Source organism: Hermetia illucens, chromosome 4 (assembly GCF_905115235.1).
Source record: "Hermetia illucens chromosome 4, iHerIll2.2.curated.20191125, whole genome shotgun sequence".
NCBI lineage: Eukaryota > Metazoa > Arthropoda > Insecta > Diptera > Stratiomyidae > Hermetia > Hermetia illucens.
The window spans coordinates 80,405,253-80,477,341 of NC_051852.1; the positions used below are offsets into that span (position 1 = coordinate 80,405,253).

Consider the following 72,089-nt stretch of genomic DNA (forward strand, 5'->3'; position numbering starts at 1 on the left):
AAGATTATATACATATATACAGTTTAGGTGATCATAGAGTAGATCACATCCCAATCCTCCTGGCATGCTAGCCTTCTCCGTACCAGATTTTCTGGTACTAGCAACTCCCCGAGAGTTTCCTCTAGGTGCCTCCTTTCTTCCACGAATCTTGCACAGGGCAAGAATACTTGCACCAGGTCTTCTAGAATTCCATCGCAGTTTGGACAATCGGGTGAGGTTTCCAGTTTAGATTTGTGTAGATACTGGTGATATCCTCTATTCCCCGTGAGAAGCAAGGTAAGATTATTAATGATTTCCCTGTTTCGTCTCTCCAACCACTCCTTGATGGTAGAGATGATCCTGTGTGTCTACCGACCCTTCCCTAAACGTTCCCAGCGCCTTTGTCATCGATTTACAGATCTTCTTCCTTCATCATTCTTCGTCTACGATAAAGGAGGGATGGACGTCACGTTATATATGTTCGTTATTTCATCTACCAAGATATCAATCGGCATCATTCCAGAGATGACGAACGTAGCATCATCTAAGACAGTCCAGAAGGTAGATGACATTCTTAGAGTTGTCCATATGCAGACTGCATTCAATTTGTCAGCGTTAAATGAGAACTGCAATGTCTTTCCACAAACTGGAGTGCATAGTGTAAAATCATGCTCACCACTCTAACCATAAGCAATCTAGAAGCATAAAGCAGTCCTCACTCGCGTCATCCTTGCCAGAGCCATATTTGTAGTGGATGCTTTATCGTACTCTTACTGCACGTGTTGCTTGTAACTGAGCTTCACGTTTTGTTAGTAATGATATGGCGTTTTGTGATGCGAACTGCTTCCGTTTTTTCCCTCCAAACCATCAGACCAGAATTCTCTAGACAACTCTTAACAGCGCTGATTGTTTTGCATGAGTGCAACTCAGTATCTTCGAGATATTTGGTTCCAATTGGCCAAATTGAATGCGTTTCTCATGTCCAGCGTCACCACTACGCAATATTAAAATGGATTGCATCTTCAGCCAAACCAGTAACCAATACATGTCCGGAAGGTATATGGGTTTGTAAGACGATGGCTCATCTGGAGGTTCACCAGCCTTAGGTAGTATTAACTTCTGACGCTGACATGCCGCAGGAAATATACCTTCGGACATTGACGTTTCGAACAACTCCGCGAACGTCTCCGGTCTGGAGTTGACGGCAATCTTAAGAGCTCTATTCTGGTATGTTATCCAAACCGCAGCTCTCTAGCAGTTCGTATTTGGTGGCTGGTGGAATTAGCATTCAGTGGTCGCTGCATGCTGTCAGTACCCTCCTCTTGCTGGGGGAATAACCCCTAGATAATTTTTAACACGAAGATACGCACGTGGGCTACGGAGATAAGCGGCCACTGAATCGTTCCATAACGATTCTTTAGGCACCGCTCTTCAAGGTTTTACTCCGCTTCTGAACACAGCTCCTTAAAGCACCTATAGCCTTCTGATAAGCTCTTCTGGTTTGTTCGCAGGCTGGCCAATTCACTATTCCACTAGTGGTTTGGTCTTCTACTGGGGAATGAGCACCTCCTAAGCAAGCATGGATGTGTCACATGTTTTGGAAATGCATTGATCCACATGGACAGCTCTTTCCTTGGAGGTGTCTGTTTTATTAGGTTGGTCTAACGACACCTTTATGAAGGACTACTCATGTAAAGTTTTTGCATGCCATCCTGGAATCTTTATAAGTTTCGAGCATGCTGGTGCGATAGCGCAAAAAAAATTCCAGGTGATCGCTGTGGGTGTATATCTCGCTGACACACTAGGAGAACAAGATTGCCAAGCACTCGAATTTAAACAGTGTCAAGTTTGGTGGGACGTAGAAGCTGCACACATATACCCATTTAGCCCACACCTCCCCACACCTTTTGCATCGATCGGATTTATCAACGCCGCTAGTACATGCCTTAGTGAAATGACTAAACATGAGACACTTATAGCACATCTGATCTCTGTTATCTCAGACGGCAGAAAACCCATTCGATTCGAACTTTCCTGGACGACCATAATGTCTAAGCTGCCTTCAATGCCATTCGCAATATGGTCGTCTGCGTATTATCACAGGCTTTTCGCAAACTCACAATAGAGTCGTCGGTAAGTTCCTGGAACTTGAACTGTTCTTTCAAGACAGTGCAAATTTTTCCTTTAGATGTTACCTCATCAAGATCCTTGCATTGTATATAGACCTCATATTTTTGAGCCCGTATTGCAATCGAGTTCGCATTTAATTGACCTGCTTTTTTCCTTCCGTACTTTTCGTTCCGTTTTTCGGAACTATTAGTATGCCTTTTTTCCTTTTAGGTGCCTGCTGGTTTCCCAGAGGATTCACATCTGTTTCCCGCGCTCTCTTCTTTGGTGGCAAGTTGATAACAATACGATTAGATATCGCCTGTGGCACTTTTGGGGCAATGAGTTTCGGCTTGCCCATGGAATTTCGTTTTTCCTCCTGTGATCTGTTATATAGCACTCTAACAATTCTCGACATATTTTTTATGGTTTGGTGCACATTGTCCTTGTCCTGGATAAATTCGGACCGTTCAAATACTTTTGCACCTTGCTGTGTAAAGGGTAATTCCTCTAGATCAGGGCTCTATTCTCCGTGAGTTCCGATAGGATTATTATTTTTAAATAGTTCTTCACCTTTGGCATTTATTGACCTTCCCTGCGCTTTATCTTTTACTATCTTTGCAGCGATCTCAGTTCGCCACCGTTGACGGTTTCTGGAAATGTGCTTCAGTCGCTCCTCCCTTCCTCCTTGCTTTTTGATAGGTTTGCGCTCATCATCTAGTCTCCTACACCATTTAGCTCTATGGTAAATTCCACGTTACCCATCCTATGATAGTGTGTTCCATTGTGTGACATAATTACATTGGCAAAAGGAGATAATCCCATTGCAGACTATATCATTATGTCAAACAATGGAACCCATTCATGTATCCGATTACACGATTCCGCAGTCAACCAAATCTTATGACGCCCCTTCGGGACGTGGCCAACGAACTGCGTAGCAATCGCGAAAAGAGCATTTTTGATGGCGGCCTAATGCTCATGTATGTTCTCAGGCGTGTTTCTCAAGGTGTCTGCCGTCCGATCGATAAGGTAGTTCTCCTACTTTCGAGCGACAGTTGGTCATACAAGCGGTCGATGTTGAACTTGCGAGGACGCAGTTCTCCAAATTTGCGGGTCTCGGCGCACGCAACACACAATCGAACTTAATTGCCCATCTCATGATGATCCCTTTGAAGCTACCAATTTTCGGTCTCGAGGATCTCGCATCGAAGAAGATCATAGTCCACTTTGCTGATCCAATACCACAGGTTTTGTTAGAATGAACCCCCCCCCCCCCTGTAGTTAGTTAGTTTAGTTAAATGGGGGGAGCCGCAGCTGCGAGCACTCAGGCCATTATTAGGCCCATTGTACTATCCCCGTAAGTTGCCTATTCAATGGCTTCCCGCCAGCAGGCTTTAGCGAATCTGAGAACATTCTCAAGAGGCAGAGAGTGTGCAGATTCTTGATTGAAGAAAACCTTGCCAAGGTGTCTTCGTCTGAGATCTGAGGATGCCGGGCAGCTAAATAAAAATGCAGTGCAGTTTCCTCCTCCTCCTCACATTGGCTGCACACAGCCGAAACCACCACCCCAATTTTTTCCATATGGTAGTTTAAGGGGCAGTGTCCCGTCAAAAGCCGTCAAAATGCCGCTCTAGTGGCCTTAGGCTCCTTCACAAGGATTTTCGCCTGCCGGCAAGAGTCCAAATTTCTCCACTCGGTTGCATGAATCCTTGCAATTTCACCTTTCAGAGTAGACTTGACAGTAGATGGTCGGATTCCAAGAGCTGGTTCTGGGCCCACCATTGTGGATCCAGACCCTCGACGAGCCAGTCTATCAGCCCCCTCATTACCGGCGATGTTAGTCCTGTAAATTTGCCAACCTTGCTGTCATAGATAGGAAGAGGTTTTGGCATGCTGCAGGTTAATTTGGCTAACATCTATGCTTGGGGGCACAAATGTAGTCTAGTTGTGAAAACCGCTCAAAACTAAAAAGTCTATTGCATCTAGTGTGGATCTCAACGGAGTTACCAGCTTGTCCTCATCTTCCGCCAAAATTTCCGTTTTCTTGTGCCGTCAGTACTGCGGTTCCGAACCCCTACAGCGTAAGTTTTTCCTTCTCACGTGTTCCATAGTGGTTTTATGCTCTGGGTATTCTACCCATATCAATTTTGGTCCGCGTACCAGAGATGAGCATGTGACCATGTGGGGTACCAATTAGTACTTTACGAAAATAATGTTATTTTTGGTATTAAGTGAAACACAGGGGAGCTAGAAGTCAAAATTTGTGCCTCAAAAAGTGAAACAGGTCTTGGTCTCAGAACCCATCCAACCTGAAAATCTGAAAAAATCACAAAGATTCATCTATATGAAATCTAATCCTCACAACGCACCCCATTACGATATCTACTCAAATAAAATTAATAATAGTATATTACTATATTTTAGAAATTTACACGAAAAAAAATCCTTACCTTCTTCCTAGAAGTACTAAATTCGCCATTAGCATAAGTCCCCGAAAAGAAAGGTGTCAAAACGAAAAATTCAATATGTTGTTCACCACATGTTGTGTTTACTTAGGAGAATAATAGTGTTGTAATGTTTAATTATATCTGTCTCCATCGATTGTTTCAAACATATTCTGCTTTTTGCAAGTGTGAGAAATTAAATTAATATACAATAAATCTTTGCCCTATTGTTACATAAGTGATTTACATGTGCCAGGGTAAAAGTTGCATTGCCTCGCAGTGGAGGGAGTACAGTTAATATTCAAGGACAAAGTTTACACGGCCTTGGTGGAAATATTGTCCGAGTACAGATGTACAAGAAACCACATTCGCATCTTTACCTAAGCGGCGATAAAACATACGATTATGAAAGATTCAAAGGTCGCAAAAAAAGGATTTACACTGAGCCGAATTCGAACCTTGGGCCAGTAGAATATTCTGCGGTATCTCTTCTCTTGTGACTTGATTTGAATCTGAATAATAATAGCATAAAATTCAAACGAAAGTTATATTTTTAACGCACTGTGATCGGAAGACGGAAGTAGTAGTGGATAGATCGCACTCTAAAGAGAGGGGACAATTGCATTGCGGACATGCAGTGGAATCTATTCTCCCAAGATGGCCGATAATTTGGGCGCCCCAAAGACACTTTTTGCAGAACAGTAGAGGAAGGGTGCGAGCTTCTCGGAAAGTCGTGGGGAGAGCTGAAGCGCATTTCAGGTAACGGCGTGCGATGACGCATAGGTGTGGTTGACGCTTTACCCCACCCAGAGCATGAATGGCAACCATATATATATTCTTTTCATTGACCTTAGAAGTTTTTCGGTGACTTCTGCAGGAATAGGCCTTTAGATATCCTTCATCGACGTTTGCCCACAAATATTCGATTGGATAAGCAATAATGGTTTTCCAGAGCTTTTCTTTCTTATTAACAAGCTCTTGAGCATATTCAAATCGTTTTTGAGGTTTCGTGTTCCCCAGAAAGGGAAGCAGGGCTCACTCTCAAAATCTATCCAACCGAAAAAAGTACACCCCTTCCGATATCTGCTTAAATATAGCTAATAATAGCAAATTACTATATTTTAAAACAAGTCGGGAAATCGGAAGCTGGGCCCTTCAGGTATGAAAGGTTTTGTTTGCTTCTTGTGGGAGTATATTTGAGTGTAGAACTATCCCATTTGTACGTAGCCCGTTAAGAAAATGCATTTAGCATGTCAGATTTAGTACTTCGGGTTGTAAATTTACACGGTAAAGACAACGTTGAGCTACTGTAGTAACTGATAGAATGATTTTGATCAAACTTGGAGATATGCTTCAAATTATATTTTATACTACTGCCAACTTTTATAACTCTGGGATAAACTTAAGGGGGGTTTTACTCAAATTTCTCAAAAATATGGTAATATACTGTTATTAACTTAATTTGAACAGATATCGATATGGAGAGTATTTTGAGGCCTGGGCACTATACGAGTATAGAGGCAGCTTCATGAATTTGTTCAGATTTTTCGGTTGGGTAGTTTCTGAGAGTGGGTCGGTTTAAGAAATCAACAACTTCCACCCCTCCCACTCCTCGCCTTTTTAACAAACCTCAAAACTAAGACCGGCTTCGAAAAGTACTAATCGAGACCTTTCATTTAATATTCCACATGACTATATTCGGTAAAAAAAAATGTTACATCCCCCCTTTTACATGTATGGGGACCCCCCTAAATTTCAACGTAGAAGGATACTCACTGCATGTCTGGGCGTTCACAGTTCCCACCTTCTCACTAAATTTCGTGTCAATCGGTATAGCCGTTTCTGAGAAAAGTGCGCCTTATGTGAGCGGGGGGAAGGGGGCGTCGGTGGGATTTTTAGTCTTCCGTTTTTAGCTTTTTTAGACATGTGTGTGCATAAGTATGTGCTAATAAAGTTTGCGAGTTGCGTCAGATAGAGCGACCCGTCTTGTCAACTAACAGTACGTCAGGCTTATTATGTGCAGTATGGCGATCAGTCAGAACTTGCCAATACATCTAATTGGATCAGGGCCTTGAACTGTGGTACAATACAACGGCACAATACAGGATTACAGTACCTTATAGGAGACAATGTGGTCAGCATTGCGCTCGCCCGAGATTATTACCCAGATTTGACTGAGGTATTCATTCGCAGCTGAGACGACTGGTATCCAACGTCGAATTACGTCTAATCAATCAGTGAGATTTGAACCCAGACTTTTCGTACGACAGCCTTGTGCTGTAAACACTCAGCTATCCGGATATACAGTTTAGCAATTAGTGAAAGAATATTTTTCATTTTTTGCTATGTACGAACGAAAAACCGTGCATAGGGAGTTTCTCATATAAGATGAACACAAAGCTTTTTTATATTTCTTTGGAAAAGCAATGGCTCCTTCCACGGGATCGAGCCTACCCTCTCTCCCTGTGAGGAAAATTTTGAGCTATTTTGGGATGAACTGTTACTATAGATTTGTTTCAGAATTCTATGCAATATATATTGAAGTTGTCTTGAAGTTGTTCCTTATGTCCCGCAAAATCCGTCCTTTAGTTTGCTCCGACTGGATTTTCGCAGGTTTTTGTTATGTAATAGATACTTCACCTTGATTTTTTTTGTTATTTAAGCTATTTCCTGAATGCATTTATTATTACTATTATTATATTTGGTGATCAGCTTATTTGGGTCACAGGACAGCTGCTTAATATCCACTTTCACCCTTTAATGCGCGATACTTGCCACAGCAAATAATGTTACCTTAAATGACGGGAAGCCCAAAACTTCTAAACACATCACCGCGGATTCTTTTGAATCGCAATCACGTTACGTATTGTTGGTATGAAATAACTTGAATTGTCCTAGTTTTTTGGCTGCGATAAACCCTCACGTATTGACTTTTCCGTTATATATCCGTCTAACATGAAATTAGTAAAATAATAAAAACGGTAGAAAAACCATACAAAATTATTGTTTATTCTTTTATAACTTATTTAGTTCCATACATTTTTGACAATTGGTTTATAACTGTATATGATACATTAAATGTCTGTACTTTACTGACCTAACCCTTTTGAAGTTAACTTCTACCTGTATAATAATAATGATAATAAGATTTAGTAAATTTCAAATTATGTACACAATGTACTGATTGAATGGAACTGGCCCCGGTTTCTATTGTGAATTGACTATTCCATGAAATCAACAAAATGACAATGAAGACTCCGAAAAAATTCGGACTTAATCCTAGTCCGATTTGCTTAGAACGAAAATGGCGAAGTTGATGTTCGTGCGGATTGTTTTCGTTTCGACGCGCAATGTTCCTTTGCATTTCCAGAAATCCGTGCTTAATATGAATGGCTTTTGCGCTCAAGTCCGCGTAAAACGCGATATCTAGGGAATCCGGCTTACTAAATACGTGATTTGTGTACATTTCTTGATCAACTCATAAGAAGCCATCAGGATCGGGGGAACTGTCAAACTTTAGCTTGCCGATTTTAGCGCGCTAATGGTTTGTTTTCGTCTTGACGCCGACGAGAAAAGTGTGCACACATAACTTGTGATAGTGAGTTCTCCGATTTAAGTTGAAAGCGTGCTTTTGTCAGTGTAGCAAGTGTGCATAATGTGCAGTTTGAGAATGAAGCAAACTTCGGGAAAAGTGTTTCGCGCCCGTGAAAATCCGTGATGAACGAAACACGTTGACGTGATTTTAGTGTTGGCTTGTTTGTGCAACTACCCTCTGAACAATATCCTGTTAGTTATCGAGAACCAAACAGAATGGGCTCTAATGATTTTGATGTGGAGCTGTTCGAGCAGCGGCTCGCCAACCTCAAGGATACACAAGAAGGTATCCAGCAAATGTCGTCGTGGTGCCTGCAACAGCGGGCACACCATAAGAAGATTGTCAGTAGTTGGCTGAATGTTCTGAAGCAAGGTAGTATTTGTTCAGGATCCCAGTGCAGCAGCTCCTTACTGCGTATATCGTTATTTTTCAGTGCGGGTGGAACACCGGTTGACGCTTTTCCATCTCGCCAATGATGTCATTCAGTACAGCAAGCGGAAAAATTATGAATTCGTGGAGAGTTGGGGCACAACACTGCAAAAGGCAACAACGATGGTCAGGTAAATCGCAAATAATTTTTGCCGCCTTCTAATTTGTAACGGGTAGCGACTGATACCATATTGTACAGTGGGGAAAGGCGGCATAACCTACAATAAACTGCCAAGTTTTATTTTCAAAATCTTCCATCTTAGCTTTCTAATCAGGCAGCTTCAGTATAAGAGACATGACTCCTCGAAATGGTATCCAGTTGGGATAGTGTCTATATCTTGGACTGTTCCGTTTTGAATCATTATCAACAAGCAAACTGGCACCAGAGGCCATTGCACTTTAGATGTTAGCACAATGTGTGTTGATGTGATTTATTCAGTTTTTCAAAGTATCTGCCCAGCTAGATAGTTTCCTTCATTTTACGACCCAGCCAGACCCCTACCCCCTTTGGGCTAAGGATATGAGGCACTCCTTTGCTATGAGGTCACGGAAGAGTAGTAAGCAGAAGCAGGCGGTCTTAAAATGATGTTACCTTCCAATTAGGTTTCTGAGATATAAATGTCTGTCCTTTTCATTCTGTTTTCAAACCAATCTCAAGTTCCCAGCGGAGTTAATAGAAATGGTCAAGTTAGAAAATAAAATTCATGAGTCACCCTGGAAAGCTTCCTTAAAATCAGCTTTGAAATGAATACCCATATATTCCCTGGTTTTAATGGAATATGCTTCGGGAGCAAAAAAGGAAATCAGTCAATGGCAGCGAGTGTAGATGGTGGAGAAGTTATGGAAGTGCAAATTTAACTTAGAGTTTGTTGTTAAGACTTCAGAGAAAACATGTTCGCCAATGGCCCACCAACCCGCGCCCTGTCTTGTCACTCTTTAGTGAGGAACTCAGAAGTCCTGGTTTTGCCCCTTCTGGCGACCCGGCTTACGCTATTGCTCCATATGATGCATCAGGTCTTCTATTTCTACAATAGCTATTGCCCTTATAGGCTTTCCGAGCTGAATCATCCTCACCCATACGAATGTTTCCGGATGGCTCAAGTGGTTAGAGCGCTGGGCTGCCGATGCGGAAGGTCGCGGTTCAAACGAGCGCAATACTGACCACATTGCTTCCTACAGTGTACTGTAGTGTACCGTTACGGTCTTGAATGAAGTGCTCTAACAAACTTCAAAGCCCTGATCCAATATGAATCGTTGCGCCATCGATTATTGTTATTATACGGATTAAGTGACCCCTGACGTTCCTATTTTATCGTTAATAAATTTCATCGTTAAATATCTAGTTAAATACGCTACGGAATCGTCCGTCCTGTAGGAGGTCAGAAATTCTTCGGAGTATTCTTCTCTTGAACGCGGAAAAATTTTTCTTTCTAAGAATTTAAGTATCCAAAAAATACTGGGACTGGCAAGATCATTGTCTTTTACAATAAGGGTTTGGATCCTATGATGAGACGTTTCGAGCGAAATCGTTTTTGTAACTTGAAATAGTCTTGGTGGGATACTAAAAATCAGCCGCGGATTTTGTCCTGTTAATGCTTTTTGATATTGAATATATTGTAAAAATGAAAATAACTAAATCTGGGTTGGTTCTTGAATTTGATGTAATTGTTATGTTTTTTTCCAATGGATTGGTTGGAATGTCAGATTATAAAATGCGTTGATCTATATTATGACACTATCCTATCCACACAATCCACAATGGGCCACTAAGGTCTGAGTGCTCAGGTCTTTGCTTCTTCCTCACCTCATACACATCTTTTTTTTCAGCCTTTGTTCCGTTCACAAGCGGGGTGTTGCCATTTGACTCTATTGAATGTCTGATCTGGGTGCAATCTCGAGGCTTTTAAATCCCCATCCAGCTTATCAAGTCACTGTTGTTTCACTTGTTCAACTTCGATGTTCAAACCAATCTTGGCAAGTGAATTCTCGTTAGCACGAATTGCATGACCATACCATCGAAGACGCCTCTCACGCAACTTTTCCACGATCGGTGCAACCTCATAACGATCGCGGATATCTTCATTTCGGATATGATCAAAACGTCACGCCACTAGTCCAACGTAACATCTTCGTCTCCATTACCGCAAGACGCCGTTGATTGTCTTTTATTTTGGCTAACACTCAGAACTATAGAGAGCGACAGGACGGACAACATTGCGGTAAATTTTCGATTTGGGACGTTCGTTGATACTTCGATCACAAAAAACACCAGTTGTGGAACGCCACTTCATCCAGGACTACCTTTTTTTGTCCATATTGGGACAGTGGTATACATCCATCCTTCGATAAATGAATTGCGCCTTAAAAGGCATTATCCAATTCGTTTATTACCCGTCCCAGATTGAATTCTGCCGGTGAGACTCTGATGTACAACCTTTCCTCGGAAACAACGGACAGTGTTTATCTGAGTGTAATTGTGCGGTGTTTCCAGCGATTAATTAGTTGAAATAATAAAAACTTGTTTTTTCTTATTCGCTAGTGTTGATATTTTTATTTTGGCAAATACCGATAATTCGGGAACCACTTGCCAACAAGTCCTTGTTAGCACTGATGAAGGGAACAAATGGTTCCCGAAATATCGGGATTTGCCAAAATAAAAATATCAACACTAGCGAATAAGAAAAAAACAAGTTTTTTATTATTTCAAACGGACAGTGTTATATATTCGCTGTCGACAAGGTGCAAACAGGGAGGACGAAGAGACAGGACTCTCAGTTCTAAGACAAAAAATAGCTTTGCTTCGACCGACTTAGTTGGGTTTTCGTCTTCAATATAATTCACATCCATGTCAAATTCTGACAAATTCTGGTTGGTATATTCATAGCTAGCGTCCGGATAGCTGAGTGGTTAGAGTACAAGCCTGTCATACGGAAGATCGGGTACACAGCTGTGAATGAGTACCTGAGTCAAATCAGGGTAATAATTTCGACATAGAAATTTCAAAAAACAGTTTTGGTCATGATTTTCACCCCAGGGCCTCGGAATATATGCATAAAGTGTATATTTTGAGTGGTTTTATGTGGAATACATAAATACATGAACTCCATTTAAGTTATTCGTCATTTGCTTTGGTTATTTCTGCAAAAATACGTCCGTTTTTGAGAAGGATGCTGAAAAAATCTATTGTTAAATTGCAAATTCCTCTTGGTACTTCATCTCTCATTTTGCAGATGAGGGTAAACATTTTGGAACTGCTAGTTCTAGTGGAAGTGTTAAAAGGAATAGAGCATGCAAGCAAGAGTTTTCGAATGGTTCAGCTTAGTGAAAGGCAACAGCAATCGCCCCACAAGCGTACCGATATTGAAATGCCCTAGAATTTGCAAAAATCTTGAGTTGTCCTGCTTTCAGAGCTCGGGAAGGTTAGTTACAGCGATTCAAAAGTAGTAGTATTTGGAGGAAGTGTTGCAATCAAGAAGCGGTAGATGATTGGCTTAAAGGTTCTCCTTCAATATTAGCCTATAATTCGACTGCTGAAGATATAAACGAAAGAAGTCTTTTTTCAAGTGCTTACCAACAGAGAAGATTGACAAACATTTGTTTTAAATGATTTATATCAAGGTATCTTTTTATAAAAATCATGATTTAAGTCAAATATGGTATTTTTTCATAAAAGTTCCTAGATTACTTCAAATCATAATAATTGAATCAGTTTCATAACATAAAATACTTATTCAAATGCACAATTTTTATTAATTGATGGGAACTATTATAGCAAGGTACAAAAGGATGGATTGGACCAGACCAATCGTTGAAAGTATTCTTTATACAGAAGTGGAGGAAGTTACGTTTAAATAAATAGGATAGGCCCTAGTTGACCATTCTCATCTCTACTGCCTAACTGTGTTTCAGACGAATACGGTTTCATCTAGGGCAGAGGCAATACACTAGAGGCTGCCTAGCCCATCTAGGGTAGTCATTTTGTAAGGTTTTCTGTAAACACAAAACCTTATTAAAATCGGCTTGCTGTCTGTCTGTCCGTCACATGCATTTTTCTCGGAGACGGTTATAGTGATTGACACCAAATTTGGTAGAAATGTGGGAACTGTAAACGCTCACATATACAGTGAGTTACATCCTTTTACGTCGAATTTAAGGGGGTCCCCATACATACAAAAGGGAGTGTACATTTTTTTTCATCAAATATAGTCGTGTGGGATATCAAATTAAAGGTCTCGGTTAGTACTCTTCGAAGCCAGACTGAGTTTTGACATTTGTTGGAAAGGTGGGGAGTGCGGGGGTTGAAAGTGATCATTTCTTTAACGGACCCATTCTCAGAAACTACCCAACCGAAAAATCTGAAAAAAGTCAAGAGGCTGCCACTTTATGGTGCCTAGTCTTCAAAATACCCCCATACCGATACCTGTTCTAGAATCAACAGATTTTGCAACAATGTAGGCTCCATCATAGAGCAAATTTGATGAAACTCGAACTGTTACTAACAAACTTATACTAGGTTAAAAAAGAAACATTTCACCACACTTTCACAGTAGAAAAACCCTTCTCTTTCCTTCCTTCCTTTTGTAAGCTTCATGAAGTGGTCGCTTTTCCAAATCAAATTGTGATTATGGCCGACAATCGGGCACATAAAAAGCTGCTGTTTATAGTACACACGTTTAACTTTCGCAATTAGCCTATCGAGCTGTTACTTAAGCTCTACAACAAATTTGCATTTTTTTTCGGAGATTTTGAAGATGTTAAAAATTTTCTATTGAGCTGGTATTAGGTTTCAATCTTATAGGATTTGTTGCAGTTGAAAGTACATTGACTTAAAGGCTTCCAGTTGATTCCCCTATACACCCGACGAACGATCATTAGCCACAATTTCGAGTGAATCCCAGGGCTTTTTTACCGTGTGAGACCGGTGTCGTGTAACGCGTTTGCAGTGGAATAGGAAAATTGATGGAGGTCCCCGAGAGTAGTTCCAAAAGTACTAGTTTATAGTTTTATTTAAAATTTCTCCTGATAACGTTTCCGCTCTGCTACGGACGCATTGGATAGAAGGTTGACCTAGTTAAAAGATGTTTGTTTAAATGGTAGCTTTTTAGTTGCCAGCTAATAAAGTCAAACCCTATGTCTATTTATATTTTAATTAGGTCAAATTAAAAAAAAAAAAAAACATAAAAAAATTATGATTTATTTGTTTTCTTGTTATCTTTTTAGGGTTTTGTGTGAAACGAAACCTCATTAGAATCAATGTTTGTCTGGTTAAACTTGTGGTCTGTGAATCCCCTTACATATAACAATACACGCCATTTTTTGTTGAATTAAGAGGGGCTCTCCATACATGCGAAAGAAGGTGCAATTTTTTTACGGTATGTGAAAATATGGAATCGATTAGCACTTTTCGAAATTGGGTGTCATCAGCATCATCGGCGGCCCAACAACCGGTATCCAACCTAGATCTGCTTTAATAAGGAACTTCAGATACTCCGGTTTTGGGCCGAAGTCCCCCAATTCGACATCCTTAAAGACCATCTGGCGTCCTGATCTAAACCGTCGCTCCATCTCAGACAGAGTTTGCCTCTTATAGACTTTCTGGACTAGATCATCTTCATCCATACGGATTAAGTGACTCGCCCACCCTCATAGATTTCGTCGTTATATAGACTACGGAATCGTCCATCCTCATGTAGGGGACCAAAAATTCTTCGAAGGATTCTTCTCACTAACGCGACCACTAGTTCGCATTTTTTTGCTAAGAACCGAGGTTTCCGAGGAATACATAAGGACGAGCAAGATCTTAGTCTTGTACAGTAAGAGCTTTGACCCTATGGTGAGACGTTTTCGAGCTAAACAGTTTTTGTAAGCTGAAATAGATTATGTTGGCAGTCAACAATCGTGCGCCGATTTCATCATCATATCTGTTATCGTTTGTGATTTTCTCAGAATATATCCAACCGAAAAATCTGAAAAAAAACTAGGCCTCAGAATACGCCTCGTTCCGACATCTGCACAAATTAAGTTAATAATATTATATTACCATATTTTAGAAATTTAGCCGGAAACCCCCCTTTAAGTTCATGCTAAAAGTGCAAAACTTGGTAGTGATATAAAAAATGACATAAGGTATAACTTTGCAAAGTTTGAGGGAAATCCAGCTATTATTAACAAGAAGGAAGGAGAAAAACATATGTATGTATTTATATGTATATGCTAATGAAGTTTTGGGATAGTGCCTAACTGAGATAGATATATTTGTAGATTAAACCAGCGATATTCAATATACATACTGTATATGTCATATGTATGAAAATATGTGCACGATCAATTTATATACGGGCATATATAATAGAGTATTCGGTAATAGACAATGTTTGTTTGTTTAGGGTGAACATAATATTTAAAAATATATCAGGGAATATTTTGGGTTTTTAGCCATATACAAATGCAAATACCATATATGCGTAGAAAGTTTCTCACAAAGATGAACAAAAAACTTTGTTTAATGAAAAACTCTGCCAAAAACAAAAAAAAATATAATTTTTATCAACTTTGCTTATCAAACGGCACTTTAGTGCTAAAAGGAGTTGTTTTAACAGTAAGCATAGAAAAGAAACCTGATTAGAGCTAACGTGGCTGGGTCAAACAAGTTGAAGTCTTTAATAATAGAAGTAACACATCTCATTGTTTTCGACGAATAAATGACCTACCCGTCGATTATACGGCAAACAAGCAGTCATGGATGACAGGATCACTTTTTACAAGTTGGTTGATCGATGAGGACAAGATGAGTAATATTCAGTCAAGAGTCGTGGGAATCATCAGAACTTCCAAATGCATTACCAGAAATGTACGAGTAGATTTAAGCAAGTTCTGTAACTTTTGGAAAATCAAATAAATTTCAATCTGCATTCAAGGTGTCACGTCTACCAAGAACACCAATTGCTTTAAAGTTTTTGAGGAATTTGAGTGGGATGACGACGACTATTTGTCGCTACCTTTTCTTCCAAGGGTACTGGACCGTGTCCCGATCCTGATTGACGATGGTGCCCTGGAAGCGTTCGCGAAATTGCAAGAAACATGAATGACGATGAGGATGATGATGCTGACGCTATAATAGAAATACCTAATAGAGAAGAAATCAATTAATCGCTAATTTGTAAATAATCTTATCAATGCCTAATGGGTGGAGTACAATATTCTTTACACCGACAAGAAAATTTGCTTAACTAAAGACAGAAACAAGCCACTGAGACAAAAATAATTTAGGGATTATACATACATATACAAGTACGTACATGAAGAATTTGCTCATCCTCCACTTCCATAATCATTGCCGACATTTGGAGCAGTTCCACCAGTCAGCGCAACTGAAGTCGAGGAGGCAATAAAACAAATGAAATCGGGGAAAGCAACAGGACCTGACGACATCCCATCTGAGCTCTGGAAAGCGAAGAGCTGGGACCCAACACTGTGGCTCAGTGAATTCTTTAGCCGGGTTATTCAGGAAGGAAGAACACCATCTGACTGGCAAGAAAGCACCATTGTTCCAATATGGAAAAAGAAAGGTAGTCCAGCAGAATGTTCAAATTACCGTCCGATCCGGTTACTTTCCCATACCATGAAGATTTTTGAACGCATTCTTGACAACCGTATTCGCGAAATCGTTGAAATAAACGTGAATCAAGCCGGATTTGTCAAGATCTGCGGAACTATGGACGCAATACACGCTGCGCGGTTACTCATAGAGAAACACCGTGAGAAGCATCGCCCTCTTTACATTGCCTTTCTGGATCTAGAGAAAGCGTGTGACCGTGTACCACAGGAACTCATCTGGTATGCTTTACAACACTTCGAGCCAGAAGAACTCGTGCGCTGTGTTCAATTGCTCTACCACGACCCGAAAAGTAAAGTTCGAAGTATGGCGGGTGTATCAAAACCGCTTCGTGTCTCTGTTGGTATTCATCAAGGAAGCGCCCTCTCACCACTCCTCTTTGTTCTTGTTATGGACACCGTCACACGGGATATCCAACGTCCAGTGCCCTACACACTGCTTTATGCAGATGATGTTTTCCTAGCATCTGATAGCAAAAATGATTTCGAGCAACTTGTTCAAAAATGGAATAATCGCCTCATGCAACACGGTCTCAGATTGAATTTAAACAAAACTGAATTTTTGACGACCGATCCCCATGAAACAGGCACAATCACTGTCAGTGGTAGTGATCTGCCCAGAACTGAGCGATTTAAATACCTCGGGTCAACACTATCAGCCAATGGAGACCTGCGTTATGAAATTCATCATCAACGGCGCAACAACCGATATCCGGTCTAGGCCTGCCTTAATAAGGAACTCCAGACATCCCGGTTTTGCGCTGAGGTCCACCCATTCGATATTCCTAAAAGCTGTCTGGCGTCCTGACCTACGCCATCGCTCCACCTTAGGCAGGGTCTGCCTCGTCTTCTTTTTCTACCATAGATATTGCCCTTATAGACTTTCTGGGTGGGATCATCCTCATCCATACGGATTAAGTGACCCTCCCACCGTAACCTATTGAGCCGGATTTTATCCACAAACGGACGGTCATAGTATCGCTCATAGATTTCGTCATTGTGTAGGCTACGGAATCGTCCATCCTCATGTAGGGGGCCAAAAATTCTTCGGAGGATTCTTCTCTCGAATGCGGCCAAGATTTCGCAATTTTTCTTGCTAAGAACCCAAGTTTCCGAGGAATACATGAGGACTGGCTAGATCATTGTCTTGTACAGTAAGAGCTTTGACCCTATGGTGAGACGTTTCGAGCGGAACAGTTTTTGTAAGCTGAAATAGGCTCTGTTGGCTGACAACAACCGTGCGCGGATTTCATCATCGTAGCTGTTATCGGTTGTGATTTTCGACCCTAGATAGGAAAAATTGTCAACGGTCTCAAAGTTGTATTCTCCTATCCTTATTCTTCCTGTTTGACCAGTGCGGTTTGATGTTGGTTGATTTGTCTTCGGTGCTGACGGTGCCACCATATATTTTGTCTTGCCTTCATTGATGTGCAGCCCAAGATCTCGCGCCGCCTGCTCGATGTGGATGAAGGCAGTTTGTACATCTCGGGCGGTTCTTCCCATGATGTCGATATCGTCAGCATAGGCCAGTAGTTGGGTGGACTTGAAGAGGATCGTACCTCTTGCATTTACCTCAGCATCACGGATCACTTTCTCGAGGGCCAGGTTAAAGAGGACGCATGATAGGACATCCTCTTGTCGTAGACCGTTGTTGATGTCGAATGTTCTTGAGAGTGATCCTGCTGCTTTTATCTGGCCTCGCACATTGGTCAGGGTCAGCCTAGTCAGCCTTATTAATTTCGTCGGGATACCGGATTCTCTCATGGCCTTGTACAGTTTTACCCTGGCTATGCTATCATAGGCGGCTTTAAAGTCGATAAACAGATGGTGCAACTGTTGTCCATATTCCAACAGTTTTTCCATCGCTTGCCGCAGAGAGAGAAAATTTGATCTGTTGCTGATTTGCCTGGCGTGAAGCCTCTTTGGTATGGGCCAATGATGTTCTGGGCGTATGGGGCTACCCGGCCTAGCAAGATAGTAGAGAGTATCTTATGAAATTGCTTCACGCATTAACGCAACCTGGATGAAGTGGCGTTCCACAACTGGTGTTCTTTGTGATCGACGTATCAACGAACATCTCAAATCTAAAATTTACCGCAATATCGTCCATCCAGTCGCTCTCTATGGTTCTGAGTGTTGGCCGACTATAAAGGACAATGAACAGCGTCTTGCGGTAATGGAGACGAAGATACTACGTTGGACTAGTAGCGTCACACGTTTAGATCACATCCGAAATGAGGATATCCGCGATCGTTATGGGATTGTATCGATCGTGCCAACGAGAATTTACTTGCCAAGATAGGTCTGAACATCGAAGTCGATGGTAAACGACCAAAAGGCAAATCTAAACAACGGTGGCTTGATACGCTAGATGGCGATTTGAAAGCCTCGAGATTGCACCCAGATCAGGCATTCGATAGAGCCAAATGGCGAAACCGATCACGACGAGCCGACCCCGCTTGTGAACGGGACAAAGGCTGAAGAAAAAGAAGATAGAAGTATGTACATGGAGATGTGATTTTAAATTTTTAAAGGGTTATTATAGTGTTAAACGCGTAAAACCGTATGCCATTTAAAAATAAAAATAAATTTAAATATTAAAAAAAAAAAAAGAAATAATAAAAGTAAATAAACCCCCTGCAAACTCTTCTGTTGAATCCTTATGATGAAACTTTCATGTCAAAAAGAAAAATTTAGATGGGGCCTGCAGTATCGAGATATTGATGAGATAGAAACGCACGAGATAGTACCCAAGCTTTCCAAGTGAACTGTAATGAATTCAATAAAAATATTTCTTTATTTCTAACGTAAATCTACCTCTCACCTGCATTTAGTCATACATTTTGAATTTCAGCAGTTTGTCAAACCTTTGAATATAGCGTAATCGATTTTTGCCGTGCTTCTCATTGGAAAAGTACTCCCAAATTTAATGTATTTGTCTAATTTTACGTGCGTGCAATACTTATTTTTGCCATAAGTATGGAAAAAGATGAATTAGTGGTTCTGCGCTACTCCGCGCATCAGAAACAAATGTTTTGAGAAAAAGCCTTTATTATGATACCTAATTTATGGAAACTGTTCGAAATGTGCTTATAGAGTTCAAATGAAAATAGACATCAACTTAATAGTTACTCTTCAACGTATTATGTATCAAAATATGTTAAAAGAAAAGACTTGTGGGAAGAATGTTTTAACAATAGAATAACCCCTTAAGTGAAAATCAATATAACTCGGACAATTTTTCTTCGCAAATGATTTTCTTCGAGTTCTCATTCACATAAACACGAGTTAGATGTTTGTGTGTGTGCGTTGTGGGGGAGAAGCTACAGCTTCTGAGCACTCAGGCCATGTTGGCCCATTGTACTCGTGGTGTGTCGAGCAGCATTTAGACTCTGCCACCTGCCATTGTGGGAAGCTTGTCCCCAGTTTTTGAAAGCAGACTTAGCCAAGGCTACTGATACTCCAATTGCTGGTTCCGGTCCCGGCATATTAGAGATTGACCCCTCTTTTGCTAAAGCATCCGAGATTTCATTTCCCTCTACGCCACAGTGACCAGGTACCCAAAGTAGTTCCACCGTATTGAATCGAGACATAGAGTTCAAACGGTTTCTGCATTCCTGAACGATTTTCGAGGTGATCAAAGGGCTGCTCAATGCCCTCAGTGCAGCTTGACTGTCACTGTAGATTGCGATGCGCCTGCCCTTCAACCGCTCGTCAATCAGCCAGTTTGCCACCCTTAGGATCGCATAAACTTCGGCTTGAAAAACCGTTGCACATTGTCCCAAAAGAAAAGCCCACTTCTCGTTTTTATTCGAGAGGTAGACTCCGGCTCCAGAACCCTCTTCTGTTTTTGATTTATCGGTGTAAAAGACTTCCGTATATCCCGCCACCCATTCCTCTGGGTCTTCCCAGTCCTCTCTACGCTTCAGGGTAACTACATATCTTCTACTAAACAGATGTATGGGAACACGAGAATCGGAAGGCATTGTAAGAACTGGATTCAGTCCTCCCAGTAACTCTTCCAATGCTTTGTGCCCCCCACATTCGTTGTTTTCCCATAGATCTAATCGAATTAGCCTATGAGCTGCTCTCACTGCAGTGCTTTGAATAAATATATCCAGGGGCTGCAAATTGAGTAGTGCATTCAGAGCTGCGCCGGATGTCGTGCTCATGGCACCAGTGATACCCAGACACACAGTTCTTTGCAGTGCTAGGGATACCCAGGGAACATCGGCCTAACGATGGCAACGTATATCCACATTACCACATGAGGCCTGAGTCCCCATGTCGAGGCAAAGGTCCGTCTGCACAGCCCATAAGTTGTGAGAGCTCGTTTCATCTTTACCTCTACATGTTTGTTCTAAAGAAGTTTTTTTTATCTAGAGTGACTCCCAGATATTTCACTTCTTCGGAGAGGTGGAGGGTAGTACCCCTCATCTCAGTGAGACAAAGTCCATTTAGTTTTTTCCTTTTTGTGACGAGTCAGATGCTATCCGATTAAAGTTTATTTCGGTTGAAGTGAGAGGTGAAGGGTAGTACCCCTCATCTCAGTGAGACAAAGTCCATTTAGTTTTTTCCTTTTTGTGACGAGTCAGATGCTATCCGATTAAAGTTTATTTCGGTTGAAGTGTTGTATAGTTTCTGATTATAAATTTTTCCTACCTTCTTCAAACCATACAGTGGCCCCAACCATTCACAATATTCCTCCGCAATGCTTAGGCCCATACATTCCGGAAAAGTTTGTCATTGTAATTCTATACTTATTGCGAAATTTGCTTCGTCGTAAATTTTCCCCCGATCTTGATCTTGTTCGTTTTATAATTCTGTATCTATTTTTGAATTAAAATATTTTTAAACACTATTTCAGACGGAATATTATTCTCCCTTACTTTGTGGTTTAGAATATTCCAAAGGTTTTTTATGGGATTTGAATCTGAAGACTGGACCGGCCAGTCTAGAAAGGCTATGCTATCCTCTCTAAAGCAACGCATTATGGTGGCTGATTTGTCATTAAGAGCATTGTTGGAATTTGATCTCATTCAAGTTATTATTATCAAAAATGCGCGTTAGTGGAGGCATAAAGGTAGTTTCTAATACATTTATATATTTTCCACTATTCATTCGACCGTCACAATCTAATATTTTACCGATGCCACTAGTAGAATAGATAAAAGATTTATGAGCAAGCCCTAATATTACGTCGAGCTTATTCCAAGTGATTCTTTTTGTTTTTCTCCAAAAGCCACGGCATCTCTCTGGCCTGAAGATTCGGTTCCACAAATCTACTTCGTGCAGTACAAGCACTAATAACTTTTCCAACTTTTTCCAACAAATCCGCAGGATGCTCACGATGTTTTCTACGATCTTTAATAGACTCGCGGGTACGTTTCCTTTCCTGGCATTTTGTGCAGTATTTTTGGTCTATAATTGTAGCAGCCGGTTATTAAAACTTCAATAGCAGTCTGAATTGCAAAATGCGAAATCCCAGCTTGCGACTTCACACCTCCATCTAATTGTATTTTTATTCATTTTCTCATTGAAGGCTCACTCATTTTGGCCATTATTTAAAACAAAACAATTGGATTTGCAAAGCGTGTTTAAACTAAGAATAGCAAATAAAAATTGATAATACTTCTTCGGCGAGAAATTGAAAAACGCGTTCTCTTTTGCTCTAGGTCCTTACTATTGTACTAATCATGTTTTTAAGGTTTTGTGTGAAACAAAATCGTATTAGTATCGATTCAATGTGTGTCTGTCTGTCTGTCACACTCGATTTATTCGGAAACGGCTGAGGCTATTGTCATGAAATTTGGTGAGCTAATGTGGTCTGTGAATCCTTTTACATATAGCAAGTGGCCCTATATGACTCTCTGAACAAAATCTAGGCTTTAAATACAGTCCGTTTCGGTATCTGCTCAAATAAAGTAAACAATGGCATATTACTATATTTTACAAATTTTTCTGAAAACTCTTTTTAAGTTCATCCTAGAGGTACTATCATAAGTAATAATATAATACACAATTTCGGAAAGTTTAGATAAAATGCAACCATTGTTAACAAAGTTCTAGAAGTTCAAAGTTTTGTATTTGGCAAAGGCTGTATGTCGGAATGAATTGTGCCCGAAATTTTAACATATGTAGATTTTGAACGCAGAAATGACAATACAGGCATTTTTGCATTTTCACATATTGTCCATTTGAATATTGCGTTTTTCATTTTCCCCTTTCAACCATAAACTATACTTTTATTTTGAAGGCTCAGTCGAATTAAAGTCGGGTATTCAGTTTTCAAAACGCATTGAAACGCTTTATTGTAAAATATATTTACGATGAATAATCTGTCTTTTTTCTTCGAATCAAACAACCTACTTCCTTTCCTATTTCGAACAGTAACTATATTTATAGTGAAAAGGAACAGAAACCGCTGTCCTTTGCTTTCGTAGAAGACAATAAATTCAATCCGTATTAGCTTAAGTAAGCTACCTTAAGGTAGCTTAAGTACTGAGGAAGAAAGTAAGTAGCTTTCGAAATACGTATTTACTAACTATTAAAATATATTGTAGTAGGAGGAAGCTACCTAGTTTTATTTTTATTTAGAAGAACTACAAGCATCGGAACGATAATTATTTTAAGATATTTTAAACTGAACATCGGACGTGGCCGTTGGCTTTATGTAAATATGCATGAATTGTTTTTTTTCACTAGAATAACAATTTGACTGTCACTTTCGTTATTATTAATATTGCTGGATCCTTCCCCTTTGCAAATCATCCTTCAATCTTTCCATCTGCGCCAAGTACATATAATTGTGAATATTGGGAGTTTTGATCACATGTCTTGCTTTTTTTAAGGTTTTGTGTAAAAATACTTCATTAAAATCGGTTCACTATCTTCTTGTGTGTCCATCTGTCTGTTTGTCTGTCACACCTTTTACCTCAGAACCGGTTACCCGTGTTCATACGAAATTCGCTAGAAATTATATACCTTTAAGCACTTTGTTTTGAAAAATTTAAATAATCTTCAAGTTTGTTTCCTTGCCATCCGTCTGTATGGGTGTCAATATCTGTTTATAAATTAATAATGATATTGATGGTGAGCTGGGAATTCGCCCTCAACAACCAGTACATCTATCTCTATCTGGCATTTAGTCATATTTATGGTAGTTCGAAAACTAAAAAGACATTTTTTTCAATAATGCTGCATTTTTTTTTTATTTCTCATATATTGATATTGGAGGACCAGTTCTTTTCTTAGGCTTTTATATAAAACAAAATCTTAAAATTGATTCAATGTATGTCTGTCGGTCTGTCCGTCTGTTTGTCTATCACACTCGATTTACTCAGGAACGGCTGAACCAATTGTCACGAAAAAGCTTGTGTTTGAGTGAGAGTGTGTAGCTTGCTAGTCCTTTTATAAGTGACATGATTCTGTGTTACGTTAAAGGGGGCACTCCATACATTTTAAAGTAGAGAGAGAGAATATGGTCCCGTGGGGTAGCAAATAGAGGGTTCTTTTTAAAGTTAGCCTAACTGTCCATATCTATTGCTTTAGGTAAAAAAAATTTAACAACGTCGTCAGAAAATTATGAGAAATTCATGAAGATGCGCCTTTATAAAATCTCGGCCTCGAAATATTCCCTAAAAACTAATAGTTGTATATCGCTAAAAATAGTCAAAAACCCGCCTTAAATTCATTGTAGAAAAGCAAAATTTGACATATGTACAAACTAATTATCTACAAAATTACAGTAAAAGTTGACTGTTTCGTAGGAATGGGGGGTTTAATGGCTTGTGTCACTTGGTCTGGGAAAAAATGGAATCTCATCAATCCTTGCTGCTTTTTTCATGACCTCAAGTCTACTTGTGACCGGCATTAATTCCGCCGTTTTGTGTAGAACCTAATTAATGTCCACTAACAATCTAGAGGGCTTCTCTAGTATGAAGAAGTTTAAATTGTCGCTTATTACTTTCAGAGGGCGCCATTTCATCATTATATTTCCAACCCGAATACAATGGTTCATTATAACAAATGATGATGGAAAATTTATAGGCATTTCAGGTTTTTTTAAAAAATCCCAGCTCTATTCGTATCCAGCCTGAAGCTAACTTGAAGAGGATTCAAATTAATTTATCAAAGTAAGCCGTCTGGGATTATAAGTCAGCATATCTACGGGGGCTGCATGGGAACATCTTATGGTAGTTTTTTCGGTTATTTGTGTGACAATTTCAATTTCTAGAGACATACATAGTTAGGGGCAAAACTGTCTCAGTAGTATAATAAATTTGTACTTTTCCAAAAACTTAAGTAACATAATTATTTATATGTATATGTATAGATCTTGTTTTAAGCAATCTTTTGGGACAAACATCTAAATTTTGACAATTTATATATATACAGTATCTGCTTTTGTTTCATCTGACGAAACTATGCGACTGCAATAATCAACTGTCCACGATACACACTTTTTGACAAACCCTAGATGGTGTCCTATATTTTTCCGATAGTAAAGGCTTCTTTTAAAGTTTAGTGTAAAACAACCAAAAAATCGATTCAATGTCTGTCTGTCACACCCGACTTACTCGGAAACGTCTGACCCATTTGTCACAATCTTTGGTGAGAAAGTGTAATCTATCCCACTTTGTGTTGAGTTGAGGCGGTGCACAATAATTTTTCTCGTGGAATATGGTCATATGGGGTATTAAATGAAAGGGCTTGGTTAGGACATTTTGAAACTCAAATTGTAAGCCCCAAATCAGGTCTCATTCTCAGAACCTATCCAACCGAAAATCCGGAAAAAATCATGATGATGCATGCATAGGTTTTGCAAGTCTGATTCAGAATTTTCAAAATCAATTCACATTTTTTCAAACTTATTGTTTTCAATATCCTTCTATCAAGTTTTATACCAATTTTTTACCACTGGATTAGAATAGAGCTGGGGCTCTTTGAAAAGAATGTGGGCGGGTCACCAATTTACTATCATTATTTGCTTTAATGGACCATGATATTAGGTCTGGGAGAAAATATAATTCCCTCAATCTCTGGATATTAAAGACTACTGACTGGAACTAACTCCGCCGTTTTCTATAGAACCTCATTAATGTCCATTGACAGCAGAGAAAACTTCCTAAGTATTAAGAAGTTTAAGATGTGGCGTGGCTATTATTTTCAGACGGGTAAGTACCGCCCTAGAGGACACCTTTGGGCCATTATATTCTCAGGCCGGTTCAGTAAAGCAAATGATGATAGAAAATACATGGGCAGCCCAGATTTTTTTAAAAGAATCCCACCTTATCCAGTGGTAAAAACTTTGTATAAAACTTGATAGAATAATAGTAATAAAAATGTGAATTGTAGTTGATTTGGAAATTTCTGAAATTGGTTTGAAAGAATCTGAGTTGATTTGGAAAATTCCGGATTTGGCTACGAAATCTAGACCTCAAAATACATCCTATTCGGATCAAGTTAATAATGGCATATTACCATATTTTAGAAATTTACCCGGAAACCGGACAACATCGTAAGGGATAATATATGGCATATTTTTGAAAAGTTTGAACGCAATCCAATTATTAAGGACAAAGTTTTAGAAGGTTAATGTTTTCCATTTCACTTAAATTTATGGCACTTTAAGACGCGTATGACGTCGTTCTCATATAAAGTGAACTTAAATGAACGGCCGTGTCGATGGAGACATTTTAGGTTTTCTTTTATCGCTTTTTAATTTTCCTTTTATAGCTTTTTTTAGTTATTTGTGTATCAATATCGATTACTCGAGGCAAACATGTCTATGTACATATATACATGTGCTAATAAAGTCTGCGGGAAGCGCCCAATAAGATAGATATGTGTGTACATTAGTACCAGCGTGGAGTAAATTTGAAATGCCAGAAGGTGCGCTTGATCAATTATAAGTATGCGGTAATACGCAGTGTTTGTTTTTTAGGATAAGCACAATATTTATGTCTTTGATATACTTCTGTATATCTTGGAGTTTAGCAATATACGTAAGAATATTTCGCTGCCCAGCTGCCAGCTTCCAACTTGGCTCTAAGCTTAACGGAATTTAGGATAAGTTGCTCTGCCGATTTACTTACTATTTGGCCTGCACTTTTACAAACTGGTGTTGGAGTATTTAAAGACGAACTTACATCTACAGAATTCAGTTTTCTTCTTCTTCTTGCAACAATCTTTTGCCTTATAGTGTACAACGTTTTTGCTCACTTCTAATAATTCGCAATTTTAACCTATTTAGGATGGTGTTATGGGAGAGTGAGAGGGGTATTAAATTAACGGGCCATTATCAGAAACTGTCTACCAGAAAAATCTGAAAAAAAAACACTTGATAATGCCTGACGTTAAGGTTCCGAAATACCCTCCATACCGATATCTGCTAAAATACTGCCATATTTTCTCATCAAAGTTAATAATAGTTATATAACAATATATCTGCGAACCTTCTTAAATTTATGTTCCATCGGTAAAATTTTGCAATAATATATGTTTTCATGTGATGCATCATACTAATGGGAAGATTAACAAAGTTATAATAGGTCAAATTTACTTATTTTCCGTCATATTACTAGTATCTAAGAGATAAAATGCCAGTACCACATCGTATTGGATGTATGTTTAAATAGAACCGTCCTGTAACTAAATATTCTTGCATAAAAAATCAACTAAACCTTTCACATCTGAAGCGCAGAGCTTCGGGTTCCGCCTTGTTTCTAACCAATCTTTGACCGTAATTGTTGAAATTTTGTTGGTCAACGTATTGTTCCATTCTCTTCGAATTTCCGACGCGGTTTTCAAGCGATTTTGTTGAGATAACTATTAAATACATGGAACTTCAGATTCTGATATCGTTTTTGGCCACCCAGCATGTTTTCGATCAAGATATGACTTTAAGTCAGTATGCCCCTTCAAGGTTGTATTCACAGCACACTTTGAGACATCGATGGTTTTGACGATTTATTCAATCGAATTACTTTTGCTTAAAATTTCGATCTAAGTACGTCTTCGAGCTCATATTCCTTTTGTTTTTTTTATGTGCCAAACATTTTCAAAATGAATTTGACTATTCCACTTGAATAACATTGGCATAGTATTAAAATTTACCGTTACATATTCTGCAAAAATCTTCAAGTTGCATTTGAATGCATTATTGGTCACTATTTTGAACAATTTTTTTGATAAATGACAGATTTATACCTAACACTGCTACTAAAAGACAATATATTCAACCTAATTGAAAAAATATTGTTTATTTTTTGTTAACCTTTAATAAATAAGCAAAATATAACGGTTCTTGTCCTCAAAATACGACAATAAACACGATAAAATGCGTCTTCTTTTCAATCGTTCTGAAAGTTTCCCTCCGCTGCATGTTCGGTTTGGCCTGTCAGTTATGTGTAAACAGTCCGCATTTGACCGGCGGCCGGAACGTGGATAGGATGCCCTGGGCTGTCAGTTTGGTCTTTACAAGCGGCCGTTGATCGAATGAAAAATTATTGGTATGTGAACGAGAAATCTATTAGCATCTTTATCGCTGCTGAACATTTTTGATAAATGCTCACACATAAAAATATCTCAAACTATCCTCTCAAAGAATTTCACGTCCATAATTGAACTAATGATGTTGCGGCATGCCGGGCATGTGGATGGTACTTTCAGTTCAACTGACGGTCGGGTGTAATGCGGGCTCTGAACTGAATGTATTAGGTTGTTGCACATGAAATGGCCGATTTAGTTGCTATTTTGCTGTATCAAACCACCAGCAGTCGGTCCTTTTGGTGTCGGATAATGAAGTATGAATACCTACATTTAATCAAGGAGTCATTTCAGTTTTGACCATCGTTGTGATAACAGTGAATAAAAAGGAAAAAAGGATGGAAAAGAGCCAAGAGCGTATACTTTTTCTGTATGAGTTCAAACTCGGTCATAAAGCAGCGGAGGCGATCAGCAACATTAACAGCGCATTTGGAGCTGATACGGAAAGCGAACGAACCACACGCCGGTGGCACGAAAAATTCTGGTCAGGCGACGTAAACCTTCAAAGTGAGCCACATGGACATCCATGACCATCGATTGACAAAAACGAGCTGCGTTTGCTAATCGAATCCGAGACACGTTAGTCTGTGAGAGACATTGCAGAGAAACTGGGCGTACACTATTCGACAGTTTGCCGGCACTTGCAACAACTTGGAAAGGTGAAAAAGCTCGACAAATGCGTTCTGCATGCCCTTACGGAGCAAAACATGGCGCAACAGAAGCGATCCCTTTTTGCACAGAATAGTGACATGTGATGAAAAAGTGGATATCATACGACAGTTTTTGCCGATCAGCACAATGGGTAGATGCTGATGAGCCACCGAAGCATATGCCAAAACCGAGCCTCCATCCGAAGAAGGTAATGGTGACTGTTGCCTACAGTTGGACTTATCCATTATTCTTTTTTGGCACCTGGAGAAACAATAAATGCACAGAAATACTGTGCCCAACTCGAGAAAATGCACCAAAAATTGAGTATTCAACGGCCGAGATAAGTCAACAGAGATGGTGTGATACTCCTTCACGACAATGCACGACCTCATGTATTCAGAACAACGGTTCAAAAGTTGAACGAATTCCAGTATGAGACTGCCTTATTCACCATATTCACCGGACCTTTCGTCAACTGACTACCACTTTTTTAAGCATTTGGATCATTTTTTGGTGGAAAAACAATTTAGGAATGAAGAGGCTATCAAAATTGCCTTCGACGAGTTTATCAACACCCGAAAATTGGACTTCTACGAAACTGGCATACATGCTCTTGTATCTCGTTGGGAGAAGTGTTTTGAATCGACTGGCATCTATTTTGATTAATTAAATAAATGTTTGTAAGCTTTACAGTTGTTTCAAATTTCAGTACCAAATCGGCAATTTCATGTGCAACAACCTAATAGATGGCGGACTTGCGGCAATGGACAACGCTTGTTTGCTTAGGATGATTATATTGATTATGCCTTTCTTATGTGGAGTATTTTGATTTGTAGCTATGTGCGAATGGAAAAACGTATAATGAAAGTTTCACATTAAAGAAAAGCACAAAATTTTTCGTATACAACACAATCAGCCAGCTTCATGTCGGGTACTCATGTTTGCAAAGCCTGAAGAAAAAGTCGCTAGCACAAACGTGTGGATAGGGTGTTTGGTTCAGTTGCTAGCGCTTGTAGGCGATTTTGCGCATCCACACACTTGCCAAACCTCGTAAAACCGTCGTAACGCAAACGTGTGGATAGGGTGTTTGGCTTAGAAGCTAGCGTTTGGGTGTGTGCGAGATGAAGGAGCGGTGTGTTTCTTTAACGGACCCATTCTCAGAAACTACCCAATCGAAAAATCTGAAAAAAAATCATCGAGCTGCCTCTACATGGTGTCCAGGCCTCAAAATACTCTTCATATCGATATCTGTTCAAATTAAGTTAATAATAGTATATTACCATATTTTCGGGGAAATTGAGTAAAACTCCCCTTAAGTTTATCCCAGAATTGTAAAAGTTGGTAGTAGTGTAAAATATAATATGAAGCATATTACCCTTAAGTTTGATCAAAACCACACAAATAACAAAGTTACAGTAGCTCAAATTTGACTTTACCGTGTAAAATTACTGCAATTTACGTTCAAATGGGAGAGTTCTACACTCAAATATACTCACAGAAGAAGCAAACAAAACCTTTCATACCTGAAGCGCCCAGCTAGTTTTATCGCAACGTTTACGGGCTGCAATATTACGCCATCTCCGTAACAGCAGAATGCCGGATAGTAAAGCCTCTGAAAAGTGCTCCATAAAACGCAATGCAGCCTGAAAAGAAAATCAAATATTTTTTTTTGTTTCATGGTCTACTGTAGTACTGTTATTAATAAAGCTCTTGTAAAAAAACTAATGGACTCTTATTGTACCTCTAAAGCTTTGAATCTATTATTAGCTGGAACACGTTCTACGCCGTCAGTGCCGCTATGGTCGGCATCAGAGTCGTCTGCTTGATTCTATATGACAGGATTCAATATAGCCGCTACGATTTCTTCATCAGTCAATTTAAGTTCTTTGTCATCGGATCCTAACCAGCCCTTCATTATTGTCTATATTTTCAGTCTGGTATTTGATTAGATAGGCGTAATACATTTTTAAAATGTTCTTCGCCATCATACAACTTGCTCCAAGATTTTTGGGTCCTGCCAGGTTTAATTTTTTCCCAGCTTTCTACATACATTCTCTACATTCTCAAAACGAATATTTCTACATACCGATAAACTATTATACATGTTTCATTTTTATTGATTTTAATACGCCTGTTGTACTTTTGTTTGAAGAATCCCCATCCTCCAACTGCAGAAGAAATCCCCAATAGTGCGCTTTGATCCATAGGTTGTATTAAGCATATCACATCCCCTAGCAAAAATCTTACAGCAATACCACTTCTAAGCTCACTTGCAAGGCAAGATCGTGGAGATTTGGATTTTCCAATATACATAAGGGGGAGTTCATGTGACCAGATACTGCTATGATAAAATAGTAATGCGCTGCTTGTCAACTTTATGACTTGGTGCTGCTTTTTCCTTAATCGAAGGTAACGGTTTTGGGGTAATATTTTATAATTTGATCCAGTTTCGTTTAGGTGGTACATCTGTTCTTTGGTGGAATTTTTAGTGAAATCCTCAAATTCAGTTTTGAAAACGTCAACAATGTTAGAGTCGACTGATAATTTTTCGAAGCATAGATTAAGATGCCGAATGCTGTACCTATTTTTAAACTTATCTAGCGAAAAAGTGAAGCGATGGCGGCTTTACGGTTTCTTACCAGGGCAGAGGCAAATCGTCAGACGCTACCTCACCTCTGCCCTGGGAGCAGCGTGACCATAGCGGCTCGCAGATGTTGAGCGCTCCTTTATATAATTCGTAGAACACGACATGACTACGAATTATATTGAGCGCAAATACGCCTTATTGACCACCGTACTTCTTTTCAGATAGTTGGGTTGGGTATTTTCCTAGAACAGGTCATTGAAGTAACTGACCATTTTCCCCCCATTCCTCTCCTTTGCAACCAATGTCAAATCAGCTTCGTAGAATTACTAATCGAGACCTTTCATTTGATACCCGAAACGACTATAGTCGGTGAAAAAAAATTTGCTCCCCTCTGTATGGGGATCCATCCCCCTTTAAACTCAACTTGGAAGTATGTTACTCACTGCATGAACTATGTTACTCACAGGTCCCACCTTTCTTCCGAATTTCGTATCGATAGGAGTAACCGTTTCTGAGACAGGACAGACAGACAGTAAACCAATTTTAATAAGGTTTTGTTTTACACAAACTTAAAAAACAACAAACACCAGGCGTTTGACACACGAACACAACAAAGCAGGGAGGAAACCACATTTGGAGGATTTCAGAATCGACTTTTTTTATTGCATAGGAAAAGCGAAATTCGTGGTCCTTTAGATTTTATAGGCGCAGACGTGAGCCATTATCTGGGTACAGGCTCAGAGTCCATCGCCCAAGAGGTAGTCGCTTTATGTTCTTACGAAATCTTTTGACGTTATTTAAATAATGTATTCATAAATAGTTAACATCAGTTCCTTGTACGAGTCCATTTGTACTTGTTGCAATTGTACTTTGTTCGTAATTAAGAGCGACAAATTTTTTCATATCCGGAAGGGGATTTTTCAAACAAGGTTTTTTTTTCCGAACACGACGTTATTCACATTTCGGGGAATTCTAGCTCAAAAAGTAATAAATCGATCATTATGAAATTTTGAGGTATGATTCTTTATAAAATTAAAAAAGATTATGAACCAAGATTTGGGATAAAATTGTGTTTTTAAGGGTGACCTTTCTGCGTAAATAGTAAAAAAAAATGGAAAAAATGGAAATTTTTTTAAATATCTTCAAAATTTTTGATTTTGATTTATTTGAGCTTCATTGAGGTTCATATTCGTAGAAAATAACTGGTGATGTAAAATTGAAAGCTTTTTGATTTTCAGAGAAATTCTCAAAATTTGTTCGGAAAATGACTAATATATTGTCTAAATTTGATTGAATTCCGAAAAAGTACGTGAAAAAGGGCTCCAATTTGGTTTCCTTCCTTAAGTTTTTTGAAGTAAAATGGGCAAAAACCACCGTTCTATGTCCGAAATAATAGAGCTCATTGTGAGAAAGCATTGTAAAGAGAATTCTTCAATGAGCAAAATAGCGGCAGAATTTCAGTGTTTTAAGAAGATGGTTTATGGTGTGATTCAAGTGCAGTTTAAGACGGGAAATTAGTGTCGAAAAGGAAAATAAAAACGAAAAACTACACCTAAAGAAGAGAGACTTATTTGTCGGCAAATCCTTTTGAAATAAGTAGGAATTTTCTATTAGCATTATCTTCGCCACTGGGCAATAATATTACTACGAGGACTATAAGAACTCGTCAGCAAGCAGTTGCATTGCATGGATGCTCTCCATGAACCCACGCCATAAACCGTATGTCTCCAAACGAAATCTTAGAAGGTGATTAGAATTTGCCAAGGAGAACTTATAGAAGCCATTATCTTTCTCGAAAAGAGTATTCTGGGGCGTTCGTAGTAAATTCTTGGTTTTTAATTCGTTTTGTTTTATCAGTGATATCTAACGTGCAGTCTCTTTTGAATCCATGTTTTTAAACTACTACCCTATATGAATTCCGAAAATTAATATATTATTTACTTTTTTTCTACGTTAAGGATAAAAGAAAGGGATATTCAATTTAAAAATAAAAACGCTATTTTTTATTTTGGAAACGCCAAAAGTACTCTATTGAAAGCGGTGTCTGTAATCTCTTCACAATCCGCTAATGCGACGGGCGACATCCAGTTCGATGCCACCGTTGACAGAACTGACGGCGCTTCCTAGATTAATGGCAATTAATGCAAATAGGGGCAGTGCTATCGTCCGTGAGACTGGGAACTTTGTTGCCGTTTATCTTCAGTCCGAATAGTCGGTTGCTTCTCTTTCCAAATCTATATGATCGGGTGGAGCTAACAGATGGTTATCAGACTAGTCAAGGTGTTTGAGAAAAGATGTTATGTTCCATTGAACTCTTCCACGTCTTTCGGACAAGGCAGCGTGAAGAAGGTCACCGATAACAAGAAGAAAGATCAGTGGCAAGATACCACCGGGCAGACACCTCTTTGGACCTAAAGTTCCTCGAAATTTTCGATGCTCTGATAATAACCATTAATTTCTTCAGAATGCTGCTCCTGCGTAAAGTATACCAGGGGCGCTGCCTGCTCACATTTTCGAAAGGTATCTCAAAATCGATGAAGAGCAGGTGAAGCAAAGATCTAAACGCCGCGAACTGTTTCAAAATGATCCGCAAGGTGTTGGTGTGGTCAATTCGGAGCGGAAATCAGCCTATTCTCTTTTGACCAAGCTTTCGAGAAGTTCGTTGATGCGAATGCATCAAAATAAATATTAACAATCATCCCCTTCTTCCATTCTCTGTGAAAGGTCTCTGATTGCCAGGCTTGATTGGAAGTACTACCCCGTTAAGCTTGAATTTGGGGACACTTTGAAAGTATTCCCTGTTTGCCAATTACGAATCTACTCTGCTACCGAAAACTTTGCCACGTTTCGAAAGTATTTAAATTATTTCCGGAATATGAGATTGCTCCTCTGTAACAATATTGAGGGCTCCCAGGCGTTTACTTTCTTTAACTTACTTGTGTGGCTTTATCTTTGGTTTGGGTAAAAATGACAGTTTCATCTCAGAACGACATCACAAGACTAATCAGGCAGGTCGTGGAGGCGCATCGATAAATGTAAGGATCTGGAAGCTCTGTTGATCACCGCAAGTGGAGGTGAGCACGACGCGCTGAAGCTTTGTTACCTTGATCAAATACGTAAGGTGCGCCATGACAACGAATTTTACAATTGCGTAGATGAGGGAAGCAAAAACTGCTATCAAAACAATGCTTTCGCTACCGTCTTCAGGCTTTTGATAGTTCTAAGAGGGAAGTTGATAGCAGTTTTCTCATCCAGGTCGATGAGCAACGAAAAAGGTGCAATGTACATTTACTTTGTTTGTAGGATTGTTGCTTCCACTTGTTCGTATAGAGTTATAAGTTAAGAATAACGAAAACTTGCGAGGATTGAAATTATTAAAATCTGTCAATTCTATATCACTTATGTATCTAAAATTCTTCATTTCTATATTTTGTAGGGATGAAAAAGTGCGGAATAAGATTTTCAGAATTCTGAAAATTTGGGAACAGCGACAGATATATTCGGAGGAGTATCTCAGTGATCTGAACGGGCTGCTTAGCATGAACCCCGTTAAAAAAACACAACAGTCGAGTATTGAATCGGGTGATGACTTTCAGGTATTAAACTATTTTTTTTTGTAAGAAGCCAGATTTAAAACTTTCTGGTTGTAGGCATCAATATTAATAGCGAATATAAAAGACTGCGTTCGACTTGAACAACACACAGATAGAAGTTTTAAACATTTACCAAAAGAAGCACCAAATTGTGATGCCGAATCAATAAAAAATACGTTAAAAGGTAACCTTTTGAATTCGTTGGATTATTCACATACATATGAACAAGAGAATTGAATTTGGCCAACAGACAGAAGTCGAGCGGAGGAGGTTGAAAAACAATTGGACGAGTATGTGGCGGCGTTAGAGTCTTATGTGAAAAGTTTGAGCTCAGAAATAAAGTGTCGCAGTGCCCTTGTGACGAACATGGATCATGGTCAAACATTCTATGCGAATCAAAGGGGGGAAGTCAAAGTAGTAGTTAATGTAAGTGCAGTTATTTTTATGTTCAATCAATTTATAACTTTGTGTATTTATGGTACTTTTGTGATTATGTGCAAAGTGAGCAATGTAAGCAAGCTTATTTTTTTTGTACGCAGGCTTACAAAAATTTTGGAAACCGAATAAAAGTGATGAAGAAAAAGTTAGAGGAAATAGCCCCTACACTCCCTAGTCCGATACCATCTCCAGATATCAACGCACCGTCCCCAGAGCCAGATGCTGATATTATACTTCCTGATGAGCAAAATAGTATTTGTGCGGTAGGATTTCAACATTTTATTTGAATCAAAAATGATTTCGTCACGTTGTTTTGACTTCCACCCATTTTCAGAGTATGTTCAAGAATTCATCAAATGGTTATAACAGCTACATGGACACTACATTGCCTTTTGATATAAATGATTTCAAGCGGGATAGTCCGAGGCACTCATATGATGGTAGCTCAAGTAGTAGTATGTTTTTTTTAGAATTTTTAGAAGAAATTTTTTGGATGTTCTTTTATTTCCCATATCTCAGCACAACCAATACAAGTGATAAACAGCCGTTTGGAAGAAAAGAACATTTCAAATTTCAATATGGACGACTATTTCAAGCCTGTAAATAGCGGAAACGCCTACCCTACAACCACTCCATTACCGGTTCCACCAGTTCCCAGATATGAAAGATCTCAATCTGGAATTTCCTCCTATAGTGATAGTTATAGCGATGGCGCTTACAATCCACTTGATACGCCCTATACAAATGATTCCAATTATCTGTCGAGTGCATCAAGCAGCTACGACGGGAACATGCCACTAATGCCACCGCCTCCAATGCCTCCAGGATTAACTGGTCAAAATGACGATTTCTCTTCATGGGATTTAGAAATGTCTTGGAATTCAGCAAATTCTTCAAATCCATTCAATCATGTGATTGAGACCCCCACATCGCCCCCAAGTTTTGAACGAGAAGGCGTGAACACAAATGTGATTGAGTATGTTGATCGGAGTCGTGAACCTGTTTTAAGCTCTGTGGAAGACGTTGATCACCGGCAGTTGCATTTGCCTCCCACTGCGAATGTTCCATTATCAATGACGAAAGGTAAAAAGTTTTGGGTGAAAATATAATATTTTTTAATGTAATGGAATTCAATTTGTATTTTCAGAAAAAGGAAGATCAGTTGACATCGACCACCGCAATCTTATTTCCTTGACGGGTTCTCCTGGACCGAAATTACCTAACGACATTAAGAAAAATGAAACAGCCATTTGGTCTTCAGAAGATAAGGTGTGACTGTCTTTAAGTTTTTCAAGATTTTTGGATAATATTCATTACCTTTCAATAGGATTTACGGCCGAATTTACTGCATCCATTTCCCGTATCAACAAACAAAAATATTCCTTTATCGACAATTGATACGGATTATAGGCAACAATTTCCAAATATCAAAGATATACCGCTGGATGATTCAGCTGTGGCAACTCCCTCAATGCCAGTGCCTCCTTTAGAACCGCCCAATTTCCCAATATTGAATGAGTTTTTAGAGTCTCCTAACGTAAGTTTATTCCCTATTCATATATTTCTTCCACTTACTGTTGAATACTCTAGCAAATTGACATGTCCATGCCACCTCCTGGCATTGTAAAAAGTGATACTCCTAAAAGTAAAAGCCTATCTCCGCAGAAAAATACAGGTAATTGGATTTTATTCTTTTTGGTACGTTTCTTTAAATTTTACACTTTTTGTAGGAAAACCAGCTGCTTCGAAGGGCAATGGTAATGACAATGTAGAGAGTATAGATATGGAAATGTCAGATGAAGATCAAGAGGATCCGAATAGGGATTTGTTCGAAGGTAAGAACTAATCAATCGAGAATTATAAGCGTTTGATTTTTTTTTATGTTTTATGTAAAGCAGGGGACTGCTGTTTAATGGATTACAGTTCTTTAGAATCCTTTTGATTTTTTATTAGGAATGAATATATAGGACCCAAGTTGGTGTGTGATCTCATCTCAAAAATGTTTATTTACGGTTTCGTCTAGTGCAGAGGGAACTGACTTTGAAAAAACAAATTATCGTTTCTGATGCTAATATTTCATATATATACACATTTGCATGATATAATCAGCAAAGGGATTTTTGTTCTTTCTTAATGTGTGACCTAACCACTGCCATTACTAACCTTTAATTAACTGAGCGCTGAACTCGTACGCTGACGCAGTCCTTCGTTTGATGTTGTCTCAGGCCAGAGTATCTCGACGACACGACCCAAAGACGAGTTGTTAAAGGCTTGGTGGTTTCGATTCGCTAGCTCATAGGGACATCATAAGCACGGAACAACCTCAACTTGGTCTTGTGAACCTTGTTAATCCGTCGGCAACATCGAGTTCGGGGTCACCATCAGCAGAAATAATGCTGAAGGAATATACTAATCAATCGAGGTCAGAGCAGGCAGTAGAACACAGCAAAACCTTGATCGACGAAGAACTTCTCGCACGGACAGAGAGCAGTTTTACTGCTACTTTTTATTGACTTCGAGAAAGCTTTTAGCAGCAACAGTTGTGCATCTAGAATCGTCTATGCAAGGGTTATTTAGGGGAAACTAACAATGCGTTCAAGTCAAATCTCGGATGAATTTGGAGTCTAAAATATAGTCTACTAAGATTGAAAGAGTTGGAAAGTTATCAAAATCCATGAAGACTCTCCACGTCCTCTGGGTAAGATAACAAAATACAATACAGTCCTAATTTTTCCGAGATACCACCACAATGCTTTTGGAAGCTTCCTAGAAGTTTGTGAAGAGCAGATTAAATGGAAAAGGCATTACATTGCTCTATGATGATTCGTAGTGAAGAAGGCTTTCTATGAACAACTGGATACAGTCCAGGAGTGGCTTCCTAGAAATGAATTTGGGATTGGTAGGTTCTCAATGTCATAACTTTAACAATGACAGGTTTCGTAGATTTCTGGATTTTCCACCGTCATTAAAGGTACATTGCTGAAGACCGGACCTGCCATAAAGTCAATTGAGTCTCAATTGCTCAAAGAAACGAAGGGGAGGGGGAGGGGGCTTCAATGGAGCAAGTCATCTTTCCTCAAACATCCCGGCTGGCCTTTGCTAAATGCCACTAGATTTGAAAAAGAGGCAAGCAGATTTGGATTGAAGATACCAATACCAACTAAATTAAGGTTCTCAGTCAGACGAGTCTTCATTCTAGTTCAGTTTGCGTTAATTGGCAGAAGGTTCAAGGCGTCGATGAATTTGTATATCTGCCGGAATTTAATGTCACTCGATGCATTAACAGTTCTAGATCGGCCAGAATCTGAAAATGCAGTTACACGATCGAAGTCGGAACTCTTTCGAGTCAATGTTGTGTCTGACCCGCTATATTTCGGCAACCATATTTATTGGGAATAGCCGATGATAATCAAATTTGAAAAAAAGAAATGCGAAACTCATATTATGAAGAAGTTAGAAAAGGAATCAGTTATAAAAATATCTCATTTATGAAACACTAGAAACCTTGGAATATAGTTAACATATTTAATATAAATGAAATGTGTGATCCCGTGTGAAGGCCGTTTTTTGTTGCTTTTTTTAGAATTTTTTTATGAAGAACTGGATAAAGATACAAATACGATAGATTTACTAATACCTTGAGCGTCCATAGTAATTTTTCCAGCACGATCGTATAGTCAATTATTTAAAATACAGAGTAATTTATACACCCATCTCCAAAAAAGGTGTTTTTCTGCTGCTACGCTAGAGGGCGCTGCGATCATCTTAAAGAAAAAAAGTAAACGGCACAGACTTAACTACAATTCGCAAACTAGGATTATTAAAAAACATTAAAAACTAAATTTTTGGTGCCTTGTCAAACTTGTTTTTTGTTAATTTTGGTGTTTTTTTACGGCTTCTCCAATCAATAAAAAAAAACTACTGAATGAAACGCAATTACCCTAGTTTGCGGACCGTGGAAATATGTTCTGAATAAGTGGTGAAAACTTCAAAGAATTTCTTTGGATAGGTTTTTGGCTATGGTGGCAGCCGATTTTCAATATGCAGTTTCGAGAAAAACGCCTTTAAAAAGTAGAATGCGATTTTTAGTCATAAACCTTAGGTTTGGCCAAGGAATACATGTACAGCCTTGGTTTCAATTCTTGTCCTTTTAGCGAAGTCATTCGAGAGTCATTCGGACCAATAAATACGAGCCTTACTACGGCGATCAATATAAATCTGGCATGTGACTTATCACGTGTTTAACACTATAATTTCCGAACGACTACGAATATCAAAAAATTACTTTGCCCTTATATTCTTCACTATCTATCTAGATACAATTGATGCCAAAAAATTCGATTCCGCGGATCCGACGCACGGGATGATATCCTTAATTACAGTGCGGTGCAAAATTTTTCGACACAATAAATTTGTAATAATTAGGATTTGCAATGAATTTACCGAGAACAATGATTTATTATATAGTAAATTCTGATCCAGGTAAAGAAAAGAGGACAGTTGAAAAGGCATCGGCTATCACCGCTAGAGAGAGAAATCGTATTAGATTGAAGAATGAAGCAGGAGAACGTGCAACAAGAACCACAATATAAGAAAATTTCGGCAGAAAAATCGTCAAATGGATAGTTAATTGAGTTCTAAGGAAGATACATTTTGGGCTTAAAAAGTTAACGAGCCATGAAACCGGAAGCTGGACACTTCAATAATGAAAGGTTAATAATAATATAAAATGCAGTTATCCAATGAGAACCTAGCACGTAATATATGCATATCTATGTGAAAATATCTACTTTTTCGTGATACTGACATTCAGTCTTGGGTTTGCACATCAGGGACACCAAACTTGGTAGGATTATGCTCTATCTTATAGCATACATTACTGTAAAACTTGGTGATTCTAGGATGAACTTAAGGGGGTTTTGCAGCCAATTACTGAAAATTAACTTTATTTGAACAGATATCGTTATGGAGGGTATTTTGGAGGATTTTTGGGTTATGTAGTTTCTATGAATGGATCCGTGAAAAAAATTATCACTTTCAGCTCCACGTATTTCCCACCTTTCCAACAGATGTCAAAACTATGCCAGGCATTGGAAAGTACCAATCGAGACTTTTTATTTGATACCCCACATGACTATATTTGGTGAAAAAAAATTTGCACTTCCTTTTGGCATATATGGAGACCCCGCCTTAAGATCGACCTAGAAAGATGTAATTCATTGTATGCGTAAGTGTTCACAGTTCCCACTTTCCCACCAAATTTAATGTCAATCGTTACAACCGTTTCCGAGAAAAATGCGCGTGACAGACAAGCAGACAGACAGATATTAAACTGATTTTAATAAGGCATAGAAAAATTCAAAGCTAAAAATTATCAAAAAAATTAATGGCCACAAATCATGCAAATCTCAAAAATTTGGCAGTATCCCAAGTGTGCCAGATGCGTTCAACTAATTAAAATGAACAACAATGCAATAAGCAAATAAAAGAAATTATTTTGTTAAATTTCTTAATAAATTTTAATCTAAAACTTCTCGTGGAAAAATTTTGCATTGCACTATATTAAAAATTTGTACTTTTTATTTTGAAATATAAATTAAAAAAAAAACATTAGAATTGCTCACTGGTGGGATCGTCCGTCTGCGACTAACGAATGAAATTATTTTTTTCAAAAGTTAGTTGCAACTATAATAACAATCGAAAATTCAATTGTCATTCGAAAATGTACAACTCATTTTTTGATTTTCATTCGTTATTCGAATAATTTCCATTAATTGATGGTTAGTTGGATGGAAATCAATTAATTAAAAAACCAGTTAACTAATGAAAGTAAGTGCATTACATTTGAAAGGTTTTGTGATTTTCTTCTGAATTGTGTAAAAATTAGCTTAGACGTTTTGGGGCTGGGAGATGTTCTGAAGGTCACGTTAACGTGGGGATGTTGTTGCCGTCATTATTCTAGAAGTACACTGTTGCTGCGTTTGTTCTTTTTAGATTTCTTTTTGCTTAACCGCGGATCGTTTTCCATAGAAGAGGTTAGGGTTTCCGTTCCTGATTTTGGAGGTAGTAAATAGAAAAATAATATTGCGGACATGCAAAATTTTCATTTTTGGTGTTGTTTGGAGACGACCAGAACCATATTTACAAAATGTCTATGAAAATAACGGCAGCAACACTGTTACAACATTGTCTCTGAAGCACCTATTAGCGAAATAACAGCCATACAAAGAACCCACAGATAAGAACTATCAGCTAACATAAAACCATGTGATTGATTACTTGTTAACACCTTCGTAGGTCACCTATCACCCGTCATATTTCGAAATAACAATTTCAGTTGTTTTCCAATAAAAGTTACCAACAGACGGACAGACAGACATTTTTTAAAAAAATGCTTTTTTTATACGAAACCTTAATCTTCAACCCGTTTAATTTTAGTACACCCGATTCCGATAGAATTAGTTAGAAAGTAAATTGTCAATTGCAAATAACGAATAACAATTGATTAGTCGTAATCATTATTGTAAGCTGAAAACTTTGAATAACGAATGAAAATTGGAATAATTGGTTGGTCGTTCGTGATTAACTAATCAATTGTTAGTCGATCATTGCAATTAATAACTGAAACAATTGTTAATCGCATAATTAGCTAACTAACAAATTAGTAAACTACTGTACAACACTGGATCGAATACGCCATTCTGTCGGTGGTAGACAAATCGCCATCTAGCGTATTATGCCATCGCTGTTTTCGTAAACTTTTGATTGTTTGTTATATCAACAACTCGGCCTGGTTAGCGGTAATTTACACTAATTTAATTTAATCTTCATAGTATGGGATAGCATCTGAATTGGTTGAACTTAAATATTCTGTTGGACAGTGGCGCCAGTTACCCCTCAGCCAGAATATTAGGCCCTAGCTCTTCGCTTTCCATAACACAACTCGGCAGGTCCTGTTGCTTTCTCCGATTTCATTCGTTTCTTTCCCTTTATATTGTTGTAATATAGTGTACTTTTAGGATGAGCTTAAGGAGAGGAGGAGAGGGTATTTTGAAGCCTAAATGTTATATACCGCCTCCAATAAGATTTTTAAGGTTTTGTGTAAAACGAAACCATATTAAAATTGATTTACTCTGTATGTCCGATTACGATTACTTCTATGGATACAGAATTTGATTGAAAGGTGGGAAATACAGTGAGTAACATCCCTCTTCTTGACGAATACCTCATTGGCAAAGTTGATGCCAATGTCGGCCTCGGCTACGATGGTTTTCTGAACTTCCTTTTGTTTAAGACTGGTCAGTCCATCTCCCTTCCCCTATCCCCTATTTTCAACAAAAGTCTCGAAGAAAATCATTTTCTCCGCTTGTGAATAGAGGGGGATGATGAAACATCCTCACTCAAAAAAGTGTCAATCGCACGTCCCATTTCCCTCCTCTCCTACTGTACCAAAATCTTGGAAAGATATGTCAGCGACTGGTTATGCGCCCACTTTGGCCATCTTATAATGAATGAGCAACACGGCTTTGTTAAGTGTAGGTCCACTCCCTCCAACTTGTGCGACTTTATCAACTTCGCTAAAGTCTTCGACACTGTAAATCACAAGATAGTTCTATCCAAATTCTCATTTCTAAGCGTTGTCAGACCGCTTGTTTTATGGCTTGCCTCTTAACTTTCCAACCGATCCTGTCGCGTTTTTTTACGACTGCACATCCCCTTTTTTGCTCCTCCTTTGGCGTCCCGCAGAGCTCTATTCTGAGTCCTGCTATTTTTATCAACGACCTCCTCCCCTTCTTATTTATCCCTGTTTGCTCTATGGCGACGACCTTAAGGTGTTTCCGCTATATCGCCGCCAATGGATTGGGTTTCCCTTCAATCTAACCTAAACCTCAGAAAGTGTGCTATTCGCTTAAATCCTCACCCACTTCCTTTTCGGTTTTGCGCCGAGATCCATCAATTCGATATTCCCAAAAGCTGTTAGTGTCCTGGCCTACACCATCGCTCCATTTTAGGCAGAGTCTGCCTCGTCTTCTTTTTCTACCATAGATATTGCCCTTATAGACTTTCCGGGCTGGATTATCCTTATTAAGTGCGGATTAAGTGACCCGCCCACCGTAACCTATTGAGCCGGATTTTGTCCACAACCTGACGATCATGGTATCGCTCACAGATTTCGTCATTGTGTAGGCTACGGAATCATCCATCCTCATGTAGGGCGCCAAAAATTCTTCGGAGGATTCTTCTCTCGAACGCGCCCAAGAGTTTCCTTCCTTATCATACCTAAATTAGACTCAAGCCTCGGAGTCACTTTCGACAATAAGCTCCGCTTAACACCGATTGTCACGAAGTCACCAATCGAACAGCAAAATTATCATGCTTTATACTTCGCTCCTCCTCTGATTTTGCCTCCATTCAACCCTCCTAAACTCTCTTCAATTTCCTCGTGAGGAATACCCTCCAGTACTGCTGCATGATCTAGTCACCTTGCCGTAGCTGAGATTGTCTTGCCCTTGAAAATATGCAAAGTAAATTTACCCGTTCCCTCTTCTTTAAGAAAAACTTCCCTTGTATGGACTACCCCTCCCACCTCCGCTTTCTGAACCTCCCCTTCCTACAACAGCGTAGATCCTATCTGGTTTTATGTGCATTTTTTAAACTTTCCTCGGATCTGATGGACTACTCCGCTGCTACCAACATCGCCTGCGTCCCGTGTCTTATAACACACGTAACGCAGACATTTTCAACGTGCCCTTCGCAGAGCTCGTAGTCTACTTTCATTCCCCGATTCCAAGGCTTTGCCGAAATTACAACGCAGAGCAGCTTGGTCCTTTTAATTTTTCTTCTTCAAGCAGTTTTAAGCATATTATACGATTATGACTTTCTCCTCCTCCTGAGGAGAATAAGTATTTGGAGTTTACTCTGTTTATTGTCCATTAGATAAACAAAAAAAAACCAACAGTTCCATAGAGTTAGTAACAAAGTCCACGTTGGGTGTAAATTTTTTTTCAGCGAATATCGTGGGCTCAATGAGTACTTTTTAAAGCTAGCATAAGTTCTGACGTTTGATGCAAAAGGAGGGAGTGCGGGGGGTGGAAAGTGGTTTCTTTCATGGACCCATTTTCAGAAAATACCATGTCTAGGCCTCAAAATACTCTCCGTACCGATATCTATTTAAATAAAGTCAATAATAGTATACCATACTACCATATATCAGTTTTTTTTTTAAATTACCTCGAAAGCCCCCTTAAGGTTATCCTGAATTAGTGAAGTTTCGCAGTAATATACGCTATATAATGAGCATGATACTGCCAAATTTGTTGAAAATCGTACTATTACTAACAACGTTATAAAGGCAAAGTTGTTTTTTGTGTGCAAATTTATTGCATTCTAAGACATTTAGCAGTATCATACTAAAGTGAATAGTCTGACAAACTGAATGTATAAACATTACGAGCTAGGTACAAATGGGACAAATGCCCACTCAACAAAACACAAAACTTCAGCTTCAGCTTCCGATTTTCCCGACTTGTTTCAGTTTTAATTAAATTTGAGGTCACGTATTTACCAGGTGTACTCTTAATTAATTTCCGTTTTTTTTCGATAGATGGCGTTCTATGTTATGTATCGCTGTTGGTCACAAATATCTATCATTTTGTTTAGTTGTTGTCGAGTGTCTAAACTGCGTTGATGTTTCCCCAAAAAGTTCGTCCAGCAAGTTTTTATTGCGCGTTAAATATGTCGGCGTACGTACCAAATTTCGAGCATAGCGCCATGCATTGCTTTTCATGTTCAATCAAGGAAAAAAAGTGCCCGTGAGCCACTGTGCACTTGTGGAAGTTTATGGCGATCGTGCATTAACACTTCGAACATGATAAACGTGGTTTCGACAATTCAGAAATGGGGATTTCGACCTGAACGACGCCGCACGCTCCGGCAAGCGAAAATCCTTTGATGACGCCGAATTGTAAGCATTATTGGATGGAGACAACGCATAAACGCAACGACAGCTTGCAGATACGTTGGAAGTACAACAGCAAGCAATTTCGAAACGTCTACGAGCCATGGGAAAAATTCAGAAGTGTGGAAAGTGGGTGCCGCATGAACTGATCGAGAGACAAATGGAGGACCGAAAAGTGACGTGTGGAATGCTGTTTCAACGGGACAAAAGAAAGTCTCCATCTCTCCATCGTATTGTTACGGGCGACGAAAAGTGGATTGTCTTGGAGTACCCTAAACGCAAAAAATCGTGGGTGAGTCCAGGTGAAACATCGATATCGACGGCACGACCAAATCGTTACGGTGGGAAGGTCATGCTGTGTGTATGGTGGGACCAGAACGATGTGATCTACTTTGCACTGCTGAAACCTAGTGAAACTGTGAACGCCGTTTGCTACAAATAACAAATGAAAGATTTAAGCCGAGCGATTGCGGAGAACCGATCAGAATATCGAGAAAGACAGAAGAAGATGATTTTGCTCCACGACAATGCACCATCGCATAAATCGGAAGTCGTTCGCGACACGCTGGAAAAACTCAACTGGGCTCAATCATGCGGCTTACTCACCAGACCTGGCCCCATCCGATTACCACCTCTTTGCCTCATTGCGCCCTGCACTTTCTGAGAAGCGCTTCGGCTCCTACGAAAATTTGCGGAAATGGCTCACTGAGTGGTTCACCTCCAAAAACAGTTAATTCTACCAGAGAGGTGGGAAAAATGTGTAGAAAGCGATGAAAAATTTTGCGAATAAAATAACTATTATGGTTCCCTTGGAATTGTGTTTTATTCATAAAAAAAACCGGAAATTAATTAGGAGTACACCTGGTAAATTTGTCTTCTTTCATCTCTCACTTTCCTCCCATTCCGATTGATTTGAGACAAAATTAAGACAGGTTTCATGAAGTCTTCATCGAGATCGTTCATTTGATACCTCAAATGGCTCTATTTAAGGGAAAAGTTGCACTCTCTCACTCGGCAGATACACAGAAAACCAATTTGGAAAAATTTTGCAATTTTTAGTATAGCGAACAAAATTATAAAAGCCGACATACGAGTATATTCATTCATTGAAAAGCAAGTGAGCTGTATTTTGTGGTCAAGATCCCCAGTGATTAATAAGTTGGTAAACTATGTATATAATGGTAGTTCGATATAAGACGGGTTTACTGATGAACATTTCAATGTTTATTATATCACATGTACGGAGTAAGGAACACAGACTATGCAGCGCGTGAAATAATTTTGTGCTGCCTTTGAAAAGGATTCATGCATGTCACAGTGGGTGTTATGGTAGGGAGAAAAACGAAAAGTGGCGAATCTTACTTTCTGTCGTAGATTTTGCTATGACATTAGAGGCTGAAAAATACATGAGTTAAAGACAAACATTTTTTCGACTTCACACGTGGCAAGCTTAATTCTATCTAAAGTCCTGAAAAAAAGTAAATGTAAAAAAGTAAAGTGCTTCTAAAGAAGGCCTTCAATTACAAAATATCCTCTGTTTTTTGGATAGCATACTGTAAATGAAATACTTATCATTTGTAAATGTCTATTGGATACTTTATGCAATTTGCTTATTATTTGTTTGTATTTATTTCAGAAACGGAAATCTTCGGTGGAGATTTGGGAGTCGACTCACCTCCAATTAATGATACTGCGACCCCAGCTTTTTCCACTCCCACACAGGCACCGTTCCGACCACCACTACTCAAAACCCCCGATTTCCCTCCGAGTCCCAACATGCCGTGGGAAAATACAAAACAATTGGTCCACCCAAATCTAGGCAATAATGGAACACCGGAATTGAATGCTAGTCCAATTAATCCTTGGAAATCGCCACGGATGACACCACCAGGTATTGGTGGACACATCCCGACGCAACCACCGCCTTTTAGAATGCCAGGTAATCAATCATTTCTACGAGGTGGTTTTGTTTCACCGCCAATGAGGGGATTTCCGCCACAAATGAAACAAAATTTCCGAAGTCCTCTGATGCGTCCTCCGCGCAATAATTCGCCATATTTCAACAATCGTGGACGAGGTGCAGGCATTCTGCCGCCCTCATCAAATCCATTCAGAAACCCTCAGAATGCATTTCGAGGGAAATTTAGAGGTGGTGGAAACTGGTAACTAAATAGGATATTTTAATGATGTTGCAGCAGGATAATTTGTTACAGGACGGGAGAATATTTTATAGAATTCGAAAACATTGGGAGAAATATGTAATTTACCTAAATAGTGACTGTATTATGTACAAAAGGTATGTGTGACTGCGAATTCGTGAGAATGACCTAATATAATGCTAGGCATAGGTAATGGACACAAAACTATTCTCTAGTTTGTTTATGTCGAAAATGCTATCAAAGTAATATTACGAAATGAAGTATCCGATTTTATTGAAATCTCACTGAATAAACAGAAACAGAAAGAAAAGAACATACTTTTGCTTTCATTGCATTGTATTTTACGAAATGCGGTTAATTTAATTTTTCACTGTAAAAATAAAATAATGATAACGAATAATATTTGAAAAGACTTAAGTATGAATGGAAATATTTCATATTGTCAATGTACCAGTTAGGATAATATATATAACAAGCGTACTTTGCTCTGTAAATAGGATTTAACTTCTTTGATTTTATCGGAACGAGCGTAGAATACGTTTAGCTTTCCCGTTGGAAAAATGCTGCAAAGAAAGTCATGTCATCTTTAATTGTAAAAAATGTATGAACTGTAAAATGAGATGTTATTTCTTCGATCACAGACATTATTTCCTTTTGCTGTGAAATAATCACCTTAGATTGATAAAGTTGTCGTTTTATTGCATTAAAGTATTTATTTTATGAACACTGAAAATACTAATGCGGAATGCAGTTCCATATTGTGCTCAACATAGAAGAATTCGTTCTGCATTAAAGACTGATTTCCTTAAGTGACTATTGGTCAGTGAGTACTTTCCATTTGTCAAAAAATGCAAGGAATTGAAAAAACAATTCGGTAGTTTGAGATTCCGGAAATTAATTTTTAGTAAAATTTAAATGCGCCTTTTTGGTTAAATATATTTATAGAGATGCTGCGATTACTTAATTTCTTGACACTCACTAATTTTTCTCTCGGTATTCATTCGGCCCCTCATTTCCCTTAGTTTCGCTATATAAGTCTGCCACGATTTTGTTTTTGTACGGTTTTGTATTTCTATATACTGTTGACCATCTCATTTGTACGACGAAGTACTTTCTTTAAATAATTTTGAATAGTCACTGGCTTGTCTTGCATCCTAGCGTCATAACGGAATGATACCATACTCCTTGAACACAGATGTTGTGTTAACTTTTTCAATATTCTATTTCTGATAGCAATTGTACCCAATATGCGTAAATCCTATCCAATTTGCGGCATGTTTTGCTTTTTATTTCAAGGATAATGGTCCCGTATACCTTTTTAATGAAGGAGAAAATTTTTATAATTCGATAATAATCGAAGGAGACAATACTAATTTCATAAGATCATTCCTATAATTTTTATACTTTGAGCAGTTTGACTCTTCGTGGAAAACAAAATCAAAAAGGGCTCACAAATTTAATTCCCATTTGAATTGATTGCTCCCTAAGATATACTGGAATGATTCTGATTCCTAATTAAGTAGTGGATTTAAAAGCTACGTACTTTATATGAAATGGATTTTTATTTTTAAAAAATGGTTATAAATCACTCGCTAGCTACTACTTTTGCCCTCTCGGATACCACCTTGTCATGGCTCGCCCCCACCTCATAGACACACACATACGCGGCTACTACCGTGTTACATCAAAATAAATAAGATAACTTTCCTTCTGGCAACATGCGGATGCCACATTAAATGAAGGGTTGGTCCTTTGATCTTACCCTTGAATGGACCCAGTTTTTTGTTGTAGACTCCCCTTCAATTGTCACACGCAAAACGCGTGCCTTTCTTTGAAATCTTAACGATCATTCCTTTCTTCCACTCTCTGGGAAAGGTTTCGGAAATGCTTCTCCGATAGGTCCGCCGTCGATCGCTGTAGGTACACGTTCAAGTTCAAAGTAGCGATGCCTAGTGAATATCTAATCTAATGGGGTAGGACTTCTTATATCAGTGTTTCCGAGAATCTTTTCACCAGTTTCGCAACATGTGGCAGAGGGTTATCATATTAAAGGATAATTTTGTCGTGTCTTTGTTCATATTTTGGATGTTTTTCAATCAAAGCTTGCTTGCGAATCATACCTAGTGTATGTAAGCACGCGGTGCGACTTCCCCTTAACAAAATAATGTAAGTACTTAGAAGGAGCTTGGTGGGTAACTTCCAATGTATTGCAAGTGTTCAGTCTTTAATAGAAATTGTTCCTCTTTTAATGCTGGTCCAATGTTCGTTTATATCTTCTGATGGAACTTTTAAGATCTCAACAAGAGAGCTTAATTTTGCTGTGTTGAATCTGGAGACCGAACCTACAAATATGTAAGTAACTAATAAAAGATAATCTTTTCGAAGTTAACTTCGATGTGCCTGTTATTAAATGAATGGAATAGTAGCCCGGAGCCTATTAATAATAATAGGATTGAATTCGTTTGATGTTTTTCCTTGGTGAATTTGAAATTAGCCTCTGCGTGCAAGTGGTATCGACAGTGGTAAGGTTTTCATCATTTTTCAAATCCATAAAAACTTCGAATTCACGGGTGAATAATTGTCAGAATTTACCTTGATATCCCTGTTTCACTTTTAGGAGCGTATGTATGATTGCCCAATTTTCTTATATGAAGGTTGCCTTCTACTGAAGCTGAAGTTTCCGTAGATTTATTTAGAATTCCTTACGTAACTAATTTATAGGAAATTAATGAGCAACTGAGGATTGTGGCATTGTGTTACACTGGTACGCACCTGTATAAAACTTTGGAAAATCCCAAGAAATACAAAAACGGGAAAAGTGTTCCCTATCGTTCTTATACGCAACATTTTCTCACTTGGCAGTTATATTGCAATGTCTTTATTTCAATTATCCTTCTTCTTGTCTCGCTTATCCTTTAAACAATCTTGCAATCTTATATAGTTTATTCAAAGTTTCTGCTATGCGATAAAGTTCATCTGTTCAGTGTCAATATTCAAAGTCAAATTCACTAATTAATTCCTGCAGTCAATGTGTTATTTGCTGCCCTATTCACGGCGAAAGGCTGAACAAGGAACATATAAAGACAAACGGGCAGAATCAGGACACAGTTGCTAATTTGAACATGCTCCTTCGGGATGTGATTCATCCATGATCATCGAAAGGACGGGGAGGGGGATCCGTGATTTCGTAATTCGACTTACAGACAATTACAAAGGATGTAAAAGTTGATTGTTGATTGTTAAGTCTGATTTGTTGGAATTTCCAGATTGATTCTAACAAAACACTTGCGGGGACTCCTATCTTATTTGCGAACATTCGGATCTATATGGATGATATCAACCTTCAACATCAACATTGAAAAACATGCAATACTAGATACAACACATTCTCCTTTTTCAAATTTTTCATTTATTTTTTTAAAAAAAATGCAAAAACATCAATTTTTCTTTTAAAACTCTTCAGGTGCTCCTTGTCGTTGAAACGCCGGTTTCAAAGTGTTCCCCTGAGTGGTCCGGTCCGAAAAAATTAAACTGGGTAGATCTTGGATTGCGAGGCCAATGGCAGATTTTAAATATACATTATTTCCGAATGGTCCTATTAAGTTTCGGAAATTGAATGTTTCGCTATAGTCTTGTGCAAGCGAAGCAAAAGTTTCCTATATGAATGTTCGAAAAATGACTTCACTTTGATTTCGAATTATAGTTTCCAACAATTATCACTTCTTCATTTCATATTCCGAAACTCTTAGGGTGTTTTAATGGTGAAAAAGATCAATAAGTGCTATGGTTTACTGGGTTTCCTGTTTGAAGTTTATATCTTGCTCAAATGATTCTGCAAAATGTCGTATTGGGCTATCCGCTCTTCCCACTGCCTATCGGGTCAGGTAACAGAAACATCCTATGTGATTTATTCACCAAGACGTTTGGCTTTCATTAAGTACATTTTTTGATATATAAAGTACACGTTGCCACCTTGATTTGTAACTATATATATAATCCTGGAATTGACAGACACACAGCTTCCAAATAACACAAGAGCAACTTTTTCGCAGGTTTAGAACTCTACACGTTTAATCTTTTCTTTGATTCATTCAATCTTCTATTAAAATCGATACTTAAAGGAGGGGTTCTTCCTCCGATATTAAAAGGAAGAGTTCTACGAATTACCTAATTTTTGATATATTTATTCAATGTTTCAATTTGTTTCCTTTTCCAAGGGCGTAGTTGGTCAAGGTTCATTCGTTAGCTCATATATGGATATGTACATGGCAATCAATCTGTTTGACTACCACACTTAATTTTTCAAACGAAGTACACGAGGACGTAATTCCACCAAGAAAATTTAATTTGTGGGATCTTAACGCATTTGGTGGTCAACTGAAGATATGCAAGTACAAAATTATGTTAATGTAACGCCCACTCAAAAGACAGGCATCTGGTATAAAGGATTCCTTCGCAATGTGAAGAGATTAAATTTCATTGTGGTCTCTATTCGGCTTCATCGGCAGTAAACAAATTGCGTATAATTTGGTAAGGTTTATTGTAACAGAATTGGTGGATGAAGACACAACCATGATAAACTCCACCTTGGAATCCAGTTTGCGCAGTAAAATGTTGCCTTAAAGCAAATATGGTGGTCTTACAAATAGTTCCTTCCGAACTTGCATTCAAGGATCATATTTTCGATTTTACGTTTATGGCATTAAGTTGGTTTTGGTGCTGATGACTTTGTTAACATTGAGAGGGTATACTCTATTTACTTTTCCAACTTGGCCATTGCCACGTGGTAAGCGTTGTTGCGAGTACGTTTGTAAAACAAAATCTTACTAAAATCGTTTAAATGCCTGCCTGGCTATCTGACATGTGGTGTTGGTTTGGTGAGAAGGTCGAACGGCCACATCTCGATTAGCACTTTTCTAAGCCAGTCTTTGTTTTGACATTTGTTGGAAAGATGTGGAGTGCGGAGGTAGGAAAATGTTTTCTTTGACGGATCCATTCTCAGAAACTATGAAACCTAAAAATTGGAAAAAATCAAAAACCTGCTTCTATACGTCCAGGTCTCAAAGTACTCTCCATATTGATATCTACTCAAATTAACGTAATAATAGTATATTACTGTTTTCGGTAAATTGACTAGAAACCCCCCTTTAAGTTAATCCAAGAGATCCTTTAAGTTAATGCAATAATATAGACTATAGTATGGAGCATATCTCCAAATTTGATGAAAGTTGTACTATCTCTGATAAAGTTACGGTTGCTTAAAATTATCTTTTCCGTCAATTTACTACAACCCAATATATTATACTAAATATCAATATCATACTAACGTGAGTAGTGTGACGTGCTAAATATACATTTTTATTACGGGCTAAGAACAAACAGTCAAATATACTCACATAAGAAACAAACAAAGCCTTTCATACCTGAAGCGCCGAGCTTCCGGTTGTTTGTAGAAGGTATTGTTCCTAAATGATCAACGTGATGTGTATTTGACCATGTGCAGTTCTTCACGTTTTTTTAGCTGAACTTAACATAATTGAAAGATCAACTTTCGAAATCTTTCTTGATTTTTTGAAAACATTCTCCGGAAAGATGTTCAACAGAAATGTTTCATTTAAAACTGCCCAATAAAATATGCGTAGAGTTGGATCGTTCTTTGGCCTAATTAGTGCAAACGTACGGTAATCAGTTTTGGTCTTCATTGGAAAAAGATAAAAGATATTCTCCAAGTTTCAACATTCGCATTTCACAGCTACTGTATTACACTTCACTGTGTGGTATCCCAGGTAGTATAGCTGGAAATTCAGCTCTATAGAATCCAACATGCTATCTTCATCCTTTTCCCATTAAGATTTTTCCTAAACCTAACGTATACGCATCGGTATGAAGTTCTATCTTCTCTAACACGATGTAACTTCAACATTGGTTTTCCAGATGATTAAAAGCACTCTCATGATCAGAAACAAAATCAAATTTAACATAGCTCTTTAATAATTGAGTCAAAGATCTCGCTACCGGATATTCCAAATGTAATATAATAGATTCTTCGATGGACTCGCGAAAAGAAAACGTTTTTTAGGTCAAATTTACAGAACACGCTTGTTTCTTGTAATCTAGCAAGTTGGTTCTCTTAACAACGTCAGAAGGTATCGATAAGTAATGTCTTTTTTTTGTTCAACACTCTAAAGTGTGCTCATAGTCTTCCCTTACCTTCCTTCTTTCTAGTATGTTCTAATACATTTGGTCTCACAATATCGCTTTTTCATCCACTCATCAACAATTTTATTGCCTATTGACCGTTGTCCTCCTAGCACTGCTCATATATTTTGGCGAAAAGGAATTTCATATTTCAGCATCATGTGCATTTAAACTCCACCACTATGTAGCTGTTTTTTCCAAATTCATAGTTTCCAACTAACTGTCGCACCTTTTCCATAATAATCATCATGTAACGACTCTGTTACCCTGATTGGTTATTCGTCGTTTTGGACACTTCGGTCCCTTTCAAGTCATTATTAAGATTTCACATGCTCTTTAACCAGCACGTGAGTCCGCATCAGAACCGCAACCATAATTAAATTCTGAGGCAAGAAAGAGCCATCTTCTTCCAAAGTTCTTGATCATTTTAGTTCCATAAAAGATAGTTTTCTTCATTTCGTCATTTGGTATTCCATCAAAATTATATTGTAACGTAACTTCCAGCTCTATACGGATTGCTACCAATCCAGATTATACGACAATCCGTCCATTCTCACATCTTGTCTACCTCATCGAAATTTTTGATCCATCGACAATACTATTTTCGTTATCACCTCCACCAAATAATTCAAGAGTTTACGCCGTTGTTCTTGTTGATAAAAAAATGGCAAATCATTTCACACAATTTTGATGTACAATGATAATATATTTAGCTTTCGACTCGTTGACACTGAGTTCTGGTTTACATGCTGTCTCTAACTTCAGCCATTGCAAAGCGTATTACGATTGATACTATAGTGCACGGCTCCAATAATTTTTCATGAAAAATAATTCGCCTGCGGTTGGTCGTCCAAATTTGAAGTCCTTGATATCCCCCAATATTGTTAGTAGATTATTTTAGTCTTTGTTCATTAAATTTTATCTTTACTTTATAACGCATTCACAGCAATGACATTTCTCAGCAGTTTAACTAACATAGATGGCCACCCTTTTTAAGGTTTTGTGTAAAAGAAAACCTTATTAAAATCGGTTTACTATCTCTATCTGACCGTCACACGCATTTTTCTCGGAGACGGTTATAGCGATTGACAACAAATTTGGTAAAAAGGTGGGAACTGTTGACGCTCACGCATACAATGAGTTATATCTTTTACGTCGAATTTAAGGAGGAGTCCCTACACATGCAAAAAGGGTGGGTGCACATTTTTTGTTCGTCAAACACAGTCATGTGGGGTATCAAATTAAAGGTCTCAGTTAGTACTTTTCGAAGCCCGCCTTAGTTTTGACATTTATTGGGAAGGTGGGGAATGCAGGGGGTTCAAATTAATCATTTCTTTAAGGGAGCCATTCTCAGAAACTACCAAACCGAAAAATCTGAAAACCAAAAAATCAGGAGGCTGCCACTATATGGTGCCTGGGCTCCGAAATACCTTCCATATCGATATCTGTGCAAATAAAGTTAATAATAGTATATAATTATAATTTTTAATAATTGGCTTGAGAGCCACCACATTGTTGTTGGCGCGTAAAACTTTCACTCTGGGACGTCGTCTGGTTTACATGTTGCTGAAAGTACTGAATTTATTTTGCTTTTCTTTCAAATACTAATAGTGTTGCTAACCTCGTTCTTTCGAAGCGCGGTTTATGATTTTTTAGTCTTATCTCATTTATTCCTTTGAGCGGAATTCTGCTCGTACTCCATTTTCCTTAATGGTTTCATCAAGTATTTTTTTACGCAGACTTAATATTGACCTTTGGTTGCGAAAGTTCCTATTTAGGTGAAATGGTACTAACAGTTGTTCGTTGCTATATCGATTTTCTAACGTATCCCAAGTTGCTTCTTGATTTTTGCTTGACGTGCCAATTACCAGAACTTTTACCAGTCTGACCTACGTTGCTTATATATTAGTTCAGTGAATGAATCTGCGAACTGCATCTGTTTGCAGTAGTTCCCTTCGTATGTTGGTAGTGTCAATTTCGGTAATTTTACTCAAAATTGCTGGCCTCGGTATTCTATTTCTAACTTGAATTTCATCTTCTATAAATTTGCCTTTTGTGTAGTTCTCCGATTTGGGGCGTCTATTAATAGTCTGTTAACTAATTATTGAAATAAGTGAAAAGCTCTGCTTTATGTATGTTAAATGAAAAAATAGTTGATTTGCTGGTAATTTCTTAAACCTAAATTGTGTGCAATTCGGCAATTTGACATTCAGCTGTATTCTATTGCAAACGATTTGGCTTTCGAAAATTTTTTTGGGGATATGTACGAACAAAATCCATACCTGCTCATAAGCAACGAGTCGAAAAAAATTCAAAAATTAAATATGGCTTGGTAAAACTTTCGTTTGGTTTACTTTTATTTTGTTAGACTTAATTTTTTTTTACAGATCTTCTAAATTATATATAATATATACAAATAAGATACCCACAAAAGGCCCGGTAAATTGAACAATTAAAATTAGATCTGATGATCTACGCGGAGGAATTGACTCTTGTAATATTTTAACTTTTCGATGCAAATTCACCAATTCTTCATGAAATGAACTTCGAAATGGTAAGCACGCCATCTTTTTGATTTCATTTAAGGATGTTGTTAAATTGAAATCGGTGCTATTGAATGGCCTGAGTCGAATACGATGAAGACTGGTCATTTGAATCATAATCCAGGGTTAGAATTCCACTGCTATTGAACACGAAGGCATTTGCAATTTGATTTTTTTGTGTCGGGATTAGAACAAATATTTGCTAGTTTGGGTTTAGTGATATCCAAATATCTGCTACAGTAGACATATGTGCTGTACAACTGACAACAACAAAAAGAGGATCGAAAGTTGGCATCTGTGATGGTCTTCGTCAAACTTTCGTGGAAAGACTTCGCGAATGATATCTCGTTGATCGTATCGCAAAGCTCGTCCCGAATTGGAGCGGATTCACTGAAAGGATCTAAACGATTTGTATCGAAAAGTTTAGATGAAGGCTCTACCCAAACCAATTTACCTTTGGGGATAACAGGAACCGAAATGCCTTTGAATATTGAACCCTTCTTTAAAGACTACAAGAATTTCAAAAAGGAAATTAATAGTATCTTTTGCTGCTTTGATAAAAAGATACAATAAAATTTATTCCACGAAATCAAATGTGGAAATAGTTTCATCGTAAGCTAGCTTCTGGGAAATATTTTTTACTAGGTCATCACCAAGACTCAATGCTTCTGAAATTAATGATCGAGGTGGTATCTTTGCTCTAAGAGGAAATATCAAATTATGATCTACTTCTATTCTTTTCATGATTTGGTCTACATGGTGTATAACCTGAAGACCACTTAATGATTTTTCAATATATTCGAAGAAGGTATTTGTGTTGATGACATAAATTTGTATTATACTTTGCTGTTCAATAATATAATAAGTTTAATGATATTTCGTTGTTGTGATAGCAACTTAGCAGTATATCACTTTGCCTGGTCTGTAATTTCTTAATTTCAGCTCTTAGCTCAGAAAAAGTGTGATAAAAATATACAGTAGATCACGCTGTAACCGCCACTACCAGCCCTGCCTTAATACGACCAAAAGCGCTGTTCTTTCCACTCGTTTCCCAATCGACATCGAAATTATGGGTAACAAAGTTTTTTGAATTACCTAAAACTTGTTCTATAATAGTTCGACACTGCTTTTGCTTCCAAACGTTTCATTATTAAGTATGGGTTTCATGTCATCTAGGCTAATTCGTACTGATTCTGTTTCTGATTCTTGTTCCGTTATCTTTCGCTCAACTGTTAGGTAACAGAATGTTGGGTAATATAAATCCATTCCCTTTTGATATGAAATATATCATCAGATTTGAAATGCGGGATTTGGATTCTCTCTCTCTCGTCGTCAACAAATGCAAACAAGAAATTTAATATTATTCTTATTTTGACTTTTTCTTTTGGCTTATCTGCTAGACTGTTAGACTTTAACATTTTTCTAATTTTATGGTCTGGCTTATTTCTTTTAATAGAGAGATAGCAGAGATATTTTTGTAATTGGTCGTCCGAATGTTCCGCTTTTCGTTTTTGTGGTAACCGCTCGAACGAGCCGATCTTTTCGTGGATGAGCCTCTAAAACTCTACCCAGTGGCTAATAGTTAATTTTTTAATTCTCATCGTTCATGAGAACGAATTGACCGACCTTGATATTTCATTTTCTCCAAAATATTTCGTTTTGTATACTTCTGACATTAGACGATGCATTTTGTCATATGTTAAAAAGTCATCTACGCTGTTTAACGATAGCCTTATAAATTTTACTGGTTCTACACTTCCTGCAATGATATCATTTATGACGCCCTTTACATTAGTAGTCCATTTCAAATCGGTCCCTTTTTGGTGCATGTTGTTTATGTGTTTGCGTCTACCTAATGATTTATTCTTAACAAAAGATCGTCAGCAAACGAATTTCACACATCATTTCTTTGGATTGTTTCTTCGGTTTTCCTGAATCAAGTAATTAGCTTGCTTAGAGGTGACTCGTCATTTAGTTTTGCAAGGTGCAGTTGAAGCCAACTAAATGAGTGTTCTGTGCAAGAAGCTCCCAAGTCCTGATTGACCTATACTGATACTATGAATGTCATCGACTCTTGGTCAATTAATACTCTATACTCTACTTCGACCCATTTTCCACTTGGAATCTTTATTGTAGCAGTTATCAACAATATTTTGTTATCCTTTCTTTTTAACCGTTGACACTGTCGTCGTATTTACGTACACCGAAGTTTAATGCCGTCCATTACTCTTACGACTTTTCCACTTACCTCTACACTCCTTCCCTGCATGTGCTTTCGAACATAACTTACGCAAATGTAAGTTTACAACTTCTGTGCTTCCATCTTATTATAACTAGAACATGCGAAAATTGAATGGTTGGCCGAGCAGACTGGACAGTAACGTTTTTCCTTTGTTGTTGAAGTACATACCTATATGTTTTTCGAAGCGATTTTCAAGAAAATGTCTAGAACTAAATTTATGGAAATCTTTTAGATTAGCATTACATTTTGCTCCCATAACGCAAAACGTTTCAGACGGCAATCGTTGGGTAATGGGAGAAGAACCATAATGAAGTTCCGGTGCTCCACTGGCTCCCAAAGCATATATCACTTTCTTCACGAAATCTAAAATTGATTTTAACTTCCAAAATCTTTCTTTTTGCACAGCGCGCAACGAAAATAATCTTGGCAATATATTCGAAATGAAATAATTTTTGATATTGTAATGCTTGTTCAGAAACGTCCAAGCGGCTTCGTAATTAAAATTGCTAACTTGAAGGTGTGCTGAGGTTGCCGCGAATCATTGCAGTTTCTCCTCGCATCACCGTTTACTTTATTTTCGTAGTTATTTTCAGATGAAGGATTTATACTCGATGTAGTTTCCTCCATATTGTTGTCATTTTTCACCTTACCAATACCAACTTTTTGACTATTAAGGGGGTCATCCCGTGTGAAGGCCGTTTTTTGGCTTTTTTTAGAATTTTTTTTGTGAAGAACTGGAGAAAGATAAAAATACGAATTTTTCACCATATGTTTATTAAATCTTGAGCGTGCATAATAATATTTCCAGCCCGATCGCAAAGTTTGTTATTGAAATACAGGGCAATTTATACACCCATCTCCAAAAAGGATGATTTTCTGTTTCCACGCTAGAGGGCGCTGTAATCATCTTAAAGAAAAAGGTGAACGGCATTTTAACGTACAGACTTAATTACAGTCCGCAAACTAGGATTATTAAAAAATAATAAAGACTAAATTTTTGGTGCCTTGTTGCACTTTTTTAATTTTGGTGTGTTTTTACGGCTTCTTAAATGAATAAAAAAAACTACTGAATGAATCGCAATTATCCTAGTTTGCGGACCGTAGAAATATGTTCTGAATAAGTCCCGAAAATTGCAAAGAATTTGGTTGGATAGATTTTCCGCTATGGTGGCAGCCGATTTTCAACATGCAGTTTCGAGAAAAAAGCATTTAAAAAATAGAATGTGATTTTTAGTCATAAAACCTTAACTGACCATTAATCTGCTATACCTAGTCCATAAACCTTAGGTTTCTTGAAGAAACACATGTACGTCCTTGGCTTCAATTTTTGTCCTTTTAACGAAGTGATTGGAACGTCATTCGGACCGATAAATACGAGCTTTATTACGGCGATCGATATAAATCTGGCATGTGACTTATCACGTGTTTAACGCAATAATTTCCGAACGACTCCGAATGTCAAAAAATCACTTTACACTATATCTAGATACAATTGATGCCAAAGAAAAAATTCGATTCCTCGGATCCGACACACGGGATGACCCCCTTAAGACGTTCATCCTTTTTAAAAGGTGTAATGTTCTTTAGCTTGGATATTATGACACTATCATTACCCCAAGTGTATGAAACTCACCATATTCCTTTTTTAATTTACCCTCCTTTGATCTATTTCTTTGCAATAGTTTGAAGTGCAATTGCGAACATAATTCAAAATATTTCTTAAAACATGTTACGAACTCTTAACTCCTAAATCTCGATATTAGTATCTAACATGGGGGTAATGTTCCTCTGGATCTCTACAGCAAATGTCCGCTGAGTCGCGGTGATCATCTGGGGGAATTTGTGTTGAACCACTCTTATGCCGGTTTCGCATGTTTATAGCTTCCCGCAAACTCCAAACCTCTAGAAACTTTTGGCGGATCAAACATCACCATCCACACGTTTGCAATGAGTTAGTGCTTTCTGCGTTTCATTGCGCTCATATACAAAGAATTGCATAGAATAAAAACTTGTTGTCTATGAAAAATAAATAATAGTTAATAGAATTATGGTCGGTCTCACTATAAGATCACCTCTGGCTTTTGTTTTGTTGTAGTTGGAAGGACATTTAAAAATTCTTGTCAACATTATTACCTAAAATTTGAAGAACAAGATAACAAGAAAATGGGAAATTCGATCGTTTCATAACTATAGAACCAGCTTCAGAAACCCAATTCTTGGGTTATTTCCATATTCAATAGGTAGCGATTTTACGGTTTAGCTTGCCAATAATTACAAGTTTAATTTTTCCGGTTCACTTCAAGAACACAACGTTTCTTTAGACCTCTAACACATTTTCTCTTTTCAATTTTATTATTTTATCTGGCTTACTAGAGAAAATAAACCGATTTTATCTGTGCAGAAATTTTCATCGTCTTTGTCTCGTTTTCTCAAATTTAACCACACTGTGGTTATGCTATCGTTATAGGTACCTACCGGTTCATTTTTCTCCCCCTATTTTACGGAAAATGACGTACCTCAGTTTAACATTTTCTATTCCAAGTTTTCTAGCAAAATCGCTAGATTCGCTATATGACCATTGATTGGAAATATTGCAACTTCTTCGAATTTCGAACCATTCAAATAAAACATCTTTCATCAACATACTCTACTATAAACAAAGGTCTAACCTTTGCGTTTTCTGATGTAGAACTGTTTTCTTATACACTCTGTATTTGATCGTAAACGGGAAAATTTGAAAATAAGGCATATAAGAAATCAAATCAACGGCGCAACAACCGGTATCCGGTCTAGGCCTGCCTTAATAAGGAACTCCAGACATCCCGGTTTTACGCCGAGGTCCACCAATTTGATATCCTTAAAAACTGTCTGGCGTCCTGGCCTACGCTATCGTTCCATTTTGGGTAGGGTCTGCCGAGCTGGATCATCCTCATCCATATGGATTAAGTGACCCGTTCACCGTAACCTATTGAGCCGGATTATATCCACAACCAGATGGTCATGGTATCGCTCATAGATTTCGTCATTATGTAAGCTACGGAATCGTCCATCCTCATGATGTAGGGGGCCAAAAATTCTTCGGAGGATTCTGCTCTCGAACCCGGCCAAGAATTCGCAATTTTTCTTGCTAAGAACCCAAGTCCCCGAGGAATACATGAGGATTGGCAAGATCATTGTCTTGTATAGTGAGAGCTTTGGTGAGACGCTTCGAGCGAAACAGTTTTTGTAAGCTGAAATAGGCTGTGTTCGCTGCCAACAACCGTGCACGGATTTCATCATCGTAGCTGTTATCGGTTCTGATTTTCCATCTTAGACCCGAGAAATTACATACAGTGGCGGTAAAAAATAGCAGCTCTGACTTCATGAACTGTGAAAGGACAAGAACATTAACTTCAAAGTTTGATTAAAACTGGAATATAGTGATAAAATGAAGCCATTATGTGTAGCAAAGGCAAAACGATAGTAAATTTTAATAGAAACAAGTTGGGAACGCGGAAGCTGGATGCTTCAGGTACGAAAGGTTTTCTGTATTTCTTATATAAAGACATTTGAGTGCGCATTTGCCCCATCAGTACGTAGCACATAATATATTCATATATTATGTGAGAGTGTCCACTTTCGGGTGATATTGATATTCATAGTCTTGAATTTGCAAAGAAGCGACAACTTTGACGTATTTTATTGTTAGTAATAGTGCAATTTCCAACAAACATGGTACACGCATGCTCTATGTTATAGCCTACATCGTGGTGCTAGGATAAACTTAAGGGGGGGGGGGCAATAACTAAAAATTATAGTATTATACTATCATTAACTTTATTTGAACAAATATCGGTATGGAGAGTATTTCGGAGCCCAGGAACCATATAGTGGCAGGCTCTTGATTTTTTTTAGATTTTTGAGTTGGATAATTTCTGAGAATGGGTCCGTTAAAGAAATGATCACTTTCGACCCCCACACTCCCCATCTTTCCAACCAATATCAAAACTAACGAAAACCAACAAAACTAACCGGCTAATCGAGACCTTTCATTTGATACCCCACACGACTGTTTTGGTAAAAAAAAAAGTTACACCCCCCTTTTGCGAGTATGGGGACCCTTAAAAAAAGAAGCAGTATTCATTACGTGATGTCGGGAAAAGAGCGGTGAAAATAATAGCAGTTCAATATTTCTTACAAAAATAACCAAAAACGAAATAATGTTTGGCTTTAAAATGTTAACATGAATGATTCAATATTTGGTTATATGTCATTTGGACTTAATAACTGCGTCGCAACGATGTCTCACTGAGTCCATAAGTTTTGAACACCTTTCAACAGGGATCGTCGTCCAGGAACATTCCACTGCAGTGCAAAGATAGGTGTTAGATTCGGTTTTTTTTTTGACCCCAAACAGCTTTTCTGACTTCCGTCTAAAGATTTTCTACTGGGTTGACGTCAGGCGATTTAGCAGGCTACTCCATTAGGGCAATTTCGTTGTCCAAATTTAGTGTTGAAATGTTCAGCCTGTATGTTTTGGGTGGTCGTCCTGCTGGAGGATCTATTTAAGAGACATTTCGGCAAGCGAGAATCGTATTCACAATTCAGCGGATCTCGAAAATATTGTCTTGTCCCTTTAAGAACAAAAATAATGACCTTTTTGCAATATCAAAAAACGAACCAATATCAAAAAGCGAACCAATCCGCTCCGAACAGTTTCAACGCAGGTTTTTAAATTGAATTTTTGTTTTATATAAATTATATGCAATCACACAGTTCTGTTCGAAAACTAGGCGATACATATTACTTCCGAAAGTGACAAAATCCGTTTTTGGACCACGAATTTTAATTCTTTCTAAGGTTTGCGAAACGAAACCCTATTAAAATTGGTTCAATATCTTGTCTGTCATACGCAATTTTCTCAGAAACGGCTACATCAATTGATACGAAATTTGACGAGAAGGTGGGAACTGTGGACGCCCACACATGCAGGGTGTTACATATTTCTCCGATGAGTTTAAAGGGGAGTCCTCATACATACAAATGAGGGGTGTAAAATTTGATTTTATTGAATGTAGTGATGTTGGGTATCAAACGAAAGGTCTAGTACTTTTCGACGCCAGTCTTAGTTTTGGCACCTGTTGAAAAGACGTGGAGCGCAGGGGGTCGAAAGTGATGATTTCTTTAATGGACCCATTCCCAGAAACTACCCACCTGAAAAATCTGACAAACAAACAAGGAAGGTGACTCTATATGATGTCCAGGCCTCAAAATACTCTCTCCGAAGAAATGCAAATATAATATTTCCTGTAACCATTGTATCCCGTACGTCTTCGCTTATAAATCCACCAATCTCGTTTGGAACTATCCTACGTTGCTGCCATTTATTGTGCAAATCCTTTTTAATGGTTTTTCAGAAGTCCTCAGTCACTTCATGGGATTTGTTCGTTCGCCAGGTAATCCATAGGTATTATCCATGCAATGACACGCTAATTCACTCGATGCTGTTGTAAATGGTATGCACACTTTCAAGACAATTGGCCATTTTACCCAACATTCCTCTGTATTTTCTGCCTCTTCTTGCGCATAATCTGTGTCCTTTAACATGTTGCATGCGGGCGCCGTATATGCTACGGCACTGAAAGCGTCATCTTAGACACTGCCGCCGTATATGATAAAGCGCATAGAGAAGGTATACTTCACAATGAGCATATCCTTGCCATAACTTGGTAAGGACTTGCGAAATTACAAAGCAGCTATCCGTAAGTTTTTTTCATTGAAGCAACGTAAAGTACTAAATATTTGATAATAAACGTAGCCGCCACAAACATTTCTTTCATAGCGTCAAAAAAATAGATAAGGAGGTATGAAGGCAGGTCCGGAAACATTCATTCAAGTAATTCCGCGAGATGTCCGAGCTTTGTTATTTCCAACAAATCCGTAAATCTTTTTCAGTAACCGCAGCCGCAGGAACGTCACTTGTTCATTAAAACTTTGTAAGCAGTGCTCCACGGGATCTCGTTATACAGTTAAACTTTCCTTGTCTAGTCTTCCCGTTAATAAAACTGGAGAGTTGATACCCTCTCTCTCTCTGTTTCTTCTAGAATTGCGTTGCGCAAAAGTCGATGTGTATGACATCGCGCTCTCCTATTTGCAATAATGGTCAGCATATTAAGGGTATTGATCAATTTATTTATCTAGGAAGCATTGTTTCTGCCGAAGACAGCACCAAACTTGATGTCGATCACCGAACTAATAACGACAAATTCGCCTTCGCTGTTTTGTCTAAAATTTGGAAATGCAATTATCTCAACACTAACGTCAAGTTGAGGTTTCTCCGTGCCATTGCCCTTCTGCACTACTATATGGTAGTAATACATATAGAGTGAAGGCTACTGTTACTTAACAGCTTTAAACTTTCACTAATTTATGTTCGCGTCGTGTCATCAGAGTATTCTAACCCAAGGCAACTACTTGGTCAATGTATGGGCTACATGCTGATCAGAAAGCGTAAGTGGCAATAGGTAGGCATTGAAAAAGAGGTACAACTCTGTTGTGGGTTATGTTATGCAATGGATCCCATTATTTCAGTATACCTGGCGGCCACTATAGAAATACGTGTCGAAGAACAGTGGAGGAGAAATTCAAGTTTCTCGGAAAATTGTGCAGCTGAAGCATATTGTCAGGAGTCGATAGCGACGGTTACCCTGGTAAACGGGTTATGGTTCTCTTTATATAGGCCTTAAGATAGCATTCATAAAAATTGTAAGAAATAGCAGCTTTCGACCTTCAACTTGTTCATTTCTAGAGAAGTATTTTCTGTATTAAAACAAATAGGGTATTTTTGGAATCAGTTTTCCCATTCCTCAGTGTTTTGCTTCTGTTGATATTTTTTTGCTTCTGTCTTTTTCCAGAGGTACTTTTGCGCATTTTTCGTATGCATCTAGTTTGCTGGTGTTGTTAATCTCTGTCTGTCTCTGTGTGTTCCTATGATAGTTCGTATTCTTGTTCCACAGTGTGCTTCGCTACTGCCGACCTTATATGATGATTGTTGTTCTTCTTTGCACATTCCGTTTCTGGTAGGTGTTCCACACCTCGAGTGTAAACTAATCTCTTAGTTTGCCCTATGTATATCTCCCACATTCTGAGCTGGTTTTTTTAGAGATTCCACCCTGTTCGGTTTTCTCCTTGGGGCCTTTCGCGGAACAGAGCTATGTCCCTAGTGGGTACTGGGGCGTTGGTCGCTGTATCCAACAACTTCTTTTTTTCAGTATGCTTTTAATTCCATGATCGCGATCCATTCATTCGGTTCACTGTTCCTTTATGCTAATAATATGGAGAGGTCTTCTTTTTGTATTCGTTGTTTTTATTCTCTGTTGTATAAGGTTCTCCGGGGATTTTTCGACGCCGTGCCTACTTTTTCTCCTTGTTTTTATTGTCCTTGCTCATGGGTATTGTGACCATTTTGTACATCACTACATTGTGTGCTACCATTTTCTGGTAATGGTCATCATTCGAGTTAAAAGGAATGGTCTGTTGCGTATGTATTGGTTTTTCATAGATGTCCTATTCGAATTTCCTGTTTTTTCATACATTGTGTGTGCTACTCCGGCTCTGCTCTCTGATATTTGAATGAGTCAAAATCGGAGACAGGGAGGGGATGCTAATAGACATGATATCGAAATCCAGTTGTTGTTGCTCGACCAGTGAAAGTGTGTCTAAAATGATTCAAAAAATACCGTAAGATACTGCCTACTTCGAGATTTTTCTTGTATTCAGAAAAGGATTTTTTTTTAATTGAGCAATAAATCGTGGGTGCAATGTTCTGTAGTTAGTATTACTTGTTTCAAAGCTTCTCTCATCTAAAAATTGATCCACTTCTGTGAAGTGATTGGAACTTTGTGATAATGACACCCATTTTTATTTTGTAATATTTATCGAATATTTGTAATTGAAAATGTTTAACGGAAACAAGGTAGTTAATGACATTGACTTCATCAATTCGGAAATAAGTACTTTGCCACTGCTTTAGTCATATGTATAAGCTGCCTTTCTTTTTTGTAAAAAGTAATTGTAAATTGATTTAGTGTTATGTATGAATCTAATTCATGTAATCATGTTTTATACATGCAAAATTCGTTGAAGAATGTAAAATAGTAATAAATGAAAGAAATGATATTTAATTTTATATATGTTCGTTTTAATTTTTGCTCCCGAACCGAGCTTCTTTGGATTGATGATGTGTTTGGGGCCATCATCTATAATAAGAAACCGGACATTTTTTGTTTGAGGTTTTGTGTAAAAGAAAACCTTATTAAAATCGATTCACTGTCTGTCTGTCACACGCACTTTTCTCCGAAACGTCTAAACCGACCCGAAAGAAATTTGGTAAACATATGGGAACTATGAAATCCCACGCATGCGGTGAGTGACACAAATTTACGTGAAGTTCAAAGGGGGCTCGCCATACATGCAAAGAGGGGACGTAAAAATATTTTTCATCGAATATAGTCATGTAGGGTTTTGACTTAAATTGAAACGTGTGCGAGTAAAGAGTCAAAAAGTGCACACTTAAAGTGAGAAAGGATTCATTTTCGGAAACTATCCAACCCAAATATCTGAGTGGTGCGCTTATATGAATTTGCGTCTCAAAATATGTCCCATCCCGATATTTGCTCAAATAAACTTACTAATAGTACAGAGTGCGGCAGCATAACTTCCTTTTTTAAAATGCGCGCCACTCAGTTAGTCGATATCATAGCGGAGCGCTAGTGGTTTTGTTCAAGAGCGGATACTGTAAAGTTTTGTCCCGACACGGTTCAGTCGCCATCATGCGTTGGAATAGTGAGGAGCGTGCCTTTGCCGTTGAGGTTTTCTTTTCAAGCGGATGTTCGGTTATTGCAACACAGCGTGCATTTCGGAATCGCTTTAATTTAGCCCCGTTGGCTCCCGTCCCAGACCGCAAATCAATTGTTACATGGGTCACTACATTCAGACAAACTGCAAGTGCGACAAAAGGAAGAACTGGAGTCCCTCGGCCCGTTAGATCACCTGAGAACATTGAAGCAGTGATAGCGTCAATGTTGCGATCGCCTCGGCGTTCTGCGCGCAAACACGCATCTGCCCTTGGACTATCCGATCGTTTTGTGAGAAGAATTCTTCGTGATGATCTTCATTTTCATCCCTATAAGATGGCGATAGTGCAGGAACTTTCAGAACGTGACTTCAATTCTCGGATGAACGCATGTGAGCTTCTTTTTGATTTTTTTTCCCATGGCTAGGAAATTTGGATTTGGGGGACACTTGATTCCAACAAGACGGTGCAACAGCACACACTTCAAGAGCATCGATGGCTGTTTTGAGGGAACACTTTCCAGAGCGCCTTATCTCAATTAGAGGCGATTTGGAATGGCCGGCACGCTCTCCCGATCTGTCCCCTTATGATTTTTTTCTATGGGGTTTTTTGAAATCCCATGTTTATGTGAACCGTTCAAGAACCCTACAAGATTTGAAGACCAACATCCAAGAAGAAATTGCCAACATAACACCTGCTATCCTAACAAGAGTCATGACAAACGCCAGAAATCGGTTTACGCAATGTATGGAGAATGGGGAACGTCATCTAACAGATTTGATCTTCAAAATAATGTAAATAAAAACTTTAGACATGTACCTACATTATAAAAAGTAAATAAATATTTTCCGATGCATACAATAGTTTTTATTGAGTTTTGAAAAAAGGAAGTTATGCTGCCGCACCCTGTATATTACCGACTTTTAGAAATTTACCAGAAACCCCCCTTAATGTCAGTACTATGCCAAGTTTCATACAAATCCCGCTATTAGTGTCAAAGTTGTTCCAGTTCAAACTTATCAATTTCGCGCGAACTTACTGTATCTTAATCCATGCGACAATAATTGACATTCGAGTGAAATATTAAAATTCCATTCATGAAGAATCTACTTCTCTTCAGCCCCTTTTAAATACTGGTGTAGAACAAAACCTTATTAAAATCGATTCAATGTCTCTCACACTTCAGAATCAGTGAAATTTGGTAGAAAGGTTGGACCTGTGAATCTCATTGTATACAGGAGGTAACATGGTTGCATGTTGAGTTTAAGGGGGGGGGGGGGCATACATGGAAAAAGTAGATGTAAAATTTTATTTCACCGTGTATAGTTGTGTGTGTGTCAAATTAAACTCCCCGATTAGTACTTTACAAAGTCGGAGTAAGTTTTGACATTGCTTTCAAAAGGAAGGAGTGCGGGGATGCGAAAACGGTAAGGTACTTCAATGACTCGTTCTGAGAAACTGCCCAACCCATCTGAAAAAAAGTCTGGTGGTCCATGCACATGGTCTCTAGCTCTCAGAATACTCTCCATATTGATACCGGTTTAAATAAAGTTAATAACAGTAATTACCATATTCATTATAAATGCATTTTTTAGAAATTGACTGGGAACTGCCCTTAAGTTTATCCTCAACTTAGCAGTAATAAAGGATACACTGGAAATCGCACCATTATTAACAGAGTTAAAATAGGTCAAATTTGTCACTTTTGTGCTAATTTGAACGTCAGTATCGTACTAAATTGAATGATCTGATAAACTAAACGCATAAACATTACGATAATGCATTTAGTTTATCAAATGCACAAACATTACAAGCTAGGAACAAATGTGACAAATGGTTTATCTTCCGGTTTGCCGCCTTTTTTGAGAAATTCAACTCGACTAAAATCTCTCATACTTTCTCCACACTCTCCTCGCGATAGCAGTTTTGGCATTGCTTCGCGGGACTTTTCAGTTTTAAATTGTTCAATCTCCATGAATTAGCACCGCTTGAAGCGGTATTAATTGCCGTAGCTTCCTTTTTATGCCTTCACCTTGCTTTTTCTTCTTTTAGTGGTTGGTTCAATCGTTGGAACTACCGCGTCCCACGCTGTGCTCGATTGCGCTTTTGTTTCCGCTCAGTTTCGAAGTTTAAAAATTTGGGCATGTGAAGAAAATGTGTTCTAGCATCTTCTTCACATGTAGGACACACATATGACACACCACTCATTCATTCAAACCGAACCTGTAGAGATATGGGTACGCACGGTGTCCGTTTAAGAGCTTTAAAAGAAACGTAACTCGGCTCACCGTGACTTCGCGTAGTCCCCATACTTATGGTTATGATAAGCCTGCGTGTTCACTAGCCATGTTTCTCCTGGACCCATGCTCCTTGCCACGCAGCCAATTACCTCCATCGCTCACTTTGCTTGCTTAGTTTGGCTGCTGTTCATACAAGCGGCTTGCCTTATCGGCTAAAATATCCACCGGAATTATCCCCACAATTACGCATGCAGCCTCATAAGATGTTGTCTGGCGGACAGTTGGTGCCACATATAAAAGAGGAGACGACTCGCGGTGGAAGTAATTGTCAGCTGTTTTGCCGGCCACCTATATTTGGAATCATCCTTGCTAATGTTGGACTGATTACCGCTGCTGCCCAATAAGTTTTAGGTCGGGTTTTAAGATCAGCTTGAAGTCGAAAGTTACTTCCAGATATTTCAACGATGGCTGAGAACGAACGGTATGTGCATCGATGCAAATCTGAACAGTTCTCAGTTTCCGCCGTTTTGCAAGTACCAACTTCGTTTTGTGTTCGCCGAGCTTCAGTACAAAGTCTTTAAGCCAAGACTGGATCGTCCAGATAGTAGTTTGGTGTTTATGCCAGGAACAGCGCTTGGATGATACGGTTCCATCCGGCAGAATTGAACGCGTTCTTGATATCGAGAATGTTTCCCTTCGTCAAAGACTCCTGGCTAGCTCAATAATCACAATTGTAATATATACAGCAAGCCACCGTAACATGCGCATACGACCTGCTACCACTTATCTTTAAATCCTGGGAAATAGGTTCCCAGAGAGGGGTCGTTAAGATTCCAAAAATGGGTACCGTCTTGATTGTGATAATTGGAACGGTATTTGCATGTTTCCTACCGCTGTAAAGATAATAACTAAAATAATTCCCGAACGCATCAAGGAACTTATTGGAAGCTCAATCAGCACAAAGTAGGTTGATTACCGCTCTGGATCCTCTTGAACTGACTATATCAACACCCCGTGCGAAGAAATCCAAAAGTTACTTCTCAAGCAAGGGCGTGTTGCAGGAACATTTTCTGCCATCTGGTCATCTCCAACTTTCATTTAGTCATTACAAGTTTCTGCTACTTCTTGTCCTATTAATGATGCTGCCCCTATAGACTTTCCGGTCTAGATCACTCTTACTTTTAAGGATTAGATGACCAGCCCACCGCAGCCTATTGTGCCAATGCATAACCAATCGGTCCAAATATCACTAATAAATCTTTCGTTACATAGGCTACTTTCCTCTCTCTAAGAGTAAACAATTTTTGTTATTGAGAACCAACATCTCGGAGACACATATGAGGACTGTACACTAAGAGCTTTGTTCATATGGTTAGATGTTTCGAGGGAAACAGTTTTTGCAAACTGAAATAGGCTCTGTTAGTCGTCAATGACCGTTCACGAATTACGTCGTCATAGATAGATAGATTATCGGTTGTCATTTTCGACCCCAGGTAGGGAACCGGTCTAAAGTTGTAGTCTTCTGTTTTAATTGCGACATGGTATCATTAGATGATATTAAATGTTATTATTGTTTTTGGTGCCGACCTTGTCATCATGTGCATCATTTTGCTGTCTTTAGGGTACCGCTTGTTTGATCTGGATGAAAGCAGTTTATACATCCCGAACTGTTCTACGCATTGTGTCAATACAGTCAACATAGTAGAGCAGTTGGATGGGTTTGAAGAGGATTACGCCTCTGGTGTTTAAATCGACTTGGCGGAACATTTTTGGTGAGGCCAGGTAGAATAGTAGCATCCCTTCGCATTACATCGTTGATGATGGTGAAAGGTCGCGAAAGTAACCGTGCTGCTTTTATCTGGCTTCAGTCTGTGTCGGGGTATAGAATTGATTCATGCACGTGCAAAGTTTTCCCTGGCTATGCCATCATAGGTGGTTTTAAAGTTGATGAAAAGGTGATACTACCGATTACCCAATTCCAGCAGTTTTTAAATCGATTGCCGCTGAAAAATAAACTGATTTGCCTCGAGTGAAGATTCTTTGGTATGTGCTCAGCCGTGTAATATCTCTATAATTGCTGCATTGAACTGTATCCCCTTTCCTATATATATATTGGATAGATTGATTCGCTGTCCCAAATCTTGAGTATAAGTTGACGAATCGCATAGTTGGCCGCCTCCATATTTAACCAATTCGGCTGTAACTCAATCGGCTCCTGTGCCTTATGATTTCGATACCAATGAATTGCAAAATCCATTTTTTCCTTGTTTGATAGCGAAATATTTGCTCGTTACCTTTAGTTGACGGAATTCCAACTTGCCGATATCCTGGTTGCTGAGTAGTTAGTCAAAACACTCAACCCATCGCTCCAAAACGTCTATAGGGTCGAAAATCATATTTCTCTTCATCCTGCTTACAGGTTGGTAACGCCATTCCGTGCTGTACTTCCCGGGTTCGCATGCCTGTTGGTTCTCCTAGGCTTCCCTTTTCTGTCTAAGACTTCGTTTCTCCGCTCAATAGACTTTGTGATAATGCTATAATACTTTGAATGGTATGCAGCAGCAGTTTTAACTTACAATTATCATCGAAAAAGTCTTTCCCACTATTTTGCGACTGAGGCCAAATATATTTATGGACGTACCAATGATTGTGTTTGGCGGCTGTCAAGATCTCATCTAATAGCTGTGGTTATTACGGCATCCGTTTCCACCTACCAAGCATAGCGACAATTAACTTGATGTTATCAATGGACTACTGCGGCTACTCGAAAAAATTCGCAAGTTCTCCATGGTACGTGAAAAAGCTAAAGATCCACGAAGACTTGAAAAACCAAAGTATCAGGGATGAAGCTGCTAATTTGTTAGCAGGTTGAAAGTGAAGCTGACAAATCATTACAAAAAAAATCCTATTCTAAATGAAAACGACGG

General features: G+C 38.5%; 1 protein-coding gene across 3 annotated transcripts; it reads left to right on the top strand.

The window, feature by feature from the left end:
• Positions 1 to 7,825: 7,825 nt before the first annotated feature.
• On the top strand, positions 7,826 to 47,792 carry LOC119655529. 3 transcript variants are annotated; one of them, XM_038061443.1, is made up of 13 exons: positions 7,826 to 8,499; positions 8,561 to 8,687; positions 34,395 to 34,554; positions 34,609 to 34,735; positions 34,802 to 34,977; positions 35,091 to 35,252; positions 35,324 to 35,444; positions 35,509 to 36,072; positions 36,137 to 36,258; positions 36,317 to 36,526; positions 36,580 to 36,664; positions 36,720 to 36,824; positions 46,584 to 47,792. In XM_038061443.1, the coding sequence occupies exons 1-13, from the start codon at positions 8,343 to 8,345 to the stop codon at positions 47,111 to 47,113; spliced, it is 2,646 nt and encodes an 881-aa protein (XP_037917371.1). In that variant the 5' UTR covers positions 7,826 to 8,342; the 3' UTR covers positions 47,114 to 47,792. The 3 variants fall into 3 exon arrangements, with proteins under 3 accessions (XP_037917371.1, XP_037917372.1, XP_037917373.1); XM_038061444.1 differs by having other exon boundaries at positions 35,324 to 35,438; XM_038061445.1 differs by having other exon boundaries at positions 35,324 to 35,429.
• Positions 47,793 to 72,089: the final 24,297 nt, after the last annotated feature.

Excerpts from the sequence above, each read along its gene's own strand:
- LOC119655529 (XM_038061443.1), top strand. The coding sequence starts at position 8,343 with ATGGGCTCTAATGATTTTGATGTGGAGCTGTTCGAGCAGCGGCTCGCC. Across the intron at positions 36,527-36,579 it reads AGTTTTTAGAGTCTCCTAAC|CAAATTGACATGTCCATGCC; the intron begins GTAAGTTTATTC and ends TGAATACTCTAG. Across the intron at positions 36,665-36,719 it reads ATCTCCGCAGAAAAATACAG|GAAAACCAGCTGCTTCGAAG; the intron begins GTAATTGGATTT and ends CACTTTTTGTAG.